Source organism: Cajanus cajan, chromosome 6 (assembly GCF_000230855.2).
Source record: "Cajanus cajan strain Asha chromosome 6, NIPB_CcT2T_4, whole genome shotgun sequence".
NCBI classification, from domain to species: Eukaryota; Viridiplantae; Streptophyta; class Magnoliopsida; order Fabales; family Fabaceae; genus Cajanus; species Cajanus cajan.
In genome coordinates, this window is record NC_138522.1 from 37,290,457 (window position 1) to 37,362,545 (window position 72,089).

Consider the following 72,089-nt stretch of genomic DNA (forward strand, 5'->3'; position numbering starts at 1 on the left):
AAAACATCAATTTTAACAATTCTTCACATATTCATAATCATAAACACATACAGAATCTCAAAATATCAACAATTCTCCGAACAGAAATAATTATCAAATTATTAGAAACTCTAAGGGAACTCTTCTCCACCTATTCTCTCATGTGACTTAACACATAAATCTCCCATTTTCCCCTGTACCTGATGATGCAAATCTGATAGTCTTGGTGAAATCCAAGGTTGTTCTTGATTTTTTCTCCTTAGAGCTTCTGTATATCCTCTCGTCTCTTCTTACTCCTTCAGAATGTCAAAAATGATCATTGATGGGGTTAGTGTACTAATCCTTCCTTTTCATTCCCTCGGGTCAGGTCAACCCAACCCAACTTAATTTCAACCCATTTCTCCTTCCTTTCCAAAACAATTATTAAATAAATAATAATAATATAAAATATATTTCTCTTCAATAAAAAATAATAATTATATCTCTACATCCCAAAAATATAATAAAAAATAATTTTATAAATAATATTATTTTTTGAAAAACATGGTGTTCCAGATGTAATATTCATTAACAATAGAAGTGATATTCACAATTATTTATATTATTTTATTTTTTGTAAGTTTATTTTTGTCTGACCCATAATTTAAAAACTTTTTATTGTTCTCTCTATCATGAATGTTCTAAATTTTGATTTTCTTCTTATGTTAAAATTCTCAAAAAAGTTGAAGGTAATATTCACAATCCTCTCTTATTTCACTCTAAAGAAGTTTTCTTAGATCCATGATTTGAAGGTTTTTTTATAAAAAAATAATATACTTCTATGTTACTTTTTTTGTTCTCCATATTTTTTTCTAAAGTTTTGTGAAGCTATATTTTTACTAATTTGAGTTTTATAGGATTTTAGATGATTTAGGAACTGCCGAAGAATGGTGTTCAATCAAGAAAATTCATTTTGCATGTGAGAAAAAAATGGAAAAGTAAAACAAAATATATAAAATGTTGAAGTCATCAAATAAATATTGAGTTATTGAGTAAATCAATATTCAATTATGTAATTAAAAAAACCAAATTGAGTTAATTTGTATTTGACAAATTAAGCATCACATTTAATAATTTTATTGAGTTAATTTTTCAATAATTAACATATTAATCAAATTAAATCTCTTAATTACAAATCAATTATTAATATACCACTACTATTTAGTCATTAGCCTTTCCTTAAGTTTGATTTAATTAAAATTCTATATTAAAAGGTTGATTATAAAAGGTGTACAAAAAATATTATTTATAGAGCCGTCTTAACATGTATAAAATTATTAACATACAAAAATTATCTTTGATGACAAAGTGTGACACCCTTACTACCCCAAACACATATATAAATAAATTTTGTAATTAACTAAAGAATAAAATATTTAACAATGGTAAAAAGGGTTCACATAAAACCTTCATAAATAACCAAAATAATTAAAAATAAAATTTAGAAAGTAAAACTTGAGAGTTTACAAATTATTTTCAAAATAGAAGGTATAACTCTAAATACATATAAAAATTTATCCTAGAATCCTCTACCCGGATGTCACAATATCAGAGCACACTCATAACTCAATGGTTGGCATTCTAGATGCCACTCAAAGCCGGATCTTCCTCACCTAAAACATCCACAAATTATACGGTGAGAAAAGAAAACATTTATATGGAAAGCACACAAGGAAAAACACAACATAATCCATCATAACTCCTTACTAAATGAAATATTCACAAGCATTTATATATATCATAATTTAACAATCATTCATCATCTTCACATCTCCATTACATCAATCCATCACAATCCACACAAATCTTACAATTAACACTATGCCAAGGCCACGCCACATCTGACACAAGTGATACGAGTTAATTGCCTCACTCATCCCACACCATGCCAGGGGCGCACTCGTCCTTGTAGCATCACTTACTCAAGGTTCGTCTCATCCCTGGTCATTAGTGTGAGGAACCACAATCTCATTACAATCCACACAATCTCTTGCAATTAACCCTATGTCAGGGCTTCCATATGTGACATAAGTGATGCGTGTTAATTGACTCACTCATCCCACACCATGCCAAGGGCACGCTCGTCCTTGAAGCATCACTACTCAAGGTTCGTCTCATCCCTAGTCATTAGTGTGAGGTACCACAATCACAATCATAATCATATCCACACAACATCTCATCTCATATCTCAATTCCATATTACATGCACAATAGATAAGTCGAACAAAATAAGGGTTTACACACCCCTCAAGCAATTCACATCTAGATCATCAATTCTTATCAATTAATATAACAATAACATTCATAAATTAATAAAATAATCAATAAAATTATCAATTTAATATAATTTTAACATAAACGGTAAAACCCCCAATTATTCCAAAACCTAGCTCACAGGCACTTTTCTACAATTTCGTTCTCTCTCCCAGATCATCATTCTTACAAATTAAATATATATTTCTAATCCTCAACATATACAGAATCTAATGGGATCATCAATTTCTCAAACAGAAATAATCCAATTTTTCCAAAACCTAACTTACAAGCACTTTTCTATAATTTCGTTCTCTCTCCTAGAGCATCATTTTTACAAATAAAATATATATTCATAATCCTAAATTCATACAAAATCACATAAAACCAATAATTCTCCAAACAGAAATAATTATAAAATTACTCATAATCTTAAGGGCTCTTCCTCTACCCAATTCCCTCATGTAACTCTACATATAAATAATTCCCTTTTCCCCCGTACCTGGATAAACAACAGTTGAAACCAAAACAGAGATCTCTTAGTCTCCTCCTCTAAGTGCCCCTCAATCTGGATAAACAGCAGTTGAAACCAAAATAGACATCTCTTGGTCTCCTCCTCTGAGTGCCCCTCAATCTTCAGAGAGTGTAGAAGGGAAAGAAAAAAAATGTAGAAGAAAGAAGTCAGAACTGAAAGAAGTCAGAACTGAAAAATATAATTTTAGGAGTGCCAGAGCACTCAATTTATAGGCATTAGGATTCTTGGAACGGCCCGTTGTTGAGATTTCCGTTGAAGTACTTTTGTTATAATTGTAAATCAGTTTAATTCTATCAACGGTCTCAAACACGGCAAGTATACCGGCCGTTCAAGTAGTAAAAATATCGTATCCACAGGGATTAGAAGGTAATATAAGCATTTATTGACTATTCGTGACTAAAGAATAATTCCAATTTCATAGTTTGTGCAGTGAATTCAAAGTTGTGACTATTGGAATGAAAGCTGTAAATAAATATTATTTTGTGAGTGGAAAAGGTAAGGAATGGTATTGTGGTATTGTGAGGTTGTGGGAGTCAGATTTCACCAAACGTAACACTAATGTATCCTTAATCTCTTGTTAAATTCATTGCTTAGTCAACCCAAGAGTTTACTCAAACCTAATCCCTTAGAGAAAGAGCCTAGGTGCGGATATTGAATATCAATCCCTTGAGTACCCAATATCTACACCCGCATTACGGGCTAGGGTTTAAGACTACTAATGGGTCAAGCTCTATCCCTAGATACAATCACCACTAGGCATATGTTTCAGAACTAGTTTCAAAGGTTATTTTCCAATACCCATGGAACCTTAAATCATGCAAAGGGTGATCAATCCAAAGCAAACATTAAGAATAGAAACAAACACAACAAAGAATAAAACAACATGTATATATATCATTAAAACCGTAAAGATCATAATAGAGTACGTTGGTTACATCTAACCCCACAAAATGGGTGAAACCACTCACAACAATGAGGGCAAATACAAAATAGAGATGGAAGAGGAAGTGAAGAACCGAACTAAAGATCCGCACACGGACGATCCCAAGCCCTGGGAATCCCTTCCGCAGCTCCTGGAGGCGCCCAATGTGAGAATGCAGAGAAAGATCCCCGAAAATGGCTTCAAATACGAGCCAGGGAGATCAGATTAGGGTTCCGCGCCCGGCGCGCAATTCTTCACGCCCGGCGCAAGTTCTTCCAGAGGAGTCAAGCACTCTCTGTCTCAACACAAGCCCGGCGCAATTCCTTTTGCGCCCGGCGCAATATAACTGGCAGAGATGAAATACTCTGTTTTTGTCACGCCCAGCGCGGGTTATATTGAGCCCGGCGCAGAACCTCTTCTCTGCTCCTTAGCTTCTTAGGTTTCCAATCCTAAGGGTCTTCAACTTTCCACTCTTCCTCAATACCTGCACAAAAAATGAGGTGGATTAAGGTATTGTTAGATGAATTTGGGTTAGTTATATCTGCACACAAAATGAACCAAAAAGAGAACAATTATATTGCAATGGTTCAAAGGATGAGTGGAATTTGTTCAATAAGTCTCATCCAAAAAGAGGTAAAATTGAGACTTAACACCCGTTTCAAATCCGGAACGGCCCGTTCTGAAATCTCAGGTCATGTGTAAAATTCACATCCAGAACGACCCGTTCTCAAATCAGAACGACCCGTTCTCAAACCAGAACGGCCCGTTCTTGGGTTTGCATTAAAACTCTCAACGGTCATATTTTGGAACGGTCCGTTCCAAAATCGGAACGGTCCGTTCCAAAATCGGAATGGCCCGTTCTCAAATAAGGTTCAAAGGCCATTTCTGAAATCCGGAACGGCCCGTTCCAGCTGGGAACGGCCCGTTCCAGCTGGGAACGACCCGTTCCAGCTAAGAATCATAGACAAATTTTATGGTTTGGAACAGCCCGTTCCAATTTTGGAACGTCCCATTCCGGGCTACTAAACCACCTTAATTGGACTCTTGCCCAGTCAAAATTAGGCTGTTACACAAAGTAATTTACACAACTTAAAAATATCAGTAAAATTTTATGACATTTATACCGATGATAAAAGAACAAGTTTCGTCACAATTGAATTCATTTCACTACAACAAAAATTATTTTTAACGACAATTGTTTAATGGCAATAATTTAATTGCCGCTATTTAATTATATAATAAAAATATTAATGGCTAATATATAATAGCCACTAAAAGTGTATTTATATTACATTAAAGTTTACTATTAGTGACAATTATTTATTGAAAAAAAATTAGTCCCACATCGATTAGAGATAAGATAATTAAATAGTATATAAGTGAGTAATAACTATCACCTTGTAAGTTGATTTATAGGGTTGAGTTAGACTCTTAATTCACTATAATAAATTAATATCAAATCACCCACTATTACCAAGTTCAATAGTGCTATAAAACAATTAGAGAGCAACTTTCACCTTATAAATCTCACATCTCTTAAGAGATAAGACAATTAAAAAATATATAAATAGAAGACAACCCTCATCTTACAAATCTCACATCGACTAGAGATAATAAAAAAGAGTATATAAGTTATGAATTTAGAAAATAAAATTATAGGAATAAATTATTTAAAGTTTTACTAGCAAAAGATAAAAGTCACTAAATGGGTGGAAAGGAGACAATTGAAAAAATAACTTTTAATAGCCTTTAAAATGGCTACTAAAATTGCCACTAAAAAAAATAAGTTTTCCCGACAATTTAGTAGGTCTTTACCAGCATTTTATATAAATGCTGGTAATAATATTAGCGACACTGGATACACCAACCATTATCTAAATGCTGGTAAAAAAAATAATGACCATTTACATGGTCGCTATAGAATAAATTAATTGTCACAAAAATCTAATTTTGGTGTAGTGTTTATTGTATAATAAAATAATATCACTCTAATATAAAAATTTAATCATTATTATATGTTTCATCTTTTAAAATAAACCTAATTATATCATATTCATTTTACATTCAAAGCTTATCCTCCTCTTATTTCGATGAATATTTTATAATTATTTAATTTTATAATTTCATGCAATAATTTTTAAAATACTTTTAATATTTTAAAATTATATCTTATAGATTTATGGGACTCCGCGCATGGCAATATCTAGCTTTGTATTCATCATTGTCTCATTAAGAAACACTTGCTAATATCCACTCACTCTACACTTTACCAAACGGACGGACCAAATCCTGCTCTTTCAGTACCAAGCATCTTCTTCTGCGTAGCGAATTGTGATCACCGGAAACAGAAGAATGAAGGACCTGGGCTTTGTTGCAGTGATGTTGGCGGTAGAGTTGATGGACGTGATTGCCAACACTATAAGCAAAGCAGCCATGAAGAAGGGCATGAATGACTTTGTGTTTGTCATGTACTCCAATGCCTTCGGAACATGCTTTCTCTTTCTCATAACTTTAATCTTTTATAGGTATATGGACTAAGCTCACGCATATAATCTATATCCTAATCAATTCTAAATAGTTATGTTAATGATGAAGATGAACCTATGTGTTGGCTTCTCTTTCTTATTTTGCTTGTGCAGGAAAAGAACACTTCCTCCACTCTCCTATAAAATCATTGGCCTGTTATTTGTTGTTGGCTTCCTCAGGTACTTATTTACTTCACTTTCAATCTCTGTTCATGAGGGACTTATTAATTTCTTGCTTCTTGCTTCTTGCAGTTGCAGTAACCAGATGCTCAAGTTTTTTGGCATAGATTACAGCTCTCCTACTTTGTCCTCAGCAATGTCTGATTTGATCCCGGCCTTTACCTTCATACTCGCCATCATCTTCAGGTTCTTGCTTCACTACTTTCTAATAACTTAATTAGATGAGGTAAGTGTAATAAATTACCCAATATATTATTAAGCATGTAGATCTTTTCGACATTATATTACTTACTTTAATTTATTCTCCAAAGTCCAAAGTAATTTTCTTACTTTGGAAACACTAGATATTTTCAGAAATACTAGTTTTGAATAGCTTATGAATATGGTAGGTTTGGTCGAATTTTCTTTGTTAATACTTAAACTTATTTCAGTAATTAACCTTACAGGATGGAAAAATTGGATTGGAAAACTAATAGCAGTTGGGCAAAGTCTATTGGCACATTGGTAACAATCTCTGGGGCCTTGATAATGTCGGTGTACAAAGGGCAGGCAGTGATAAATAATGATCCCTCTCTTAAATTGTTCCCTCGAAAACTTGCCTCGTCTATGGAATTTGACTGGGTATTTGGGGCAGTGTTGCTTGCGGCTCATAGCTTTTGTCTCTCAATTAACTTTATAGTTTTGGTAATCAATGAAAATCTGACACATATTTTAGCCTATTTTCAATGACAAGCATGGCTCAGATACTGATTTTACTTTTGCTTTCCGCACATTTCTAGACACGGATAGTCAGAGAATACCCTTCAGAGTTGGTGGTGATGCTCATTCGCACTGCATTAGCCTCTATACTATCTGTTCCTGCTGCGATGCTTTCAGTAAAGGATCTTAAAGCATTGAGACTGGAATTTAATATGGAGTTGATAGCCATTGGACTTTCTGTAAGAATAAAAGAATATGTTATTTCCTCTATCAGATTGTGTCATTGTATAATACTTATCTGATAGGATGTTTTACAAAAATTATAACTTTGCTATTTTTATAAAGTTATTTTAAATATAATTCTATAATAATGAAATATTATTTGTTTTGAACTTAAGTCTTTATAATTTTATTTTTATTATCACTCAAAAAATTTCTTAATTATTAGAATATCTGTACTAAGTTATTATTTCTACTCTTTTTAGTCATCATCATTCTTCTATTTCCCACTTGGAATTAACTTGATCTTCTTAATGTAGGCAATTTTCGTCTTATCCTTTGGAAGTGTCATCGCTACCTGGACCATAGGAAAGAAAGGCCCTGTTTTTGTTGCAATGTTTACTCCACTTACAATACTCTTTGCAGTCATCTTGGGAATTACTTTTCTTGGGGACTCTCTCTATATTGGAAGGTAATCAAGATTTTCTTAAGCTGAACATTTGTTAATTAAGTGTTATTTTATTCATACATATTTCTACAATATTTTGTTTTATCATATCTTTCATCTTATTTTTCACTTCTTTACTCCAATATCTTGCTTGTATTAGAAGTTATAAAGATAAAATGTTCAATTTAGAGCATATCTTTCCGGTAAATAACGATTATCACTACTAGAAAAATGTCATTTTCTTACGAATTTTCCTGCAGAAAAATATTCGCAGAAATTTTTTGCGAATTTTCTTGTAAAAAAATATTCGCAGAAATTTTTTACGAATTTTCCTACAAAAAAATATTCGCAAATTTTTTTACAAATTTTCCTACAAAAAAATATTCACAGAAATTTTTTGCGAATTTATTTGCAAAAAATAATTTACAGAAAATATTGCAAGAATTTTATTTTGTTTCTTGCAGATTTTCTTGCAAAAATAAATTCGCAAGTAATGTTTACTAAATTGGTAGAAAAATTTTGCAGGTAACTTTTCCTGCAGATTTTCCTACAAAATTTTAATCCGCAGGAAAAATAAAAAAATATTTAAATTTATAAGTTTAATATTTTAAAAAAATTTCAAGTCTCATATCGAGTGAAAATGAAGCAATTAAAGAGTATATAAGTTGGGACAACACTTATTTTATAAGTTGATTTGTATGGTTGAGTATTAAACTTATAATCTACAATCTTAGAATTTAAAAGATTATCTATTACATGTTGGAGGCATGGAAACAAATTGTTCTTACCGGGGATCTGAGGTAGAGTTGATCCATTGGGTAAGGTCGGTGAGCCTCCTTCGCTGGTACGCTTGATGTTCCAAGATGAGGGTGGTACCTGCAAAAGAGACTCTGATGCTAAAGTTAGGGTTTGTATGAGTATATGTCTCGTATAAGTAATGCACGTACCTTAGTGTGAATTAGGGTTGTGTTGGGTCTTGGGCCTGAGATCAGTTATGATCTAATTAGATAGCAGATCTCGTCTGCACCGAGATCTCCTGAGATCAGTTATGATCTGATTGGATTGCGGATCTCGTCTAGACCGAGATCTCCAGATGCGTGTTCCGAGGTCATTCTATGCTGTGATGCCGAGCTCGAGCTCGACATAGCGGTACGGATAGTACACTAGCCCCCCGAGCTCCGAAGACCGTGGGTCGAGGAGTTAAGACCGAGCTCGTCAAGTGGTTGTGACCCTTCGCGCACGCCTGCTTATCAAGATGCCATGTGTCACAACTGGTCATTTCCCGAAAACGTGCAAGTGGCGCGTTAATGGGAGTGACGGTTATGTAATGATGGTTTGCATTCGTCATAATGGTTCTCAACTAATGTGTCGTCAGATGTGCCCTTTGACTGACACGTGTCATGACCGTTTTGAATTTGGGAAAAACCCTTTTCTCTCACTTGCGCCTCTTCCCATTTCACTTTACTCATTTTTCGCTCTTTCAACTTCTTGCGTACGCTACTTCTCTCGCTTTTGTTTGTCTCTCGCCTCTGTCTTCTCTGTTTTCGTCGCCGTTCCCAGCAACTGGGTTTCGCTCCTTCCTTATTGCTCTTTCTTTTGTCAAAGGAGTACCAGGAACTTCTATTTCTCTGTTCTCTCTCCCTTCTCCAATCTTATCCTTCTTCGAGTCTTTTTGCTTTCTTGATGGCTGGAAAGGGTGGTGCTGGATCTTTCGCACCTGCCAAGGGCAAGGGTAAGGCACGGGGCAAAGCGGTGGCTACCGGAACAGCCGCCGCCGAGAAGAAGAATGTGGTGAACCCGCCCAAGGATCTCGTTCCAGGCATTCCTGGTTACGATTGGGTTCGGCGCGAGATGGGGGGAACCCAGAGTGTGTTCCGGTCTTTTCTTGAGGTTAATGCGGTTTGGAAATCACACAGAATTTGTGACCCTTCTCTTTCCCGAATGATCCGTCTTGAACCCTGTCAGGCCGGTGAGAGTGTGTACATGGGGAAGTCTACAGACCCTCCCCATTTCTATGTCTTCCTGTGTTTCTTTAGGGATTTAGGCGTCTACCTTCCTTCCACTCAATTCGAGTGTGATTTTTTGAATTTTATCAACTCGGCTCCTTGCCAGTTGCACCCAAATAGTTGGGGTTTTTTGAGGGCTTTTTCAAGTCCTGTGTTCAGCTCTAGGGATAGAGGTGTCTCTTCCCGTCTTTCTTCATTTTTACCAGCTAAAGATAGGCGTTCCGCCTTATGGCATATTGTCTCTGAGTGGGAGTAGGGGTGGGGGTTTATTCACTCTTTACTCCCAGTCATACAAAAATCTCAAACAAGAGTTTTTTCGGGTTGCCCTTGTGGATGTCGACCCGTTGGAGGATGGGGCGTTCTACTTCGGCGGGTTGCCGAGGTTCCCCTTCTATTGGTGCCCCAAACCGTCTAGGTTTCATGGGGTGGGCCAATTGAAATTGACGGCTTCGGAGGCGACCGCCGTTGAAAACCTTGCCGCGCTTCCTCGCCCCCTGGATTGCAAGCTCGTCTTGTTGCTTGCGAATTCAACGTACAAGGAGAGGGGCCTGGAGAGTGAGTATCTCGTCTTCTTTAGATTGTTAGGGTTTGTGAAATCTTCTTTTGCTGATGTGTTTTATTTTCTATGTTTGCAGGCATAATGGGCAGGAACAAGTGGCGTGAGCTGAAGCACCGCTACAATGTCGCTGAGATCGAGGTCCCCGAGCCTCAAGAGGAGGAGGTTTCGCCCCTGAAGGTCAACCAAAAAAGAAAGAGGGGCGAGAAAGAGGTCGGGGGGACCTCTGCTCCTCGTAGCACAGAGGATGTGACCTCCAAGGCTGCTGATGCCGACGCAGTCAACCTTACTGGGAGTCCTCCACCTGGGGAGGCTCCCCAAATGGCTGTTGCGGAGACTGCTAAGCAAGTTGCTCCCACTGCCGAGGTGAGTGTCCTATTTTCTTTAACTTTTCTTCTATGTTGGCTTTTCTTGGTTTATTGAGGCGCTATCGCTTTTTACAGGCAAGGATAGCTGCCGAGGTGGGGGCCCAGGTCGCTAAGCAAGTCGCCTAGGCCGCCGTGGTGAGTACCTCGCTTTTCGTTTTTCCTTCTATCTTGTATGTTGTTCTTTTGTCTTTTGACATGGGGCCGTTTTTTGCAGGCAGGGGACGTCGTCGAGACTCAGGTGCCCCCGAGGCCGGAGGCACCAGGCATGGATCCTCCTATTGCCGAGCAGGGGATGCCTGTTTCTGCCTCTGTCGAGGCTCGCGGCAAAGGGCCGAACTTCGAGGTCCCCACAGCTACGCCTGCAGCTTCAGCGTCGCCGTCTGGTTCATCGTAGGGGGCTTCCCAGAGCCAATATTTAGCTCACCGCTTCGGGAAGGGCCGCTCGCAGGTGCGATTGGACCATGTGAGTGCTTCAGCTGACATGGACTCGCTGTGGAGCGCGGGAGTGACTACCGAGAAGTTCTTCCCCCAAGGTTCGCTGAGCTCGGACGACCAGGGGCTGATAGACGAGGTCGGGCCCGTGGAAGGCCTTGACGCCGCCTAGGTCTTTCTATAGAGGACTATGGCGATTGTGGACCACTGGAAGCATAAGTGGTCCAATCAGCAGGAGGACCTGGTTAGGCTGAGGAGCCGAGTCCAACCTTTGAGGGAGGAGAACAGGGCCCTAAAGGAGCAGAACAAGGTTTTGAGCGCCGCCCTTGGTGAAGCAAAAATTCAGGGTGCCGAGCTTCGAGCTGCGAGGGGCGACCTTGCGAGGGTCCAGAAGTCTCTGGAGATCGCCCTGCGCTCCAACGAGAGTTACGCCTCCCAGGTAAACGAGCTGCAGGGGGTCGCCGCATCGTCTTGAGGTCGGATACGCTTCTTGGAAGATGAGGTGACGTCTTCCCGTGGTCGGGTTCGCTCCTTGGAGGATGAAGTGACATCCCTGAAGAGCGAGTTGGTGGCGGCGGTTGAGAAGTGCCTCTGTGACGAGGTCGTCCTCGGTGGCAAAGAGGAGGAGGTCACCTCTCTAAGAGTGGAGGTGGCGAATCTGGAGGCGGAAAGGGCAGTGCTGGTGAAGAAGCTGGAGGAAACCGAGCAGTCTGTCTTGTTTGAGCATAAGCGGGTTTTCTCAAGGCAGCTCGCCAGGCGAGGCTTCTTACCCCGGGGTTCGACTTCTCTGCCATGCACGTGGAGAAGGTTGTTCGCTTCGGCAAGCTGGTAAAGGAGGATGACGTCGAGGACAACTCCAGCGAGAATGCCTCTGCGTAGGCTAAATGTGTAATAGCCTAGTTTAATCTTCTCTATTTTATTTTTTTTTGTTGAATTCAAGTGTGGAACTTTGAAAACATCGCTGTGTATATATGTATTTTTTGTCTATTTTCCATTGCGCTTTTCTTTGCCTTTGCGTTTGGGCTTGATTTTTTCCTGTTTGCGCGTTTTGAGACACACGTTCAATGTCTGTTGTGTACTTTTATACTTTGTGATACTTAGACTGAGTTTCAGGGCAGAGTGGATTGCGCCACGGTTCAAACTTGACCTTGAGTTGATCATGCCGAGGTTCGAGCTTGACCTCAGATTTTTGCTAAGTAACTCTCATGAAGATTCGAACTCGACCTTAAGTTAATTAGGCCGGGGTTCGAATTCAACCTTGGATTTTCGTGAAGGTTCGAACTCGACCTTGAATTAATCACGCCGGGGTTCGAATTTGTCCTCGGATTTTCGTTAAATAACTCTTTGTGAAGGTTCGAACTCGACCTTGAATTAATCATGCCAGGTTCGAATTCAACCTCGAATTTTCGTTAAGTAACTCTTTGTGAAGGTTCGAACTCGACCTTGAATTAATCATGCCGGGGTTTGAATTCGACCTCGGATTTTCATTAAGTAACTCTTTGTGAAGGTTCGAACTCGACCTTGAATTAATCATGCCGGGGTTCGAATTCGACCTCGGATTTTAGCATAGTGAATTGTACGAAGGTTCGAACTCGACCTTGAATGAGAGCGAAATAAGTTGGTTCGAACTCGACCTCTATTTAGCATAAAACATAAAATGATGCGGAACTAAGAAAATATGAGTTGAACAGAATGAGTCATTTTATTGATTGTGTAAGTGTGCCTCGTTAAAAACCCTCTCAGCCAAAACTCATTTTTCTATTTTTTGGGATAAAAGACTGAGGCGGGAAAAGAGTGCACAACTTATTCGTACAAATTTAGCTGAAATAGAACTTGAGATGCGTAGCATTCCAAGTTCGCGGTATAGGTTTTCCGCTGAGCTCTTCTAGTCGGTACGCTCCATTTTCCAAGTCTTCTGTAACTCGGAATGGGCCACCCTAAGTGGGTGCAAGCTTCCCATCTGACGTGTCTTTACGTGCTTCACCTAGCAATCGCCATACCAAGTCGCCAACTCGGAAAGAGCGAGGTCGCACCCGGGTGTTGTATCTTCGGGAAGCTCGGAGTTTGCAGGCTTCTTCGTGGATTTGAGCTTCGTCTCTAAGCTCGTCAACCAAGTCGAGGTCGGCTGCTATCTCTTGAGTGTTTTGCTCGCTATTGAAAACTTGGCGTCGGTGGGATGTCTCTCCGACTTCCACTGGGATCATTGCGTCAGTTCCGTAGGTCAGCCTATAAGGTGTTTCTTGTGTGGTTGACTGGGGGGTGCAATGATATGCCCAAAGGATGCTGGGGAGCTCGTCGGCCCACTGTCCTTTGGCGTTCCCGAGCCGCTTCTTAAGTTCCCGGAGAATGACCTTGTTGGCTGCTTCAGCTTGGCCATTGGTCTGGGGGTGTTCCACCGAGGTTGGGAGATGCTTGATGCCGAGCTCACGGAGGAAGTCCTCGAATCCCTGTGCGATGAATTGCCGGCCGTTGTCAGTGACGAGGGTGTGAGGGATTCCGAATCTGCAAATAATACTCCTCCAGGTGAACCTTTGCACATTTTCGGTGGTGATTTTTGCGAGTGGGCATGCCTCGATCCACTTGGTGAAGTAGTCGATCGCCACTAGGAGGAACTTGAGCTGACCTTTTGCAGGGGGAATGGCCCGAGGATGTCCATTCCCCACTAGGAGAAAGGCCATGCCGACATCATATGGTGGAGAGCTTCGGGCGGTTGCCGGTGTGTGTTGCCGAACTGCTGGCATTCTTTGCACTTTTGTATGTAGTCCTGGCAACCTGATTTCAGAGTAGGCCAGTAGTATCCAGCTCGGAGTACTCTGGTCGCCATTGAGCGTGCTCCGGAATGCATGCCACATATGCACCGGTGAATTTCCTCGATTACGTAGGCTGCCTGAGGCGCGGTCAAGCACTTGAGCAGTGGGGTGGAAATGCCACGCTTGAATAGCTCATCCCCGATAATTACAAACTTGGCCGATCTCATCCTCATCTTCTGAGCTTCGTCCTTGTCTTCGGGCAAGATTCCTTCTTTCAAGTAACTCCAGATTCCTCTCATCCACCCCTGGTCTTCGCTGTCGCTAGTATTGACGACCTTGTCGTCCAGGCTGGGTGAGTGCAAGGTCTCCTGGATGATAGTCTGGTGCTGTCCAGGTCTTTTGGTGCTAGCAAGCTTTGATAAGAGGTCGGCTCGGGCATTTTGTTCTCGCGACACATGTTGTATGGTGAACTCGTCGAAGGACGAGATCTGTTGGGATGCGATGTGGAAGTACTGTTCTAGAAGAGTATCCTTTGCTTGGTACGTCCCACTGAGCTGCTCTACCATGAGCTTCGAGTCGCTGTTGCAACTCACTCTTCGGGCCCCGAGGTCGCGAGCTAGCCTCAGTCCTGCGAGAAGTGCCTCGTACTCCGCCTGGTTGTTGGTCACCTTGAAGCTGAACTTGAGGGATTGCTCCAAAGTGACTTGATTTGGTCCTTCCAATATGATACTTGCGCCACCACTCTTAGAGTTGGAGGACCCGTCAACGTGTAAAGTCCATACCTGGGGTTCCTCAGCAGTAGTGGGTGTGAGCTCGGCTACGAATTCGGCCAGGCATTGAGCTTTTAGGGCGCCGCGACTCTCGTATTGGATGCCGAACTCGGACAACTCGACTGACCACGCAATCATCCGTCCGGCGAGCTCCGGCTTTCTCAGGATTTGCTTTATGGGGTAGTCAGTTTTGACTATCACCTGGTGGCTCTGGAAATAAGGTCGGAGACGCCGTGTTGCGGTGACGAGTGCTAGTGCCAACTTTTCGATCGTTTGGTACCGTTTCTCCGCATCTTGGAGGACTCGGCTGATGAAGTAGATCGGCGTCTGCACTTTCTGATGTTCTTGCACTATCACTACGCTGATGGCATTTTCTGCTACGGCCAAGTAGAGGAGCAGGTCAGTTTTGTGGTCCGGTCTCTGTAGGATTGGCGGGGTCATGAAAAAAGTTTTGAAACTTCGGAAAGCTTCTTCGCACTAATCCGTCCACTGGAAGTCTTTTGGCTTCCGTATCAGAGTGAAAATTGGCTCTGCCTTCTCTGCGAGTCTGGAGATGAAACGGGACAATGAGACTAACCGTCCGGCTAGGCGTTGGACTTCTTTCACCGTTTACAGACTCTGCATCTGAATGATGGCTTTGCACTTCTCAAGGTTGGCCTTGATTTCTCTACTAGTGATCATGAAGCTGAGGAACTTGCCTCCCTGGATGCCGAAGACGCACTTCTCCGGGTTGAGACGCATGTTGTGTCTCCTGATCTGGGCGAACACCTCGGCGAGGTCGGTAGCATGGTCGGTGGCCGAGGTGGTCTTGACCACCATGTCGTCGACGTAGACTTCCATGTTCCGCCCGATCTGCTAGTGGAAAACCTTGTCCATCAGTCGCTGGTAAGTGGCCCCTGCGTTTTTGAGACCGAAGGGCATCACCCGGTAGCAGTAATTGGCGTGGTCGGTGATGAAGGATGTATGCACCTCGTCAGGTGGGTACATCATTATCTGGTTGTACCCGGAGTAAGCATCGAGGAAACTGAGGAGGGTGTGCCCGGACGCTCCATCGACCAGCCTGTCAATGTTCGACAAGGGGTATGAGTCTTTGGGGCATGCTCTGATTAAGTCGGTGTAGTCGACGCACATGCGCCACTTCCCCGAGCTCTTCTTCACCAGAACCACATTCGCCAGCCATGTGGTGTATCTGACCTCACGGATGAAGCCAGCGTTCAACAACTTCTGTGTCTCGGTGACGATGGCCTCTCACCTTTCGCCCCCGACCTTCCACTTCCTTTGAGCTACTGGCTTCGCCTCCTTATATATTGCTAACTTGTGATAGATGAGGTTAGCATCGATACCTAGCATATCGGCACTGGACTAGGCAAAGAGGTCAGCATTCTTGAGGACTTCAGCCTCGAGCTGCTGTCGTAACTCCGGGTTCAACTGCCTGCTGATCTTCGTGCATTGCCCCGGGAGTTTTCTGATCTGGAGGTCATCGAGCTCGTCGATGGGACTTGGTCGCTCATCATGGGAGTCGGACCTCGGATCGAGATCACCGATGTCCACGTGGTTGATGTGAGCTACGGTGGGAGGATCGCTGCGGCGGCACTCGTCGGGCGAGGAGACTTTCAGGCTTTCGGCATAGCATTGCCGGGTTGTCTTCTGATTTGCTTTGACGGAGATGATTTTACCATCACTTCCTGGGAACTTCATGGTGAGGTGTGGAGTGGACACCACTGCTCCGAGCTGATTTAACGTCGGCCTCCCAATGATGATATTATAGGAGGTGTTGGCTTCCACAAGGAGGTATCAGACCATAATTCTCCTTGTATCTGGAGAGGTCCCGAAGGTAGTCAGCAGGTCCACGTATCCCCGAGTGTGTACTCGCTCTCCTGCAAAATCGACTAGGGGCTTTGTGTGAGGTTGGATGAGAGAGTGAGGGATGTCTAACCTTAGGAAGGTCGGCCAATACAGGACATCTGCCGAGCTCCCTTGGTCTATTAGTGATGGAAGCACTTGGTGAAGATTGATGTTCATCCAAGCTTCCATGCAAGGACCGAAAATGCTCCATGAGGTTATCACGTTTTGACCTTGGAATTCTCCTTTGAAGAAGCTTCAATGGAGGAGAAACACCTTTGAGGAGGTTTGGTTACCTCTTAGAGAGGTGAAGAAGCTTAAGAAACCAAGCTTCTAGGAGAAGGAACTTTGAGAGAGAACCTAGGAGAAGGTTCCTCACGAATTTGACTCTTGAAAATGAGAGAGAAATCTGATTTCTAATTCTCATAAATGTCCAAAAGTGATTACAAGTGAAGAGAAAACGAAATTATACGGAGAGGTAGCTTCTAGGAGAAGCTAACCTTAACCATGGTTCACTAGGAACCGTGGTAAGGTGTAGCTAACCTTCCATGGTTTATAAAACTTGTAGGAGAAGCTACCCTTGACCATGGTTCACTTAAGAACCATGGTAAGGTCAGCCTAACCTACCAAGGTTTAGAAACTTGGAAGGCAAGCTTCAAAACTTGAAGAAAGAACTAGTCAATTTTGGCCAAGAACTAAGACACAAGCTAGGCGGTCAAGGCTCCAAAATGCTCCATGATTTATTTTGAAATTCTTTGATTTGGTTTAGTTAGGTTCATCATATGATGATGAGACCTAGCTAAATCAAATCTATGAAAAATTAGGAGCAAAATGAGTCTAATATGCAAAATTTTGCCTAGGCCCAATTCTGGCCCAATTACTAGTCACACCCTCAAGCATTGCTAAATGCCACCCCTTTTTCCCTACTGAAAAAATATAAAATGAATGTATCAACAAAGGAGGTTAAATGGAGTTAAACTCTCCAAGTAACCCACCCTAAAATCAATATACAATCACTAATTAAAAGCAAGTAAAGTGCCTCACAAATACAAAGGCAAAATTAGACCTATACAAAGGAACTATGTACAAAATATATGAAAAAGGTCTTTAAGATCATCCCATTCCTCTTGGTTCTTTTAAGATATCACCTCTTGGATTCTTTGTCCTTGGCCATAGTCTATCAATTAGTCTTGTGAACCTCCCAATTAGCTACCTCCACGGCTATGACCATGGGATCATCCTGGTTGGGACTGACGCCAGCATAGTCGTCGTCGGTGAAGGTGATTGGCAGCGAGCTCTGGTGTGAAGCCGAGTTAGTGGAATGAACATTGTTGATATTGCGCAGGTGTCTCTTCCGGGCCGAGCTGCTAGCGCCTCCCCCTGCGAAACCACCTGCGATTGTATTGATTACTCCCCGTAGGGGAGCTGACCCTGTTTCCTGGCTTACCTCGGCTTGCACTGCTCCACCGGAATTTTGATGAGAGCCAGAGTGTTGGTCCGTGCGAGCTCCTGAACCACGACCTCTGCCTCGTCCTCGTCCACCATAGCCTCCTCGGTGCCCCTGCTGTCGCTGGACATATTGGCCGAGGTGGCCCGCCTGGATGAGTTCTTCAATGCAGTCTTGGAGTGTGCAACACTCCTCAGTGGTGTGACCGTGATTCCTGTGGTATTGACAGTGCTTGGACTTGTCGACACTGTTGGGGGTGTGACCTGGCGGTGGCAGGGTGAGCAGGTTGTTGTTGCTGGCCTCCTCTAGGATATGTACTCGGGGCGTGTTCAGGAGAGTATAGAAGTCATATCTCCCCCCTTTGTTTGCCCTAGCCGACTTCTTGAACTGGCTGTCATTGTTGACCTTGATCTTGTCCTTGTGGCCCTGTTCTGGCTTTATTGGTCCCTTGCCGCGAACCTGGTCACGAAAAGCGGAGTGCTCTTCCATCTGGATATAGCCCGCGGCGCGGGCGCGGAGCTCGTCCATGTCGCGAGGAGCCTCTCGACACAGGTTGTCGACGAATGGTCCGGGTTTGAGTGCCATGAGCATGGCGTGCAGGGCGACCTCGGGATTCAGATTTCTGATCTTAACCGAGGTGGCGGCAAATCGTTCCATGAACGCCTGGAGTGGCTAGTCGTCGTTCTGTCTGAGACTGGCCAGGGCGGCTGACGTGATGTGATGAGGCCGGCTTGTTGCATATTACGCTGTGAATCGCTTGACCAGAGTGCTGAAACTGTCAATTGACTCAGCGGGAAGCTGGGTGTACCAGTTGAGCGCGGCCCCTTTGAGAGAGGTCAGAAAAACCCTACACAAAATAGCATCATTGTTAGTGTAGAGGTTTACCTGTGTCGTATACAGGTCGATGTGCTCATCGGGGTTCGTCGTGCCATCATAGCAATCGAGATGGAGAGGTTTCCATCCCTGAGGGAGTGGTGTCTCCATGATGCCATCCACAAAGGGATGACGACGAAAGGTTGCTTGACCCCCCGTGACGTGAGTAGGGGCCTTGCTGACTTCATGGGCCGACTTGTTCGTCGGCGCATGAGACCGATGCGTGGCAGGTCGCGGAGTCGGTGCCCTGGTCGCAGTTTGGGGCTGAGAGACCGAATGCCCTTCTTCCTTGTGGAGGTTGCTCGCCTCAAGAGGATGATCAGAGGGGCGTCGAGGGAGCTAGGCGCGAATCCGCTCATTTTCATCGCGTAGTGCCGCCAGATCAGCTTCATTGGTGGTATGCATTGCGGCTAGGTCAGTTTCGTGCTTGGCAAGCATGTTTTGCAGATCGGTGTCATGCTGCTGCCGCATCTGTTCGACCTGTTCGATTAGCCTTCTTAGTGCCACTTTGTTGTCCATGCTTGTCGTCCGATCTGCATCGTCTGTCGCGCGTCTACTATGGCTTCGGGTGAATACCATAAGCGTGGCCGATAAGAGCTGTCTTGATCGGCCCCACGGTGGGCGCCAAATGTTCTTACCAGGGATCTGAGGTAGAGTTGATCCACTAGGTAAGGTCGGTGAGCCTCCTTCGCTGGTACGCTTAATGTTCCAAGATGGGGGTGGTACCTGCAAAAGAGACTCTGATGGTAAAGTTAGGGTTTGTATGAGTATATGTCTCGTATAAGTAATGCACGTACCTTAGTGTGAATTAGGGTTGCGTTGGGCCTTGGGCCTGAGATCAGTTATGATCTAATTAGATAGCGGATCTCGTCTGGACCGAGATCTCCTGAGATCAGTTATGATTTGATTGGATTACGGATCTCGTCTAGACCGAGATCTCCAGATGCGTGTTCCGAGGTCATTCTATGCTGTGATGCCGAGCTCGAGCTCGGCATAGCGGTACGGATAGTACACAAATGTTTCGGATGAATTCATTGTGAGCATTTGAAAGTTGAAAAATTATTGATAGAATTTATAGTAATTTCTTTAATTTTTTTTTCGTAAAAATATTCCTACAAAATTTCTTGCGAAAAAATTTGCAGGAAATTTTCCTGCGAAATTTTTTTTCAGGAAACTTTCCTGCAAATTTTTTTTTGCAGGAAACTTTCCTGCGATTTTTTTTGCAAGGAATTCCGCAGGAAAGTTTTCCTGCGAATTTTAAAATTCGCAAAAATATATTAGCCACGAAGCTATTACCTGCAGAAAAATTTGCAGGAACAACGTTTCCTGCGAATTTTTCATAAAAATTCTTAGAATAGTGGATTAAGCCTAACTCAACCCTACAAAATCAGCTTATAAGGTGAGGGTTGTTTTCCACTTATATACTATTCAATTGCCTAATCTTTAGTCGATGTGGGACTTGTGTTTTTCCCAATACACCCCCTCACGTCCAGCACTATTGGGCTTGATACGTAGATAAATGGTGGGTGACCCTTTTTAATGATCTAGGATTGGCGGGACTTGAGTTTTTCCCAATAAAAATTCGTAGGAAAAATCGCATGTAATAAAAAAAATTCTAATAATGTATATTACATGGATCTAACTTAATTTGTGTACAGTGTGATCGGAGCAATCATGGTAGTTATTGGCTTTTATGCTGTTATATGGGGGAAAACCCGAGAGAATGTGGAGGAAGATTGTACAGTGTACAGCATCGAATCATACTCTACTGAGGTCCCTGTTTTGCTGAACACGAGAATGGGGAATAAAGCTTCAAGAACTGATATTTATAGTCTGCTTGAAGGCCAAGAATGATAAGAATGGATACTCATGTTATATTATATGAAAAAATTGTCTTATCAGTCTTTTTTTTTTTTTTTCAAATGTAAACAAATTTAGTATAGTCTTGCAATTTTTTTTTAATGTAAACAAATTTTAGTGTAGTCCTACGTCTTTAATTCCAAACTGATAAATAAAAAATTTTCACATGATATTTATCACGAGAGGTGGGCTATTCATATTCTTGTTTCCTTTTCATTTGTTCCGTGAAAGAGTTAGGCATGTTGTAATTAGTTAATTTTGTTAGTGATTACTTTTCTATAAGAAGTTAGTTAGAAATTAAGTCTTATAAACCATGTATAATAGTCTGTATATATGCATGTGAAGTAATACAAATTTTCTTTCATTCTCTTCTTTCTTGTGTAGTAAGAATTGATTTAAAATACCAATAATTGGTATTCAGAATTAGGTTTTCAATTTTGGAGAGAGAGAATTTTTTTTTTAAATGGCTATAATATTAGGAAATTTACTTGCTGCTCTTCCTATTCTCAATGGGAAGAATGATGATCGATAATGTCCTTAGATTAAGGCTATGTTCCAATTTCAAGATGTGATTGAAATCATCAAGATTGGAGTCCAAGTTCCTGGTGTTGAAGCAACAAATGCAAAGAAGACAACATTTCAAGAAGCAAACAAGAAGGATGGGAAGGCTTTGTTCATCATTCATCAAATTTTTGATGCAGATATCATGGAGTTAGGGGCTAGTACTGCAAAGGAAGCATGGGATACACTCGCAAAGTACTATGAAGGCACTGACAAATTGAAGAAAGTGAAGTTGTAGACCTTGAGGGGACAATATATACGAGCTATTGTAAATGAATGAACAAGAGAGTGTTGCTGAGTATTTTACTCGTATGTTGACCTTCATCAATCAAATGAAGAACTATGGTGACAAGATAGAAGATAGAGTTGTAGTTGATAAAATCTTGAGGGCCCTCACTCCAAGGTTTGATCACATTATTGTTACGATTGAACAAGGAGCTAGCATTGATGGAATGAAGGTTGATGAACTACAAGGCATTCTTGAGGCATAAGAAATCATATTAAACATGAAATCTTCAAATCAAGCTTTGTAGACTACATCAAAAGTGAACTCAAGTAAGAACAAGAACGGAAAGGGAAGTTGGAAAAAAGGGAAAAATCAGGATAATGAGTCATCAAATTCTACACCCAAGCAATAAAAAAATTCTAATGATTCAACAAAAAATGATGCACCTAATAAGCAAAGGAGAAAAAAGCTTGATAGAAAGATAATACAGTGTTATAATTGTCAAAAGTTTGGTCACTTTGCTAAAGAATGTATAGGAAATAAGGTGCCGAGGTATTATTATGATGAGGCTCAATTGGCACATGATGAAGATTCTAATGGTAGTGGTAAGTTATTCATGGCAACAACCATTTCTGATGAAGAAAGTACAAATATGTGGTACTTGGATACAGGGCATTCAAATCACATGACAGGCCACAGAGAATGGTTTTGTTTCCATGGATAATAAGGTGAAAAGCAAAATCAGGTTGCAAACAACAATTCTATTAATGCTAAAGAAATAGGCAAAGGGATAATTCAAAGGAAGGATGGCCAACAAATTTTCATCAGTTATGTTCTTTTTGTTCCTAACACGAAGAACAATTTATTGTGCATCGGACAATTACTTGAAAAATGGTTTTCTATGCATATGGAGGACAACTATATGAAGTAGTATGATCCATCTGATAAGCCTATTCTGAAGTCAATTTTGTTTAGGAGTAGGACATTTAAGATTGAAACTCCAAATTGGTGAACAAAAATGCTTGGCAACTTTGATTAGTGATAAAAGTTGGATGTGGCATCATAGATATGGTCATTTGAATTTCAGAAGCTTAAGTGATTTGAAGAACAAAAAATAGTGGTACATGGCCTGCTTGACATTGAAATTCCTAAGCAATTATGTTCTGAATGTTGTGAAGCTAAGCAACCTAGGAATTCTTTCAAATCTGAAATGCCTAATAGATCAAAAGAGAAACTAGAAGTGGTGTATTATGATGTATGTGGACCCTTTGAAGTACAATCCTTGGGAGGAAATAGTTATTTTTTCTCCTTCATTAATGATTAGTTTACTCGAAAGATTTGGATCTATTTCATGAAAAAGAAAAGTGAAGTGTTTAACAACTTTAAGAAGTGCTCAAAGAATTAAGGAGTGGTTTCCTTGTAAACATGTGAGGCTGAATACATATTTGTGGCTATGGCAACATGTGAACCAATTTGGCTTGAGGTTGTTGTTGGTCCCAGTTTACTAGAATCTAGAAGGGGGGTTTAATAGATTCTATCCTAAGATGACTCTAATTTCAAAATTTCTTGATCAAAACCTACCAAAATATCTAAAACTCAACATTTACTCAATTTGATTTAACAAATTATAGCATATTACAAGAAACAATATCAATATATCATAATTTTAATTTAAACGCAACAAATCATTCACTTGTAAACAAGGTTGATTTTATATTATCAATTTCTTAATCAATTTCAATTACAAGAATAATATTCTGAGTACAAGAGGCAAGGGTAAGAAGATTAAGAACACAAAAATTTATACTGCTGGTTTAGCCATTTACTTGGCCTACATCCAATTTTCTCTGATTTAGCACCCCATTAAATCAAAGATCATTCACTATAATATTGTTTACAAACACCATGCACACAAAATATTACAAGAATTCAAATATACATCAATCTTGACACCACAAGACTGAAAACACACAAATTTCTGTATCCCATAGAAATTACTTGAGAAATCTCACTCAAGATTTCAAGATCTCTTATTGAGATACCCTATCTCGAGAGATACACCATTCAAAACGAAAATTACAAGTTAAAGATCAGAAAGATATCACCTAATTTCGTGTAGATATTGATTGATCTTTCACAACAGAATACACTTCTTGAATTTCTTCCTTCAAGAACTTGTGTTCAATCTTTGCACTTATTGGTATTTCAGAAGAAAAAAAAATTTAATTAGCCTTGATTCTTGTTTCTAAATGTAATATTTTTCTCTAATGTTCTTTTTTCAAAAAGATTATCTAATTATTCTCTTTTAATTTCATAAAAGATAGATATTTAGAGTGCAAGACGTGATTCAGTTATAAAGAGTAATAACAGAGGTAATCTATTACCTGATATGGTAATCTGTTATCGGCTCTTTAAAATTGAACCAGAAACATAAAACTACCAGGGTAATCAATTACAAGATCTGGTAATCGATTATCCCGAGCTCATTAAGACCCATAATTGATTTTCATGTTCTGGTAATCGATTATCCCATGTGGTAATCAATTATCCCGAGAAAACTTTGATTCTTCATACTTGTTTCAAGCAAGAGACTTTGTTTTAATCTATTACCAACTTCGGTAATCTGTTACCTCAAAAATCACTTGAAAATCATTTTTCAGTAATAGACTTGGTAAACTATTAACATAGAGGACATTTGAATTTCTTTCTCTAGTAATAGACTTGGTAATCTATTACCCTGAATGGTAATTGATTAACAATGTTACCTTGAAAACTCTTGTTTGAATCAAGTCATATTTCTATATTTAAACACTTGGTTGTAAATTACCTTTTGTAAGATAATTGTTAAGTCTCATTTATACATATGTTTAGATAGGAATTATTGAATAATTTCACTCACCCCATGCACTCTTGCAATACAATTGTTCTCTTTTTGATTCATTTTTTGTGTAGATATAACTAACCCAAAATTTAGCTAATAATACCTTTGATACACCTCATTTTTTTGTGCAAGTATTGAGTTAAAGAGTTGAGGTTGAAAACCCATAGGATTGGAAATTTAAGGAGCTAAGGAGCAGGAGAAGAGTACTTGCGTCGGGCGCAGACTACCCACGCCGGGCTTGAGAGACACAGAGCATGACCTCTGCATTTCAAAATTACGTCGGTCGTAAGAGCATCCGCACCGGGGCAATTCAAAATAGAGAGCACTCAAAACTTTCTGGAAGACATTGTGTCAAGCGTAAGCGCATCCTCGCCGGGCGCGAAGTATAATGCATCGGGCGTGTAAACCCTATCCTGTCTCCCCCAGCTCGTATTTGATCAAATCTTCGAGACTCATTCCCTCATTCACACATTGGGCGACTTCTAGGAGCTGAGGAAGGGATTCCCAGTGCTTAGGATCGTTCGTGTGTGGGTTTTTCCTTTGGTTCTTCCATCCCTCTTCCATCTCTATTTTTTTTTTACCCTCATTGTTTTGAGCGGTTCTACCCATTATTTTGTGGGGTTAGATGTAACCAACGAAACTCTTATGTAATCTTCACATTATTAACGAAACTCTTATGTAATCTTCTGATGGGGAGACACAGAGACGTGTGTTTCTGATTTGGCATATTGGGGACCATGACCATCTTTACGATTTTAAACCTATTAGGGTTCCCATTAACCCCTAATGGGCCAAATCTGGTTTCCACTTATTTGCGCCCATATCAGTTTTTTCGTGTTGGTAGTCTAAAGGCTCACTAACATTAGATCACTTTTATTGAGCTCAACTAAATGTAAGTAACTAATATAAATACTACAAATAATATATATAACTCACAATAATTATTAGAAATAAAATTTCTAACAATCTCCCACTTGGGCTTTATATTCATTTAAGTATTTATATCACAAAAATCTTTAGGCGTGCAACCGTATGTTATTTACTTGTAGACTCCCCTTAAACAATCTGGTCCATCTCATACAACAACAGGGAACCACTGCAGCTTTCATCATTATCTAATTTGACTAAACCACAATGATCACCGCAATTGTATGCACTCAATGACATAGATCCAATATGGATAAGTGGCATGGAAATTACATGTAACGTGATCTTAGTCATGTCTATTTCCAACTGGTCCAAACTTTATTCTTTATAGAGATCCATTCAAAATGCAACATATATATATATATATATATATATATATATTGCACAAAACAAGCTCAGAATAGAATTATCAACTTTGTTTCTGTAGAAAATTCAAATAATACAAATATCAAGAAAAATTAAAAATAAAGAAGACACAACATAAATGAGACTCCCACTAAACTAAGGTACTATAAGGAATTACACCCATATGAGCAGTGTGCTCATGAAAGACTTTAGGCACCAAACCCTTAGTAAGTGGATCAGCTAGCATAAAATTAGTCCCTATATGTTCTATTGAAATTTGCTTATTCTGAACTCTTTCCTTAACAACCAGAAACTTTATATCAATGAATTTTGACTTGGTTGTACTCCTATTGTTATTGGAATAAAGAACTGAAGAGTTATTATCACAATAGATTTTCAATGGCCTTTCAATGCCATTAACCACACGTAAATTAGTGATAAAATTTCGCAGCCATATCCCATGGTTGGATGCCTCAAAACAAGCAATGAACTCCGCAGCCATGGTTGATGAAGCTATAATAGTCAGTTTAATAGACTTCCAAGAGATATCTCCTCTAGCCAACATAAAGATGTATCCAGATGTGGAGCGTTTACTGTCTTGATATCCGACAAAATCAGAGTCTGAGTATCCAATGATCTCTAAAATGTTACACTCCTGATAAGTGAGCATATATCCTTTTGTTCTCTTCAAATAGCGCATTACACGTTTTACTGCCTTCCAATGCTGCATCCCAGGATTACTTAAGTATCTGCCCAAAACTCCCACTATAAATACAATATCAGGACGAGTACAAACTTGAGCATACATTAGAATTCCCATAGCTGAAGCATAGGGAATCTTTTGCATCTCATTTCTTTCAAGGTCATTATTAGGGCATTGTTTGAGGCTAAATTTGTCTCCCTTGGCTATAGGGGTATCTCCTGGTTTACTATCTTTCATGTCGAATCTATCTAAAACTTTATCGATATAGTTCTCTTGTGATAACCTTATGATACCATGAGAACGATCTCTTAGTATCTTAATACCTAATACAAAAGAGGCTTCACCAAGATCTTTCATTTCAAAATTCTTTGTTAAAAAATCTCTTGGTTTCGTGCAATAAGCCTATATCTCTACTAGCAAGCAGTATATCATCGACATATAACACCAAGAATACATATTTACTCCCACTAAACTTATTATAAACACAATCCTCAACTATGTTTTCCTCAAAACCATATGAGGTAATAACTTGATGGAACTTATGATACCATTGACGGGAAGCTTGTTTGAGACCATAGATGGATTTCTTTAGTTTGCATACCATGGACTTTGAGTCACCAAACACAAAATTTTATGGTTGCATCATATAAATCGTTTCTTCAATGTCACCATTTAGAAACGTAGTTTTAACATCCATCTGATGGAGCTCTAAATCATAATGAGCTACGAGTGTCATTATTATTCTAAAAGAATCCTTTGAAGAAACCGGAGAAAAAGTTTCTTTGTAATCAATGCCTTCCTTTTGAGTGAAACCTTTAGCAACTAAACGAGCCTTATGTCTCTCGATATTACCTTTTGAATCCCTCTTGGTTTTAAATATCCATTTACAACCAATAGGTTTCACACCTTCAGGTAATTCAACGAGATCCCACACATCGTTGTCTTGCATAGATTTCATCTCATCCTTCATGGCATCAATCCACTTTTCAAAGCTAGAAATTTGCATAGCTCGACAGAAGTTGATTGGATCATCCTCTGTTAAACCAATGCCATCCTCATGTTCTTGAAGAAACACAATGTAATAATCTGGAATTGCACTTTTCCTTTCTCTAGTGGATCTCCTTAATGGCACTTCTTGAGATTGTTGAGCTTGCTCTATAGGTATTTGAGGGAGAACCTCAATATTGTCTTGTGTAGGGACAATGTCAGGAATAACTCCATGATTGTCACCTATTACTGGGGTAGGTACTGGAATAGTAATAGGCACGAGGACTTGATCACTGTCAATGATAGGTTCTTCCTCAAAGACAACATTTCTTATGTTCTTTTCCTTTCCAAACTCAACATCCTCAAGGAATCTCACATTTCCCGTCTCAAAGAATGATCTAGTAGTGGGATTGTAAAATTTATAGCCCCAAGAGAGGTTCAGGATAACCAACAAAATAACAGTTAACAGTCCTTGACTCCAGCTTGCTTTTATGCGGTCTATAGGACGCGCTTTAGCCGGACAATCCTAAATGTGTAAATGTTTTAGACTTGGCCTTTTAGCCGTCCATAGCTCATAAGGAGTTTTGTTAACTGCTTTACTTGGTACCCTATTTAGGATGTAGACTGTAGTCATAAGCGCTTCTCCCCACAATGACTCTGGTAAGGAAGAATGACTAATCATACTTCTCACCATATCCTTAAGAGTCATGTTTCTACGTTCTGCAACACCGTTCATATTTGGTTTCCCAGGCATAGTATACTGAGGAATGATGCCACATTCCCTTAGGAAAAGTGCAAAAGGCCCTAGACATTGTTCACCTGATCCATCATATCTACCGTAATATTCACCACCACGATCAGATTTGACGGCCTTAATTTTCTTTCCAAGTTGAAGCTCAACTTCAGCTTTAAAAGATTTGAAAACATGTAGGGATTGAGACTTCTCATGAATTAAAAATAGGTAGTCGTACCTTGAATAATCATCTATGAACGTAATGAAATATTGTTGTCCATTCCAAGATGCCGTAGGGAATGGTCCATAAATATCTGTGTGAATTAATTTCAAAACGTCCTTAGCCCTTTCAGCACCTAATTTTCTAGAATCTGTTTGTTTACCCTTAATACATTCAACGCAAACCTCAAAGTCTGACAAGTTAAAAAGTTCAAGAATCTCATCCGACACAAGCCTCTGAATTCTCGGGTTTAGAGATATGGCCTAAACGCTTATGCCATAAGGTGGCTAAGTTCTCATTTATTTTATGCTTCGTACCACGAGAATCAATGTGAAAATTTTCTTTATTGGAACTAACTACATCTAGTAAGTATAAATTATCAATTAAAGAACCAGAACCAACAACATTTGAATTTTGACAGGGGCTAAATTTATTATTTCCAAATGAACAAGAAAAATCAAATTTGTCCAAACTAGAAATAGAAATTAAATTTCGCCTAAAAGACGGTACATCAAAAGTCTCAAATAAATCCAAATGAAATCCAGTTTTTTAACTGTAATCTAAATGTTCCAATAGCCTCCACTGTGACCTTGTTGCCATCACCCACATATATAAATCTTTCATTATCACTTGGCGGGGTCAGCTCCAAAGGCAACCCTGCATGGATACACTAATGTGAGTAGTAGCACCAGAATCTACCCACCAAGTATCATGTGGTACAAAAGCTAAATTAACTTCAGAACAAACAAAAGAGAGAAAATTACCTTTCTTTACACGCCAAGAGGCGTACTTGGGACACTCTTTCGTCATGTGCCTAGGCTTCTTGTAGAAGAAGCAAGTAGGTGTGTTCTCATCCTTTTTGACTTTCTTTTGCTGAGAAGTCCTTTCTACAACATCCTTATTATTCTTTCTCTACCTATTCTGAGAACTTGACGCTAAATGAGCACTTTCAGTCTTTTCTCTTTGCTGCCTTTCCTCCTCTTGCACATAGTGAGAAATCAATTCATTCAAGGTCCATTTATCTTTCTGAGTATTATAACTCACCTTGAATTGTCCAAAGTGTTGAGATTGGGGGAGATTGAGATCACCTCTGATGATTAAAGGTTTTGATGATAACAAATGTGTAGAACAAAGATGACCAAGGACATCAACAACTTAGAAGTCAAAAACAAAGTCAAAGAAAAATGTTATGTAATAGGAGTAGCTTACAAATTTCTTTGATTGAGTCTATGTTTTGTGTGTGCTTTGTGCATAAGCTAATCTTTGTCTAAATCTGATTAGGTGTGTGTGATGATGAGTTTAAAAGGTTAAAAAGTTATTTTGAGACTTAAATAAAGTTTTGAAAACTAACTCAAAATAATCGATTATCATTAAATATAATCGATTATTCCAGCAATAGGCAAAAAGGATGGCTTGCTGCAATAATCAATTATTTGTGAAATAATCGATTATCCCAGAAATGACTCTCTAGAATAATCGATTGTCCAGCAAAATAATTGATTAAATTGTTCTTGGTTGATTTCCAGAAATCATGAAGAACAAAATAATCAATTATTCTTTAAAATAATCGATTATCTGGTTCTAAAAAACTTATAAATAGTTTGACCATTTTGAAACTTCAGAACAGAGTTAGAATTGAGAATCAAAATTAGAAAAACGTGTTTGTGAAGTCTTTGTGACATTCTTGGGAGTTTTCTTTGTGAAACCAAGAAGAAAAACGTTTTTGAAAAAGCCTTGTGAAAAGATCATCATCATCACATTCTTGAAATGAAAGAGATTAAGATTTTCTTCTGAATTCCAGGTGAATTCGTTCCTTAATTCTGTATGAATACTTGTAAATATTGAGTAGGTTTCTCAAGTGGTAAGAAATTCTTGTAGTGGGTTTCTACAAGGAGTGTTTTCTTGAGGTCAAGAAAGTGGTTATCTTGAATGTAGGAGTATATGCATGTGTGGTATGCTTGTAAAACTTCTTCATTAAGATAGTGGAACAAATCTTGATCAGGTTATGATTGAGGACTGGATGTAGGTCACATGTGGAGTGGCTGAACCAAGATAAAAGACTTGTGCAATCTTCTCTTACCTTTATCTTCTACTTTGTGTAATATCTTGATTGTATATTGAAAAAAATTGTTCTTGATTAACATGTTTGCTTGAGCAATATTGGTTTGAACTGAATCAAAGGATTACATATTGTTATTAACTTTGAATCTCATTATTGGTTAATCAAGAAAGCATATAGGATTCATTCTTCATTAACAAATCTTTGAGAAAATTCTTTGAAAATTCATTTTTAGAAAAGTTTGAATTGAAATAAAGATCCTAAAAACTCTAAAAAAATTTAAAGTGTCATAGAATCCAATTCACCCCCCCTCTTGGATTGAGCCATTCTTTTCTAACACAAAGTGTGTAGGAAGAGAAATCAAAACTAGATGCATGAGCAAGTCATTAGACAACTCTAACTTTAGTGCTTTTAGTTTTGACGCGAGATTTGAAATTTTCATAATGTACTCCCTTATGTTTCCTTTACCTTTGTATCTTATAGAGAAGTTTAGCAAGCAAACTGCTTGTATCAGCTTTCTCATTATTGGTCAAATACTGCTCAATGGCATCAAGGAAACCTTTAGCATTGTGGCTCTCAGAAATAGAGCCCCGAAAAACTTCTGGAACAGATCGCTTCCTGATCATCAAACACATTCGGTTTGAGCGTTCCCACTTTTCAACCTTATCCTCATCCAAGTTTTCCGGATTTGGAGTAGGTTTCTCAGCCCGAAGTGCAAGATCAAGATCCATGCAGCCAAGAATTATCTCAACTGCTTCCTTCCAGGCCTTAAAGTTTGTCCCATTAGGCATAGGTATACAATTAATTTGAGCAGATAAGTTAACAGCACTAGCAACAGCAACTGTAATAGAACATAGAAAAAATAATAATTTAATTACATGCTCATAAAGTAAAATAAAATAAATAAAACATGCAGATTATTTACATAATAGACCCATTACAAGATATCGAGCACAACATTAATTCTTTGTCTTTGAACATACAAATCAACTTGTTAGTGGTACTCTCAATGCAACGATCAAATATTGACAATTAATTCTGTCAAATAATAGCCTTTCTTTGGACCGACTATTATTCACATGATTGTAACTTTATAATTTTCACATATTTATTATCATCACAAGCATGTTATTATTTGGCCAAATTGTGTCTTCCTTTGGGATGAGCACAAATTGCATAAATAATTTCATACTATAACATCTATTGTAATTTTAATCAAATTAATTTCTATAATAGGGATTGCTTTGGAAATATATTACATCAATTTATTTAATTAAAAAAATTACCAGAAAAATTAATTAATAAAGAGGGTCTATAATCTGTCAACATTCGCACTCAAATTTGATATATAAAAAAAATATCAATTTAAATTTGAACATAATATCAATCAAATTTCAACAAAATAATTCTTACGTGAATGCCATTAAAAATTCGATAATGTGGAATTTAATATATTAATCATATAATTTCCCAAATATCATTTAATATTACAACAATGATTTTGACAAAAAAAAAATCCCACTTCTGGTGGTACTCAAAGGATCAAACATAAAATTTAGGCTAAAAACCTATTTTGGTCCCTTATAATCTTTTTTTGTTTCAATTTAGTCCCTCATTAATTTTTGGTCTCAATTTGGTCCCAAACTAATTAATTGGTTTCAATTTAGTCCCAAATTAATTAATTAGTTTCAATGTGGGACTTCCGTCTAAATTATTTAAACGGAGTTAACTTTTGGCCACGTGGATGCCACGTAGATGCATACGTTACACCCATGTGGATGAGAATTTTTTTTTAAAACACCTGGACCGGAACGGCCCGTTCTGAAACCGGAACGGGCCGTTCTGGTTGCAAAATTAAAACACCACCAGTGAAGCAGAACGGGACGTTCTGAAAACAGAACGGCCCGTTCTGCTTTCAGAACGGCCCGTTCTGGATTCAGAACGGCCCGTTCCAAAACTATGAATAAAATATTCTTTACTTAATTGTGTTTTTGATATTATAATTATGCAATTTTGATCTCTAAGGTTTTAATTGAGTAATTTCAGTCCTTAAAAGATTATAGTTGTGTAATTTTAGTCTCACAATTTTTAATTGAACAATTTTAATCTCTCAAATATCATAATTGTGCAATTTTAGTCTTTCTCATTAAAAATTTAATAATTTTAAAATTTTAATATATATATATATATATATAATATTTTAAAACTATATAATTGTTTGTTTATTTAAATTAACGTATATTATTTTTTTTAATGTATCAAATGATATATATTTATTATTACTAAATAAATAAAATTTATATATTATCTATAAATCTATTAATAATATTATTGATATAATATCGAAAATTATAATATACGTTAATTTGAATAGATAAATAATTATTTAATTTTAAAACATTATATATATATATATATATATATATATATTAAAATTATTAATTTTTAATGGGAGAAACAAAAATCATACTATTATGATATTCGAGGGACTAAAATTATTCAATTAAAAATTGAAGGACCAAAATCGCGCAATTGTAATTCTTTAAGGACTAAAATTCTGCAATTAAAATCTTAGAGATCACAAAACTGCACAATTGTAATACTTGAGAGATAAAAAATGCAATTAAACAAATATTCTTGATTAATTTTATTAAAAAATATAATAATTTTGAAAAATATTTTTTTATGGTAAAAATTTTAAAATTACTTATTTTTATAAAATATAATTGTCTTATAAATAGAGTAATAATTTTTTCTTTTTCTCTTTCTGTTTGAAGAAATATTTAAATATCACTTTATAATTTTTTGCAACTTATTTAAGATTAAAAGAATAAAATGATAAAAATTAATAAGATAAACATAATAAAATAAAACATAAAAAAATATTAATATATTTATTTTATTAGATATAATAACATAATTAAAATATAATTAATAATATATATTTTATAAAATTATTAATATTTTATATATTAAAAAAAAACCGGAACGGGCCGTTCTGGTTACATTTTCAGTGTGTTAATTTTGCACCTGGAACGGGCCGTTCCGGATGCAAAATTAATACACCAAAAGTGCACCCAGAACGGCCCGTTCCGGTTTCAGAACGGGCCGTTCTGGGTCCAGGTGTTTTCAAAAAAATTCTCATCCACGTGGCATCCACGTATGCATCTACGTGGCGTCCACGTGGCCAAATGTTAACACCGTTAAAGCAATTTGGACGGAAAGTCCCACATTGAAACCAATTAATTAATTTGTGACTAAATTGAAACTAATTAATTAGTTTGAGACCAAATTGAGACAAAAAATTAATGAGGGACTAAATTGAAACAAAAAAAGATTATAAGGGACCAAAATAGGTTTTTAGCCTAATATTTATATTATATTTGTGTCTTTATCAACCCTTTTCCTTTTTTACTTTTCATATTATTTTCCCACTTCCGGTGAGAAAAATATTCTTTTATTGCATTAGTGCCCAATTAACTCACTTTTGATGAGAAAATATTCCTTTATTGCATTGTTGCACAATTATCTCACTTCCAGTGAGAAAATTAAAAACCTAAAAAATTTCTTCATTTGACAATATATTCTGGATCATTGCAAAATTGTTACATATATAAATATATAACATTCACAAAAAATTATACAATTTCACAATACAAAAAAAAATTCTCTTTAAGAAAAAATTCAATTTTTAATCGATCTCTTTATCCGTATAATCAATTAAACCAAATTGAAGCAAAAAAAAAATGACCAACACATTCAAATACACGTATTGTCAATGAAGAAAGAAAAAAATTGTAACAATACACTTTAGAACCCCATAACATAATAACAATGACAGCTCTGATACCACTTGTTGGGATAAAATTTTCTTAAGCCAAATAGAAATTTTCCATTAATCAAAAATTAAGAACCGTTGTCTCAGATTACAGAGTTAATGTTAATAACACGTACCTATATCCATTGATGTTGATCAAAAGGTTGCAGCAGAATAGTTTTTTGGTGCAATGATCTTCCTCAGGCAAATCACTGAATTTCTTGATGGGACTTGATGTTACTCTTCCGATGGGAGACAGAGAGACGTGTGTTTCTGATTTAGCATATTGGGGACCATGACCATCTTTACGATTTTAAACCTATTAGGGTTCCCATTAACCCCTAACGGGCCAAATCTGGTTTCCACTTATTTGGGCCCATATCAGTTTTTTCTTGTTGGCAGTCTAAAGGCTCACTAACATTATATCACTTTTATTGAGCCCAACTAAATGTAAATAACTAATATAAATACTACAAATAATATATGTAGCCCACAATAATTATTAGAAATAAAATTTCTAACAATTTATGTTATGTGTATTGTGATCAGATGTTTTATTTTGGATAGGATAATCATCATGGTTGTTGTGTCATGATTTTTTGGTACCTGAATTATTTTTTTGACCAATCCTTATAATCAACTTTGCATGCCGATATTATTTGTAAGTCGTATAATTGAGCATGTGCCATCATGTCTTATCATATACGTTATGGAACTTATGTCGGCTGATTATCGATTTAGGGTAGTTTTTAAAATTAATCACGTAAATAAGATTGTTTTGAAACTATTTATACTTTTGGAGCATTTTATTATAGTGTTACTATGGGTCATAGTGACACCCGTGCCACGTGTAATTTTTATAATTTTAAGAAGTCATGAGCGCCATATTATGAAAGTTGCTATAGCTGATAGCGCCTCATACACAGTCACTACAGCCCCTAATGACACAAAACGACTTTAATGAAGTCGCTATAGCCTACAACGCCACCCATTAATTATTTTTTTTATAAAATAATTTACTTTAAATTTGAGTATATAATATTTTTTAACAAATATAATTTACTTAAAAAATTTGTATAGTGTATAATAATAAATTTAAAATAAAATAAAATATTTTTAGCGACACAATTTATTGATATAAAATGGAAATAGCATAAAAAAAAAAAAAAAAGTCGCTATGGCCTATAGCGACACAATGTCACTATGGGCCATAATGTCTCTTATGACCTATAGTGACACAATGTCGCTATGGGCTATAATGTCACCTGCTCAGGGGTTGGTACAGTTATTATATTTATATGTGATTTATTTTTTCTATTCATAGGTTTATGAGTTTTTCAATCCGACTTACAAATCTCCAATATGATAACCCGATTAGCTTTTATATTTTTAAAGATATTCACAAAATTTGCAAAGCTTGTGTGTTTATATTTTAATAATCAGATCTCTCAACCTTTTGTTTCATTCATTTATTTATTTTTCCTGACCTTAATATGTTTTATGGGAAGCACAACACAATTCTCTCTTAGTTGTTAATCTGAATTTGAGAATTTTGGACGGAGTTTTACCATTTTTTCCTTGGTAGCTAAGGCGAATGTACACTCTACGATTGACTCTCATAATTTTTAATTAAATTTTGTTGGGATGATTTTACCTCGTCAATTTAAAAAAAAAAAACGGAATTATTAATATATATATATATATAACTCGTAAATTCTAAAGAACCAATTATTTTAGGCTAAATTAATCAAAAGTCGAATCGTTTAAATAATATTTAAATTAGACTGTTGATGAAAATAATCTTCTTAACTAAGTTTTACTTATCTTTTAGTCAACTCAAATTAGTCTAAAACAAAATTTTAGAATAATGTTATGAAAAAAGAAATAAATCACATTTTTACCTATTTTTCTTTCACTTCTCTCTTGTTATATAAGATACTCAAATGATTATTTATTGTGGTTAAATGTGTGAAGTTTTTTATGGGATTATTTTATGATATTTGTCTGAGACAATATTTTATAAGAGTTATTTTTATAAACTTTACAATGGTGAGATATTATTCGTTTTGAGCCTAAGCCCTTACGGTATTACTTTTGGTTATCACCTAAAAGGTCTATCAGGAGTATGAACGTGTTTTATAGGTTATTATTTTTTCTCTTATTTTATTAATATGAGACTTATTTGTATCCCAACAATGTTCAATATATTTTATTCCACGTGTGAGATTATCAAATATTGTCCGGTCAATTTTTTTATATTTATTTGTAGACATGATATATAAAGTGTCTCAAAGTTAAAAATTAATAACTAATTTACGTTTAGATAATATATATTTGTTGAATAAATAATATTTTAACAAAAAAAATTAAATTTGAGAACATTGGTTAACTTTTTATGCCTTATATATTTCATACCTTACAATCATTAGACATTGATTTTGATTTCTACTTGCTTGCACAAATTTGAAAAAAAAGAAAATAGAAGTAACAATATTTGTTACTTTTACTTTCAACATGGAATTAGAAGTAGTTTTAGGAAAATTGAGTCACTCACACTATAATTGACTATATTCATGCTTCAGGTCTCAAGAATTATCCAGCAAATTAAAGCTGATTGTTGTATTTTTGTTTTTCCAACGACCATTCTATCTAATCTACCGTGTGACTTGTTTGGTTGGTTGGGGAAAAACGAAAAAGACATCAGTGGCTGAGCTTGGAACCTAATTAAGTTGAGGTCGTTTGCATTTTCATACTCCATAATCAAAATGTAAATTGAGTATATTAAATTACATTTAGTAACTACTAGAATATTTCTACGCTTTGAAATTTGAAACTTCATCCGTAAACATTTACAGGGGAGTCTTGTACTGAATATTTGACTAAAATTGTAAGTATTTTTTTAAAAAAATTAAGGATCAAAATTACTTAATTTAAAATAAGGGAACTAAAAATTACAAATTATTATGTAAGTATATTAGCATTAATTAGTTATCATTATAAAAAGGAAAAGGATAGAGAGATGGATTAAAAAATGATCCAAGTGAAGCACGTCAATTTCAAGCAAGTCACTTGGTTATTCCCTTTGGTTAGTTTCATTTTAGGCCAATAATTATATTGGCAGGCAGAGACCCAAAACATATTTCATCATGCATGACATGTATTTTTATTTTTTAGATATTTATTATTTTGCTTGCCATAATCATGCGTGACATGTATTTTTTTCTTTTTTAGATATTTATCATTTTGCTTGCCATAATTTCAATCATTTTCTTATCCTACCATATTGTCCCTTTAAGAAACAGTACCTAATTCACTGTCAACTCCAAAGTCAAAAAGAACTCAGCATCTTCTTCTGCGTAGCGAATTGTGTTCACCGGAGACAGAAGAATGAAGGAAGTGGGCGTGGTTGCCGTGATGTTGACGGCAGAGTTGTTGGACGTGATCGTCAACACTGTAAGCAAAGCAGCCATGAAGAAGGGCATGAATGACTTTGTGTTCGTCATGTACTCCAATGCCTTCGCTGCATGCTTCCTCTTTCTCATAACCTTAATCTTTTATAGGTATGCGTACATACATAGCCCATATCTTAATTAATTCTAACTAGTTATGTGTTGCCTTATTTTTCTAATTTTGCTTGTGCAGGAAAAGAACACTTCCTCCACTCTCCTACAACATCGTTGGTCTGTTTTTTGTTGTAGGATTGATCAGGTAATTATTTACTTTACTTTGATTTAACCATCTCTGTTTATTATGCTTGTTCTTGTTTTAATCTTTTTTGGATATTAATTTCTTCCTTGATCCTTTTTCTTGTGTCTTGCTTCTTGCAGTTGCAGTAATCAGATGTTCAAGTTTTTTGGCATAGGTTACAGCTCTCCTACTTTGGCCTCAGCTCTCTCTGATTTGATCCCCGCTTTTACCTTCATACTTGCCATCATCTTCAGGTTCTTCTTACTACTACTTTCTAATAACTTATCTTTTTATTAAGTTTTAATCAGAAAGGAACACTTACTAATGAAACTTTAGATTGACCTGTCAAAGCATCAGAAATGAACACTTACTAATGATAGGTTATGGTAAGTTTGACATAATTTTCTTAGTTAATCATTAAACTTGGTCCTACAGGATGGAAAAATTTGTCTGGAAAGCTAACAGCACCGTGGCCAAGTCTATTGGCACATTTGTATCAATCTCTGGGGCCTTGATAATGTCTCTTTACAAAGGGCAGGCAGTGATAAATAGTGGTCCCTCTCTTAAATTGTTACCTAAAAAACTTGCTTCGTCTATGGAATTTGACTGGGTATTTGGGGCAGCGTTGCTTGCGGCTCATAGCTGTTTTCTTTCAATAAACTATATACTTCTGGTAATGAATGCAAATCTGACACACCTTTTGGCATGTTTGCAATGACTAGCATGACTATGGTGATTGATTTATGATTTTACTTCTTTTAAATTTCTAGACACGGATAGTTAGAGAATACCCTGCAGAGCTGGTTGTGGTACTTACTCGCATTGCATTAGTCTCTATACTGTCTGTTCCTGCTGCGGTGATTTCAGTAAAGGATCTAAAAGATTTGAGATTGGGATTTAATATGGAGTTGATAGCTATTGGATGTTCAGTAAGAATAGAAAATGATGTTATTTCCTATGTCAAGTCAACATAAATAACTCTCCATGTTGTGACTTGGGATTAACTTGATCTTCTTTTCAATGCATTATGCAGGCAATTTTCGTGTTATCCTTTCGAGGTGTTATCCATACATGGGCCATGGGGAAGAGGGGTCCTGTCTATGTCGCAATGTTTAAGCCACTTGAAATAGTCTTTGCAGTCATCTTGGGGATTACTTTTCTTGGGGACAATCTCTATGTTGGAAGGTATGAGACCATGTTTTCTTAATGAAGTGAAGTAGCGAACCGTTGAGAGTTGTTTTCTTCTTTCATATTTCTATAGTATTTTGTTAAAATCCACTGTTTTTTTCTTTCTGTCACTCTTATTTTATACTTGTTTCTTTTCTCTTTGTATGTCTACCTTAGTTGTATAGAAAGTTCTAACAAACATAAGTAGGAATATAATTTCTCTTTTGTTAACATGTTCAATTTAAAATATATGTTTTGGGTCCAAGAAGGAATATAATTACTAGGGTCTAACTTGACTTATGTACAGTGTGATTGGAGCTGCAATAGTTGTTATTGGTTTTTATGCTGTCATTTGGGGGAAAAGTCAAGAAAAGGTTGAAGAAGAGGGTGCAGTCTACAGCTCTGAATCATACTCTACTGAGGCCCCTCTTTTGCAGAACCAGAGAATAGGGGAATAAAATTTTCAGGATATTATATATACTGTCTGCCACTGTACCAAAAAAAACAAAAAAACAGTCTTCTTGTAAGCAAAGAAGGATGGCACCACAAGTTTCAATATTCTTTTTCCTCTGAATTTGTTCCCTGCAAGAGCTAGATATTAGTCACTGGTAACATGAATAACTTGTTGCCACTTATTGTCTACATCCACATGTAGAGAAAGGTCATAGAATGGATTACAATTTTCAGCCAAGGCTTAGTTGAATGCACACAAATATCAATCAGTTTGACTTTTCTTCTTTATTTGTTGATTGTGGACTAGTTGATTTGCCCTCCACTCGTTGTCAACTAATCAAGAAAAATTACAAGATATATCAGCAATCTTTTGTGGCCATTCAATGCTCAAACGGTAACTTGATAATGAATAATCCGTATTCCTACATGATCAATTCAACCTCGTGCACTTGTGTGTGTTTTATATCATAATTAAAAAGTTGAGTTGAAATTAATTTTCTAAATTTAAGTTTAATTAAAAGAGAATTTAGTTTAATTTAATTTATGTTTAGATTTCTTTATTTTAAAAGTATTTTTTTTATTAAAATAAAAACTTGTTTGTATTAGAATTATATTATGTTATTTATCTGAATGAATATTTATATCTAGAAAAGAGAATTATATTTTATTATTTTAATACGGGATATTTGCAAAAATATAATTTTATAACAGTGAGATATTATACATTTTGAATTTATATTCTCAAGATTTTTGTTTTAATTACTTTTTAAAAAATCACTCAATTATTAACATATGTATATATTTTATAAATTATTATTTTTTATTTTATTAATGTAAAATTTAATTTTTATTTCAACTGTTTGAGGGATAACATGTAAAAATACTTTTAAATATATAATTACTGAAATGGAAATGCTTAATGGGAACAAGATGATAATGATCCTACATGGTCAATTCAACCTCGGTGCGCTTAATTGTACAGATTAAAGTTCCTTGCATCAGTAGCCTTTACATCAAAGTTATGTCATGGCTTTATGGGATATGGGAAAAAAGTTATAGAGTGTTTGGAGGAAGAATTTTATAAATTTATAGGATGAAGAATTTAAATGGAGTAATTTAATTATTTAAAGAATTTTAAATTTTTTGAGATGAAATATTTTGTTTGGATGGAGAATTTATAAGGAATTTGAAATTTAAATATTTGTAAAATTTCTTGAAATAGTAGAATTTCAAATTCTTCAAAAAAAATGATAAGAATTTGAAATTTCTCATATTTTCTTTTTCTTATTTCACTTATATATTTTATCTTATCTCTTATCTCTTCATATTTTTAATTATTGAATATTTAAAAATATTTTTAAAATTATTAAATATTATCTAATATTAATTTTTAAAATTATTAAATATTTAAAAATTAGCTAATATTTATTTTTATAAAATTTAATTTAAGAATCTCAACATTAAATATATTTTTAAAATCAAAAAGAAGAATTACTATAACGTTATTTTTAATTAGGATATTTAAGAAATATTATTAAACGGGTACTTGCAGGTATGGATATCATCATATCCGCTCCTGTCCCGTTTATAAACGGGTAAAAAATTATCTGACTTTATTATCCGTGAGTACCTAATTAACTTATCCATTTATTATCTATAACAGATTTTATCCGCAGATACTTGCGAGTGTAAGTATTTTTGTCATTCCTATTTGTAACATATGCAATCGACTTTGTAACATACTTGATTGGTCTTGCGTTGTCGGTGGTGGAGGGTTGCCAATGCTTTTTCATTATGTCTTTTTGTGGCTTCTATGCACTATGATAATTCAATGTTGAATGTAATAAGTGGCCTTGTGGTGACCGTAGTTGCCACGAGTTCCACACATGGTGTTGCAATGGCAAAAATTAGAGGTTGTTGCCTTAACATGATATTTTATTTTGGTGTATTTTAAAATTATTTTTCTCTTTTAACTTTCAAAATACTCTCTTTCTCATAATTTTTTATATTTAATTATTATTTTCAGTTTTTTTTAGAGATTATTTTCAGTTTTATTCTTTATATTTTTTATCAATTTATTTATCAAACATCTTGTATCCTCTAATTAAACACTCACTTCGTTATTTTTTTTTTCTTCTTTCTTTCATATGGACATAAAATATCCGTTTCTTACTGGTATAAAGATTACATATAAATTATATTTTATATTTATAATAAATATTTTATATTAGAATATTAGGTTATTTTTAATTATTAATATTTCATTTAAAAATATTAAAATTCAATATAGTACCTATAAATATTTATTTATTATAAAATTTAATTATTATTTTATTTAAATTTTCAAAAAAAAAAAATATTATAAATTATGATTATATAAAATAAACATTTTTTCAAAAATTGCACAAATTAAAATACTAATATAATTTGTATGTTTTAAATTGAAAAATATTTATTATAAATTTGAATTAAATAATTATAATATAATTTATGTATTAAAAATTTACTCATTATAATTTTAATTATAAAAATAAAAATTTACTCCGTAAAATACTACTTATATATTTTAATTTAATAAATTTAAGGGAATAGGTATAACTTGAGACTATGAAGCTATCGTAAAAAAAAAAATAGATTATAGTCATTATTGTTTAAAAAAAATAGAGGAGTTAGAAAAAGTAAATTGGAGAGAAAAAGAAGGCCACGTTTCATGGAAGTTGTAACTCCCTTTCACGTTTCAAAGAGTGATTCTTAGCAAGTGAAGAATATATAACAAATGATAAACATGTGACGCGTTCCATTTTGCATCTTCAAAAACATATTCGTTCATAAATCTCCGTAGTCACCAAAGGATCAATACTAACCTAGGAGATTATAATAACTATTGCTGGAATATCAATCAATCTCAACTCGATTTCCTTTGCATAAGCGCAATCCTTCAAGGTTTGTAAAATATCTTCCACACTAGGTGAATAACTTGAAATTTGCATGGGTAGGGATCGTATTTCAAGAGTGATAAACAACCATACGTTAATTATTTAGATTTGTAATCTGTGAAATTAATAGTTTATGTAATTACTGTGTGTTGTGTCTTCTTTTCTTGTCTCAAGTTGTGCACTGTATTGCTAATGTTATGCTGTGATTTTTTTTTGTTTGACAATTTTATCTATAATTTTGAGTTTTGCTGGCTATAAAAAAATGATTGGGTTTTGTTAAATGGTCAAACTCATTAACCCATGGATCTTGTTTTTGTAGCTATTTTGTAAGTGCTTCAGTTCACCTCAATAACAAAACTCTTGTCTACCTAGTCATATCAAGGATGGAAACCTTGAAATAAACTTGTGAGTTGATTTTGTACATTAATTTTCTTTTTCTTTTTATATATTGAACATTTCTTCCATGTAAAATGAGATTATTTTGTTTGTTAATATAGTGTTTGATGTTTTACATATTTTGTAAAATTATAATTTCTTGCAGTACTACTTGAAAAGACACAAGGTTATACTCAAGTTTTATGTGGAAGATTGATTCAGCAAAATATAGGCATGTGAAAGATGCGATAAATAACGTTTGTCTCATGGAAAAAAAATTGTTTTATCGTGTAACTTGTTGATATTTTCTTCAAAAGTCAATACAAGATCATTCCTCTAACATTGTTCCCAAATCTTTATTTTGCAACCTTTATATATTTGATTTTTAGACAAAAAAAAAACTAACAAAATATAGTTGTATAATATATCCATTTGCACTTTTGCATATATATGTTCTTGGATCACGCCAACCTTTCTAGCACCTTAAATACTTTAGTTAATCGTGCAACTTTATTTCTTATTTGAAAGTCTTTTATATTAATATTTTTATCTTAACTTTTTATATAATTACATTTTTATTAAATATTAATTACTTTATTTTTATTAATAATTATTATTTTTTTGTTGTATTTTTTTGCAGGTTTGGAATTCATGAAGATGCTATTTTTATTATTAATTTAGAAATTTTGTTAAATTTAAGAATTATGAAATTTTAGTAATTCAATGTGTAATATTTTAGATTGATCGCAACAATGTTGAATATGATTGTATTTTTGTCATTGAACATGTAATGGATATATTTTATTTTAATATCATATTTGTAACACCCCAATTTTCAAAAAGGTTATTATTATTATTATTATTATTATTTTGGTTGTATAAGAAGAGTTTTCTAGGTCCTGTAATTTTAGTGAGGGTATAATGTAGATCTATCTAAGGTAGAAGTTGTATTTCAGTAGGTGATACCTAACTCAATTAGTGAGGTTAAGTGTCTTTTTAGATAAACTTATTATTATAGGAGAGTTATTGAGAAAATTCTTAAAATAACATTACCTTAGACTAGATTGACGAGAAAGAGGAGTTGCCTTTATGTGGGATAGTGAGTGTGAGAGTAGTTTCCAAACTCTTAAGGAAAGATTGACTAGTGTTAATATTACTGGATTTTAGTAAGCCTTTTATGGTATATAGTAGTGCTTCTAAGATAGGTTTGGGCGGAGTGTTGATGCAAGAAGGAATGGTAGTAGCTTATGCTTCTAGGAAATTGAGAAATCACGAGAGGAATTACCTTACCCATGACTTTAAGTTAGCGGTTGTAATATTTATACTAAGATTTGGAGACACTACCTATATGATTCTAAGCTTGAGGTATTTAGTGATCATTAGAGCCTTAAATATCTTTTGACCAAAGGAGATAATTGGAATTTCTTAAGGACTAGGATTTTAATCTTAGTTGTTATCTAGGTAAAGCCAATGTGGTGATCGATGCTTTGAGTAGGAAACCTTTATATTTGCTTTTCCTTATGATTAGAGAGATGGATCTTTTAGTTCAAATTAGGGATTTAAGCTTGATTTATGAGGTTATCCTTAGTAGTGTGAAACTAGGTATGACTCGAATAACTAGTCGATTGTTAAAGGAAAATTGGAGGAACATAATTTGTTGATTCATTTTGGTGATAAGATATGAGGCTATAGGACAAGATAATGGATAAGTGTTTATCTCGGGTATAGATGAAGTGGTAAGACTTTGAGATCTAGTATGTGTACCTAGTGCACTTATGCTTAGGTGGTTGATCTTTAGAGAGGGTCATAGAAGAAAAGCTAATATTATGGCAGATACCTTGAGTAGGATGATCTTTCATCTATCGTCTTTGATGATTTAAGGTTGGATTTGATTGAAGAGTTTACAGACTTAAGCTTGATGTGTGAGCTTACCCTTAGAAGCATTGAATTGAGTATGTCGAAAGTGACTAGTGAATTAATGGATGAGATTAGAAAAAGCCCAAGAGTCAGATCCTTTCTTAGTGAACCAAGTGAAGAAGATTGATAGGAATATAGGTAACCTTTTCTGAGTAGGAATCGATGTTGTTTTGAGGTACAAAAACAAAATTTGGGTGCCTAGTAATCCCGAATTAAGAGATGATCTTAGAGGAAGGACAAAAGAGTACTTTTAGCATCCACTTAGGAGCTATTAACATGTATCAGAGTGGCGCAGCGGAAGCGTGGTGGCCTAAGGTGAAGAGAGGAGGAGAGGAAGTTTGTGTACTCATGTTTAGTATAATATAAGTCTAAGATAGAACATCATAAGCCTTTTAGGACTTTTGTAACCTTTAGATGTCCCTGTTTGGAAGTGAGATAATGTGTCTAGACTTTGTTGTGGGTTTGCCTAGGAAGTTTAGGAAGAATCTTGAGTTTAATGAAGGAGTCATAGTCGAACCTCTTCATTTCATAAATTCGAGGACGAATTTCTTAAAATGGGGGAAGTATTGTAACACCCCAATTTTCAAAAAGGTTATTATTATTATTATTATTATTAGATGGTATTTGGTCATAATTATTTTAATAATTATAGAGGAATATTATTTTATACGTTTTAAATAATTATTATTTTGGACAATTATTTTGTACGTATTAAATAAGTATTTTTATTAGCATTTTTAAATAAATATTTATATGTTTTAAGAGAATGTTGATTTTATATGATATTTTGTTATTGAAATTATATTATTATATTTAGGGTCAGAAATATATTATTATTATAGAGAAAAAATATTTTATAATATACATGTATTTATTTTATTTAATTATTTTGAGGAAAATTAGAAGTGGGTTAGAAGAGAAGGAAAATGGGTTGGGTTGACCCAATCCAATGGATTAATTTTAAGAAAGGAGTCAGGTGGTGTTAACCCTATCTGCCTCATTTGCGTTCTGAAGGGTTAGGGAAAAAAAGAGGAGAAAATTCTTGAAGGAAGGCGTAAAGTGTTCAGATTGCTCCGTCGTTCTTCTGTTGGCCTTCGTTCATCATCCTTAAGGTACGGGGGATGAGTTTCTTCATATGTGAATATAGGGGTGTTCGGGTAGTGAGGGCAATCCCTAAGTCCCTCTAGGAACTCTATTTAAAATTCTGAACGATTATCTGTGCAATCGATGTTCTAAATTCTTAATTCATTTGGAAGAACTTATTTCTTGAATTGTCTTTGAATTCCATTGGGGCTTTCTTGTTAATTCTTTATCCTTAAATTTGATGACTTGAATTTTATGTGTTAAGAAGAGTTTAGATTTTTTTTTGTAAAACCAATGGAAACCAATTTTTGAGGCTTGAGATGTGTATGGATTGATTTGGAACGTATGAAGAATATAAATGGAGTTAAACTGAACCAACGGGGTGTAGAAGTAGTGAAAATTGGTAAAAACCTTGTTGGAACTCGTAAAACGCAGGTTTAATTGCACAGAGGGGGAGTCTGGGCAGAGATTTGGGCGCTCAGCGCCAGTTTTGGGCGTCGGGCGTCGGGACCCCGACATACGTTTGTAATTTTGCGATATCTTTCTGTGTAGTTATCCAAATCGAGTGCCGTTTGTTTTGTTAGAAACTAGACATCTGGGGCTACCATTTAGACACAAGAATAGTGTAAAAATATTAATATTTGATCAAGTTATGTGAGTTGCAATTTGAGCCTTCCAATCTGTGTGCGAACCACAACATCAATTTTTGTGAGCCCTGAATGGTAACCTAAACGACTTTATTAGGATTTGTGTTCTTCATGAAAGTGGTAGATATTGATGTTAGGATTCTAATGGAGTTGGGATCACTTAGAAAGGATATGTATATCTCGAGTTATGGTTAAATTATTAACTGAATGTCATAGATATTGTGATGTGTGTGAAGAATTATGTGAAATTTGTGATCTATGATGTTGATAACTTAATGATAGGTACCTAGCATGTGAGGATGATATTGCATGGATTGTTATTGACATGTGATGATGTTATATAATGGATATGCATTAATTATGAGTTACATGGGATGCATGAGTTGCATGAGACTTATGAGTTGCATGTGGTGCTTGAGAAGCCAGACGTGGCTATATTGCATTGGACCCTAGGCCCAGAGAGGAGTTGAGACAGGGGGGGACCATGACGGGAGGCATTCCATGCGTGGGCCGTTGGGTGTTTAACTGCGCAGCTCACTGGCCACAGAGGGTTTAACGGTGGGTGGATTGCCTTTGCACGGGCCGCTGGGTGTTTAACCGTGCAACATACCGGCCCTGGGAGGGTGTGAGAACGGTATGCCCGCATTGGCAACAACTAAGAGAATTGACGAGGTACGCCCATTGTGCGGAGTGCCAAGTTGAGACTCTTAGGAGAGGAGATGTGTATGAGCATATAGTGAGCATGTGTATGAAAGCTTGTATGATTGAAAAAAAATGATGTTTGGTAATTATATGAGATGTATTTGTTGTTTATATTTAATGATGATATTTTGGTGCACGGTGTGGGGTGGGAATTGGGTAGCTCTATGTTCATATATGATGTTATCTATCTCTCACCGTCCTGTTTTTATGTGGTTTTCTTTTAGGTGAAGATGAAGGCACTCATAGTGTTGAGTTCTAAAGGGAAAGGGTTATGCTCTGATATTGTGACATCGGGGCAAAGGACTTTTAGGAAAGAATTTTTATATGGATTTGGAATTGTAAATATCATTTTGAAAATAATTTGTAAACTTTTGTGTTTCATTTTCTAAATCTTTAATATTCAAGGTTATTAAAGAACGATTTTTGAAGTTTATGTGAACCCTTTTACCAAATTTTAAAGTTTATTTTTCTTAATTTAATTACATTATTATGATGTATGTGTTGGGGTAGTAAGGGTGTTACAATATTTGTTATAATGTGTATTTATTTTACTTGTATTCATTTTCATATTTAAAAATAAATGTGTATAATTATGGTATTCAAAAATTAATTTAGTGATAATGACATAAGTATTATTATTTAAAAAATTAATGACAAAATGTTAATAAAAGAAAATAATAATTAGTTTGAAATATTTTTTGACACTAATAATGATAGTATATGTGATTATAATTTTAATAGTGACGATTAAATCATCACTATTGTCCTTTATATTTGTGATAGCTTAAATTTTGTCACTATTATTTATAAACATTAGTGATGATAATTTCATCATAATAGATATTATTTTTTGTGACATACAAAAATTCGTCACTAATTTAACAGTGACTCGAATATTAGTAACGATAGGTGACAAATGAAAATATCGTCACAAGATATATATAGTAATGATTTTTTAAATTTTTAGTGATGAATATTATTATCACTAAATATAAATTTTCTTGTAGTGTCAACTTATTGAGAGTATATTTAGAACTCATTTTTCTTCTTTCTTCACATTGAAATGTCTAATTTATTGATTCAAACACCGAAGTAAACATGCCATGAATAAATTTTAATAACATGGAGTATTAGTCACGGGCTTTCAGCCAAAATATCTTAGTCCACACAAAGATAATTTTTTATTTTTTTATTAGTTAGAATTTCACTTTGTTAATAATCCAAGAAAAGGATATAAGGAATAATATATATATATATATATATATATATATATATATATATATATATATATATATATATATATATATATATATATATATATAGATTTTCTAACTTATATTTTAAAATGCACTCAAATATAATTTACCAACTTATTCCAAATAAAAAATAAATAGGTGCACATTAGTAAATGCTTATAAAATTTGTTAAGTTACAACCATTTCTTTTAAAATGCACCCAAGTATAATTCGCTAACTTATTCTGATTAAAAAATAAATGGCACATACACAAATAGAGAGTAGCAACACACACACTTTCTAACACACTCTTTTAAATATATTCTCTTTAATTAGTTCAAATTTATTAGAAAACACAAAATTTCACATCTTACACTCTATTTAATGACTCTCTTTCTTCCTCTTAATTTTGTAATTTTCAATAAATCCTAACCAATAAAAATAACTATATTAAGAATAGTGAGTAAGCATGTTAGAGAGTATATTAATAATAATTTTTATATAAGTATTATTATATAAAAATAAAAATAAAGTAGTAAATGTTAGACAAACCTAAAGGTTATATATTGATATCTTAAAATGAAATAGGGTGGTTCAAAGTAGTAAATGTTTGACAAGCCATAAAGTTTTTGATATCCAAAACTGAAATATGGTAGCATAGCCTGCATAGGATATAGAAGTTCTAATATATTGCTTCTTTTGGTTTTTGTATAATGTGAAGGATGTAGGTATAAATAGCAGTTCGAGTGCATATCTGCAAAACCCTGCAAAGGAGAGATCAAGATATCCCACCAATGTTGACACACAAATGACCCTTTTGAGGTTTATGGATGGAGCAAGTGGTAAAAATATTGGAGCATTCAGCTGGTTTGCAACACATGGTACCTCCATTAGTAGAGACAACAAGCTAATTAGCAGAGATAACAAGGGTGTTGCTGCAAGACTTTTTGAGGATATTGGTTTGCTTTTCAAAATAAATCTTCATCCTCAAACACCAATTCCACACAACCAGGCATAAAAAATTTCAGGGGTAATTACATTTACTTCTCTTAAAGTTGAAGCTAATAATTTTGACACCCCATGTTTTTAAAATTATAGCAACTTTCCTTGGCTACTTATCCATTTTTTAAAACATTCATTACAAGAAAAATGCTAATTTCTGACGGAAATTTCCAATGGAAATAGGTAAATTTCCGACGAATTTTTCTTTTTCTGACGGATTTTAATCCGTCAGAAAAAGTGGCGTCGGAAAAAAAAATTCGTCGGAAATAATTTTTCCGACAAAAAATTTCATCGGAAATTTCTTATAGAAAAATCTGTCAGAAAAAATCCGTCAAAAATTATAATTTTTTTAATTTTAATAAATTTATTAATGTAACAATCCTCATATTTGGACTCTCAAGAGTTCTATTTCGCGATATTTCACTGTTTAACGTGTTTTATTCTTACTTGTGCAATTTCTGGGAAAATTCCCAGAAGGTCACCCATCCCTGTACTACTCCAGGTCAAGCACGCTTAACTGTGAAGTTCTGATGAGTAAGCTACCGAAATGTATATGTATGTTGTCAGTATAACTTGTACAAATTAATTCATTTAAGTCATTTTCAAATATACAATCTGATATTTGTACTATAATAATAATATAATAATTTTATATTACGAATAATAGTAATAATAATAATAATATATTTAATTATTCTTTATTTATATGTACTTACTTTTATAATTAACATCTACTTATTTCTATTTAAAATTATAATTTAAATTATTTAATTTTATAATTTATAATGATAATATAATTTATAAAATTATAAATATTTATTTATTACATACTTATAAATTAAATTTTAATATTTTAAATAAATTATTAATTAATTTAATATATTTATTTACCTTAAATAAAACATATAAAATTCAAAAAATGTATTTATCCTTGTTTTTTTTCTTTCTAATTATCAACTATTAATAAAATACTAACTTAAAATCTTATCTAATTATATATAATATTCTCATATCAAATTTAAAATCAGATATTAGTTATACAAAAATATTAAGATCATATAATAAATTGTCAATAAGATTTTAGTTAAATAATTTAAAATAATTAATGTTTCAATTATATTGTTAATTAGCAAATAATTTATTCCAAAACTAATTAATTTTTTATATATTAATTATTAGTAAAATTTAATAACTTTTAATTTAACAATTAATTGGATCGATGAAATTCAACACATACCATGAGTTATTGAACGGAATAACTTTACCAAGAGTTATTTTGTAAGTTATCTTAAATCAAACATATAAAATTCAAAAATGTATTTATCCTTGTTTTATTTTTTAATTATCAACCATTAATAAAATACTAACTTAAAATCTTATCTAATTATATCATAATATTTTCATATCAAATTTAAAATCAGTTCTTACATTTTCGACAAATATAAATTTGTCTGAAATATTTCATCAATAATATAGCTTTTCCTACAAAAGCGTTCTCATCGAAAATATAAATTTTTTGACAGATTTAATTTTGTTTTATAAGAAATCATCTTCGATTAATATAACATTTTGTATATATGATTTAAGAGTAAAAGATTTTCAATTGAACGGTTGAATTTACAAAATTCACATTTAATATAAAGTTATTGAGCGGTGTAACACTTAGTAAAAGTCACATTTAATATATATATATATATATATATATATATATATATATATATATATATATATATATATATATATATATATATATATATATATATATATATGAGGGGGGATATAATTACACTGGTGTAAATTTTACTAAGTATTACACCGCTCAATAACTTTATATTAAATGTGAATTTGATAAATCCAACTGTTAGATTGAAAGTTCATATCTCTTATATACAAAACTTTATATTAATCCAAGATGATTTAATATTTCATTTTTATAAAACAAAATTGATGTAATATATTCATTTCAAAATACACTAAAATATGAACACTTTGATTACCATCCAGTTGTTATTCAATTTTAACAAAATTTGATATACACGTATAAAGTGATATGAACTTTCAATTTAACGGTTAGATTTACAAAATTCACATTTAATATAAATTTATTGAGCGGCATAATACTTAGTAAAAGTTATACCGGTATAATTATAATCCCCTATATTATATATATATATATATATATATATATATATATATATATATATATATATAAGACATATATGATAGAAATATAAATTTTAGTGACTAAAATATAAAAATAGACACTCATCAAATTTATTATATTTTTATATTAAATTATATTCATATTTTATATTGAATTAAATATGTTTATAATCATGTAAAATGAACGAATATAAATTTTAGTGACTAAAATATAAAATTAGACACTCAATATTTATTATATTTTTGTACTATATTATTATATTCATATTTTATATTGACTTAAATGTGTTTATAAAATATAAAATGAACGAAATTTGATTTTGATCTTTGTCAAAAAAATTTATTTTTCAATCTCTTAAAATTTGTAAACAATGTTTTTGATCCTCGTAAAACAAACTAATTCTTATTTTGGTCTTTATAAAATATTTTTATTTGATTTTTTATTTTTCTAAAATTTAAAATCATTGTTGCTAGTCCTTAATAATCATTTTAAGATAGATAAATAACATTTCTTTTAGTGATCTATAAAATGTTCTAGAGATAACATGCATTGATAGGATATTGCTAACAATTGTGAGTAACATCTAGAATGATTATTTAACTTTTTAATAACTAAATAAGTAGTTAAAAATTATCACATGATAATATAGATTAAAGAAGATAGTTCCAAATTTTAGAAGATGAAAAATAAAGAAAAAAGTTTACTTAAACCAAAATCAAGACTTGCTCATTTTTCTAGAATTAAAAACATTCTTAAACTTAAAAATAAGTATAAAATCGACTATGGTTGACAAATATCCATTATGTGACATGTTTGAAGTGTACTAAAATTATATAATCTATTATAAATTTGACATAGTTGCTAATACAAATGAAGGTGCTCCAAATAAACATAACATAATTGATTATGTCAATTAATTATAATACTAAATTATATAAAAAAAAATACTATATATAAAAGAAGAGAAAGAGATAATATAATAATTAGTTAAATTATTTAATTTTTTTAATAAATTTTTTAATCACATAAAATACAATTTTAAAATATTAAATATCTTTTATTTTTCACTTAATTCTCCTGTATTAAATAGCTAGTTACAATTTTTACTTTAATTGTTAGATTTTTTTATTAAACCATTTCTCATATATTTTATTTTCTTTTATTACTTCACTCCTCCAATAGAGCATTAATTTTTATATGATTAAATAATATAAAAAAACATTGCATTTTCTATTTATTATTATTTTCTTAAACCTAACAAACAAAGTATACATCTCTTGTTATCATATCATAGATTATTTTAAAGTGGGGCCTATGTTATTTTAATAGGACCGGGTTGATCAATGGTGTGTGATTGATGAAGGAACCAACCAACATCATTAGAATGGTATAGGATCTGCACTGAATATACTACGTTTGATCATTTGTATATTTTTAATACTGTTAAATTATTATAAAATAAGTCTTTATGATTGTAGTTTTACCCAAAACATTTAAAAAATGTCTATAATATATAAATAAGTCATACTTAAGATATATATTTTTAAAGAAAGTTGGGTTCAAACTAACTAAATTATAATAAAATATAGTGTGACCTAATTTATTTTCATCTTTAATACTAATTGTAGATATAAAAAACTTGAAATAAATAATTATAATATATATTTATACTTTTAAAAGTTATATATAAATTTTTTAGTACTACAAATATATATAATAAATTAAAAATAAAAAATTAAAATAAAAAATTAAAAATAATAATTAAAAATAATTAAAAATAAGAAATTTCTGACGGATTTATAATTCTTTCAGAAATTTCCGACGGAAATATAAATTCATTGAAAATTTCTATCAAAATATTCTGTCAGAAATTTTCCATCAAAAATTTCTAACGGATTTATTTTTCCGTCGGAAATTTTCGACAGAATTTTTCATTGAAAATTTCCGACGGATCCAAATCTGTCAGAAATTTTCCGTCAGAAATTTACATTTTTCTTATAGTGATTGTAATCAAACTTGGTATCAAAAAATTTAGAACAACTCACATACCTTGCTTAACTAATTGAACTAGATTTTCTTCATCTTGTTCTTTCCTACATTTATATGCAAACGACACGCAAAATAAATAATTTTAAGAGTAGAAAAAATATGTTATGCATTAACAATTTATATTGTCATATAAAAAGCGCAAATAGTCAGACACATTTTGAACATGACAATTCTCAAACATGCTTTGGGCACATATCCAACATCTCTCCATTGTGTCACAATTTTTGTTTTGATTTGGATACCTCCTCGACACATCTTCAACATTTATTTGACATGAACACCTTCCGTCATGACTTGGATGAGTTCAGAAAGTGAATCAATTCCTACTCTTGGTTAAACACTTATCCAACACTCCCATTACAATAAAAATAAATTAATTAATTCAACTTGTTTTATAAATATTATAAGGTACATGGTGTATTTTTATATATATTTTTTTTGCAAAACCTATTTTTATATAAATTACTACTTATTTTAACTTTTAAGAGAAATGATTCATCTTAATTTTTATTATTTTCTTTTGTAAATATTTCTTTGTGAAATGTTTCATTTTAGCATTTTGTCTATAAGGGCCATTATTTATATATGTCAAAGTCATACATTTATAAATAATTGTGTATGATAAATTTATTGAGTTTTTAAATAATTACTTTAAAAGTCATACAAACAGTATTTTCTAGTTAATTTAGTGTAAATTTTGTTACTCAAACAATGCATAGTCCTTAAAAACCCATATTTGATATACACAATTTTCTTTTAGACAATTTTATATATTGAAAATCACCTCTCAATTATAGTAGTTATATATATATATATATATATATATATATATATATATATATATATATATATATCTTAATATTTTTATTTTTAATTTAAAAAACTCAACGACATACACAATGCATGGATTGTCTGTCTTTTAACTAGTAAACATGAAGTAGGGTTCAACTCTAAACTTTTTACTGATCCTACACTGACTAGAGACAAAAGGGATTGAACTTTCAATAAAATTTTATCTTAATATTGGTTTATTAATTTTATGAAGAGATTGACATTGATTTTAATACAGATATTGGACAACTAGTGAACATAACACAACCAATTAAGGCCACAGGAGGAAAGGATTGTGACCAAAAAGCAAGCCAAGCGTCCAAGGTGAAGAAGAATGATGGATCCTTATTTGTTGGAGCATTTTGCCAATCAAATGTTGGAGATGTGTCACCAAATGTTTTAGACGCATTTTGCATCGACAGTGGAAAACCTTGTGACTTCAACCATTCTTCATGCAATGGCAATGACCAACTTTGTGTTGGCAGGGGACCCGGGTAAGTAAGGAGTCTCTCTGATCAAAGATGAGATGAGGCCTATAAATGCTTGTTTTTCATGAAAATCCAAACTTCTAAATAGTAAATTTGCATGCCATACTTGTGTTGAAAACAAATTCATGTTAGACACTACATGAATACTTCAAATATTTCTAGTTGAACATTGCACCAAAGCAAAATTTGTGATTTTCAATAATAGTAAAGAGAGTATTAGTACAAGAGTGTCAACAGTATTTCTTTATGTTTTATAACAATAACAACTAAATCACATCTTATAAAGTTTAAAAGGACATATCACAATTAAATCACATTTTATAATTTTTAAAAGGGAAAAAATTAATTACACCATCATTGGTACTATTTGTTATTTTTCAATCAAAATGGAAACCCTTAGATAAGTACAGAAGTTTTACCTCAATAATATACATAAATACATATTATTGAAATTTGTATTAGATGTAAATGTTTACTATTAAGGTGAAATTCCATCTTTGATCGGAGAATAATATCTATAGTATTGTACTTAAGTTTTGTCCTTTTTTAAATTTGCTGAATCCGGATGTACGTGTGTTGTATTGTATGTATCCCTTGGTATGTAAGTGCTTTCTTATGCTTGTAGTTGTGGAAAAGGAAGTGCTTATAATTTTGCACGGAGCAAATACCCAGATGAAATATTAAGCACAAAGATCATAGGTTAAAGGCAATTCAAAATTGTTGTGGAACTGTTTGAGTCTGCTTTGGAGGAACTGGCAGGGAAATTTGACTATCGCCATGTGTACTTGAACTTCACAAACATTGAAGTTAAATTGGATAACAACAAGGTGGTGAAAACTTGCCCTACAACACTTGGTCCTAGTTTTGTAGCAGGAACTATAGATGGACCAAGTGCTTTTGGGTTTCAACAAGGTGATACAAAGGTAAATCCTTTTATTTTCTTGCATTGCAATTCAAATACTTTTCGTAAAAGTGATGGATTTATATATAAAGCATTTGAAGCCAATACCAAAACTATAATTTTCAGGCTATCTTTCAATCACAATGTTCATGGGTTACTAAGTTTCAAGTAATTTAAAACCAATGGGGAAGTGAGGAACACCAATTTTCCCTCTTTAATTTTGCTTTGTGTGATTGTTGTAGACATCTAATTTTGTCTGGGGTATCCAAACCAAGGACAAAGGTCAACTAGAACTTGACAAACAGCCCTTGAGGGGCCCAATACATTGGGCAACATTTTTTTCATGATAATATCTCTCGTTACAGACCTATTTTGACGATCCGACCGTTGAAGTTAAATATAAATATGTTGAGAAGATATCATCAAAATTTCATCATCATCCAATGGTTAACAAATTCTCTAGAAGTCTCGCACTACAGCTGGAAAAAAAAATAGCACGTACAGCCCCTAAGGGCCCAATATAGCGCCTAAACGGGGCAAGATGGCTCTGGAAGACCTAGAAAACTCAAAAAAAAAAAAAAAAACTGATCCAGGGCGCATAACATCCATTTACAAATTGGAACAGGCTGTTCCCAATGCTGGAATGACCTGTTCTGAAACTAGAAAGATTCATTCTCTTTTCCTAAAAATTTTGCATTGAATAGCATTTTTGTTATGATAATATCTCTCACTAAAGATCTAATTTTCACGATCCCACCGTTGAAGTTAAAGATAAATGTATTAGGAAGATATCATCAAATTGTTAGCATGATCCAAGGGTCAATGATTTCTCTAGAGGCCACACATTGCAGCTTGAAAATATGAGTCTTATACCAGATAATGTTTTTGTTATGATAGTATCTCTCACTATAGACATAATTTTAACGATCCAAGCGTTAAAATTGAAGATCAATATATTGTGAGGATACCACAAAAATAACCAGCATGATCTGACGGTTAACAAGTTCTCTAAAGGTCTTGCATGTTTCCTAGAAAAAGATTGTATTTTTATAAAATTTAGTCCTATATCAGATAACCTTCTTATGCTTCTATCTCCTAGTTGGCTATATAAGAAACTTTTTGGCCAAGGGATTAAAAAAACCAAGAAAAAGCTGCATAGCTTCCCCCCTCTCTATATAAATCTCTAAGTGATAGTGAGGTTTTTGTAGAGCGAAGGACTATTAAAACACGCCCCGCACGTATTTGGAAAGATTCCCTTATAAAAGGCTTCTTCAAAGGTTCTAAATTCTTCTCTTTTATTTATTCTTTTTATTTATGATTTTATTTATTATTTTATTTATTATTTTATTTCTTTATTTATCATTTATTTATTTTATTTATAATTCTTATATGCCAATAAATAATCATGTAGATAATAGGTATTTTTTGTCATGTAAATAATATTAAATAATAAAAAGGGATAAGATATTTTAAATATTATTTATTATTATGCTAATATCATCATAGGGTACCAATTTAAGACGTTGTAGGGTGTCTGACACCTTCCCTACACGTAACCGACTCCCGAATCTAATTTTGGTTATGAAGGCCTTTATTGTAATTTCAAAATCTTTTCTTTTCCGATATTTTGAGTAAAATATCGATGGCGACTCCTTTGAACCTTTTTCAAAAACTGTTGGTTAGGAATTAATTTGGTCTCTGGGTATTTCTTAACCAATGAGATTTTCAAAACGGAAGTATAAACTATTTATGATTAAGATCGAAATTTTTTGGGTTCCAACAATTGTGAATTCATATCGGGGGCTAACACACACAGGAGACATCAAATGAGAGGACTTATTTTTGTTTTTGTTAAAGTGAAAAACAAATATTAGCCATATGATCTTTAAGATTTTAACAAAAAAGTCGAGTTTTTAAAAAGTCAGATGGTTATGTGACTTATACTTTTTGCTCTTGACTTGACGATCCTTGCATAGTTATATGGCCAAGATTTTTTGTTTACTTTAATATAAAAATAGCTTTTTCACCATATACATTCTCATACAAGTGAGATATCATATGAGAGGGCCTTGTTTGTACGTAAAAAGATTGAGACCACGTAAGTTAAAACAACATAATTAAATAACTTAAAAAATTCACTATTGGATTGAAAGTTTCCATTATATAAATTTTATCTATAAAATCTTATATTAATGAAAAATATTATTTAATACTATGTTAATTTACATCAATTGAAATTGTATATATTTTAAAAATAATGAAAAAAAAATAATTATATTCTTGTGGATGTTGTTATGTGTGTGTGTTGGCTTTAGGAAGAAACATATGTTTACTCACCTTCCAAGTATAATTAGCAACAGTTAGAAACCTCCCCGTTTAGGTTCAATTAATAAACCTGAGATGGAAATTCAAGAACATTTTCTTGTGTTGGCATCATGTTGTTGCTTACTTTTCTACCTAAGTGCTATTAACTTCGATCCATTTGTACAGATTAATCCGTTTTGGAAGGGTATGGGGGATTTTATGAAAGAACCAAGTCAATATCAAGTGGATGGCCAGAACCCAAAGCAAGTTTGGTTGAGCATTGGGGAAATGTTTGATCCTTATCCTTGGGTGGTAAGACTACAGTTAAGTGTTAATGAGCTAGTTTTGCAATCAAAGATAACATACGCATAGCAATAGACTGATCAAGAATGTTTTGGATGTTGGTACAACCAGCAACTCTTTCAATTCAAATCATCAAATTGGGCAAGTTGATCATTCTTTCTGTACCAAGAGATTTGTATTCTTTTCAATGTCATATCTTAAATTGAATAGGAAAAAAAAAGAATTTCTCTTTTATATGAATAAAGGCTCCATCAAATCATGATCTGTATAATTGTTAAGTAGAGAATGAAACACACATGCTCACATGGTCCAATCCTGAGTTTTACAAAGTTTAGAACAATGGTTGGCAGAAGGCTAAGGGAGGCACTGAATGAGACATTAATATCAAGCAGTAATGGAGAATTCAATAATGAGACACATGTGGTTATAGTAGGACTGACAAATACTTACTCACAATATATTACTACTTTTGAAGAATATGTCATGGGCCCAGAGGAGAATATTCCTCTTCAGGCAGAAAATGATAAGTTAGTTATTGAGGAAGGACACGTGGCAATCTTTCCAGAGAATGCTTTGCTCAGGAGGAGCACACGCACTAAGATGACCAACACTAGGCTGAGAGATTTCGTGCAAGGAAAGTAGGCTGGCAGTATAATAACAACTTTTGCCCTTTAGTGAGAGTAGTGTAGAATGATGAATTGTCTCTTTCTCTTCTCATCTGTATTTTTCTGATTTCTCTCTCTCACCTCATATTCTCTAATTCTGTACTCATCCTTTACTATTGGTACCTATTTGCTGATAGAAGAATACAATCACTGCCATTCCTTGCCTTTTCCTTTATTCTGATTTCTTTTCCATTTTAGTACTGTTACATTGGTGCTTTCATTCTGCTACATCAACTTTTCTGCAAATGGCTGAGAATACTCGCATGAACGAGGTGACCTCAGATATTCGTGATTTGAAGAAAGTTGTAGAGCTGTTTGAGCAACGCGACAATGACTTTGCTACCTTATTAGACACTCGAGATCAACAAACTGCTACCCGTTTGGATGGAACTGAAGCTACTTTGGAGAAACTAAGACTTACTCTGGTTCATCAAGGACCTCATACTCCACCTCCTTTTAGCACGGTAAGCACAAACATCTCAGATCCACCTCTTGGGCCCAAACCTCCATACCATGTGAGAAATGTTAAGGTTGATTTTCCACGCTTTGATGGTGAAAATGTTTTGCAATGGCTGTTTAAAGCAGAACAATTCTTTGAATTTTATGGGACACCTGATGAACATAGATTATCTATTGCTGCCCTACATTTTGAAAAGGATGTGATCCCTTGGTTCCAGATGATTACTAGAACTCAACCTTTTCAAAATTGGAAACAATTTGCAAAAGCCTTGGAATTAGAGTTTGGTCCTTCACCTTATGATTGTCCTAGATCTACACTCTTTAAGCTTTCTCAATCAAATTCTGTTAGTAATTACTATACTGAATTTATGTCTTTAGCTAATAGAGTTTATGGCCTTAGTCCTAATGCCCTCCTAGATTGCTTCATTAGTGGCCTTAAACCAGACTTAAAACGAGAAGTTATAGCACAAAACCCACTTTCCATTCTTAAGGCTGTGTCCTTAGCCAAACTCTTTGAAGAAAAATACATTCCCAAACCAAAATCTCAACCACCATATAAACCTTACACACAGACCACCCCATACACATATCCTAAACTACAAAATTCCCAACCCCCTCTCTTGCCTACCCCCACAGTTAAACCATTCGCCCAACCGACCAATCCTATTAAAAAAATGACACCCACTGAAATGCAGATTCGGCGCGAAAAAGGCCTTTGCTATACTTGTGATGAACGTTTTTCACCAAACCATAGGTGTCCTAACAAGCATTACATGATCCTGCAAGTTGATGAGGAGCAGTGCACCCATGAGGACAATGTGATTCAGACTGATTCTGTAGACAGCTTACCACAGGATGCAACTGATCATCATTTGTCTTTCAATGCTCTAAAAGGCAGTAGTGGAGTTGGTACCATTAAGTTCCAGGGTCGAATTAATGGTTGTCCAGTAAACATTTTATTGGACAGTGGCAGTTCTGATAATTTCTTGCAGCCACGGATTGCTCACTTTCTGAAATTACCAATCGAACCAGCCCCAAATTTCCAAGTGATGGTGGGAAATGGAAATTCAATGTCTGCTGAAGGCTTTATTTCTGACCTGCAAGTTGAGGTGCAAGGCTACACTCTCCAATTTCCTGTCTATTTGTTACCAGTAGCAGGAGCAGACTTGGTGCTAGGTGCAGCATGGTTGGCAACCTTAGGCCCTCATGTGGCTGATTACAGTGCTCTAGCCTTCAAATTTCTGCTAGATGGTAAGTTTATCACCTTATATGGTGAAAAACAGAACTTGCCTCAACTAGCCCAGTTTCACCATATCAAAAGGCTCCATCAAACTCATGCCATTGCTGAAGTTTTTTCTATCCAGCTTCAAGAATCTGACAACAAGTCTGAATTCTGTGAGGAAATACCTCAAAATTTGGAACCTGCACTTGTTTTGTTGTTGCATACTTATAAGGAGGTTTTCACCAAACCCTCAGGTCTACCACCTCAACGGTTTCAGGATCATTCCATACCTTTAATAGAAGGCAATAATCCTGTTAAGGTCAGACCGTATAGGTATGCTCACAGTCAAAAAGCTCAAATTGAAAAGATGGTTGCAGATATGCTCGCTGAAGGCATAATTACACCCAGCACTAGTCCTTTCTCCTCTCCAATCTTATTAGTCAAGAAGAAAGATGGATCATGGAGATTTTGCACTGATTATAGGGCCCTTAATACCATCACAGTTAAGGATAATTTTCCTATGCCAACTGTGGATGAATTACTTGATGAGCTTTTTGGTGCACAATTCTTTTCAAAGTTGGATTTGAGGTCCGGATATCATCAAATTCTTGTGAAGCCAGAGGACAGACACAAGACTGCTTTCAGAACGCATCAAGGCCATTATGAATGGTTGGTGATGCCTTTTGGGCTTACCAATGCCCCTGCCACATTTCAACAACTAATGAATCGGGTGTTTCAGAAATTACTGAGAAAGTGTGTTCTTGTATTCTTTGATGATATCCTCGTGTATAGCCCCAACTGGTCCTCTCATCTCCAACATTTAGAAGCGGTTTTACAGCTTCTACAATCTCATGTTTTGTATGCAAAGTTGTCTAAGTGCACTTTTGCTACACAACAAGTAGATTATTTGGGCCATACCGTTTCTGCGAAAGGGGTTTCTATGGACAAAGCAAAGGTGCAGGCTATTTTAAACTGGCCAGAGCCAACAAATCTCAAACAGCTCAGAGGGTTCTTAGGCATCACAGGTTACTATAGACGGTTTATAAAGAATTATGCTGCTCTTGCTGAACCGTTAACAAACCTGCTCAAAAAAGATGCTTTTCATTGGTCTGACATTGCATCAAAGACCTTTCAGAGCTTGAGAGAAGCCATTACCACAGCTCCAGTGCTTGCCTTACCTAATTTTAATCAGCCTTTTATATTAGAAACTGATGCATCAGGGACTGGTATAGGCGCTGTACTCAGCCAAGGCAAACACCCTATTGCTTTTTTCTCCAAAAAGCTATCCCCTCGGATGCAAAAGCAATCTGCTTATTCCAGGGAGTTATATGCCATCACAGAGGCATTGGCTAAATTCAGGCATTACCTATTGGGCCACCAATTCACAATTAGAACTGATCAACGTAGCTTGCGACATCTAATAGATCAGACAATTCAAACCCCTGAGCAACAACAATGGCTTCACAAATTTCTTGGCTATGATTTCAAAATTGAGTATAAACCTGGGAAAGATAACATTCCTGCGGATGCTTTGTCCAGATCTTTTTACATGGCTTGGTCTGAAACTCAGCCAACGTTTTTGCAAGAGCTCAAACACGACATTGCCACGGATGAGTATTGGAAACAGCAGTTACAGGATTGTGAGCTGGGTAACAATCAAAATCCTCATCTTTCTAGTAAGGATCAACTTCTATTTTGGAAAGGCAGATTGGTAATTCCACAGCAGTCTCCCTTGATATCCAAAATCCTAGAAGAATATCATTGCTCTCCCATTGGCGGTCATTCTGGAATTGCAAGGACGATTTCCAGAGTGAAAGCAGAGTTCTATTGGCCCAAAATGAAGGAACAAATACACAGGTTTGTACAACATTGTTCCATCTGTCAACAAGCCAAATATGCTGCTGTGCAACCTGCTGGGCTGTTGCAACCTTTGCCCATCCCTTCTCAGATATGGGAAGATATCAGTATGGATTTTAACACTGGCCTGCCAGTTTCAAAAGGCTTTACTGTGATTCTGGTCATAGTGGACAGGTTATCCAAATATGCCCATTTTCAACCTTTGAAAGCAGATTATACAAGCACTCAAGTCGCTGACCTGTTCTGCAATACAGTGGTTCGACTTCATGGCATGCCTAAGTCCATTGTCTCTGATAGAGATAAGACTTTCACAAGTAAATTTTGGCAGCAATTGTTTAAACTACAAGGCACCACATTGGCCATGAGTACAGCTTATCACCCCCAATCAGATGGGCAAACTGAAGCTGTCAACAAAGCCTTGGAGTTGTATCTAAGGTGTTTCACTTCACAATCACCTAAGACTTGGGTCAATTTTTTACCATGGGCTGAGTATTGGTACAATACTTCCTTCCATCATAGCATTGGCATGACTCCTTTCAAAGTGGTCTATGGCAGAGACCCTCCTGGCTTATTGAGGTATCAACCGTCACCATCTGATAACCAATCAGTTAAGGATTCCTTACTAGCCAGAGATGCTTTGTTGAACAAGCTTAAGGAGAATTTATTCAGGGCCCAACAGTACATGAAACATCAAGCAGATAAGAAGAGGATTGAGAAACACTTTCAGATTGGTGATAAAGTGTGGGTGAAACTGAAACCGTATCGGCAGCATTCAGTTCAGTTGCGACAGAATCAAAAACTTAGCATGAGATACTTTGGCCCTTTTACTATCCTTGCTAAGATTGGTTCGGTGGCTTACAAGTTACTGCTGCCAGTCAATGCTAAAATACATCCTATCTTTCATGTTTCACAGCTAAAGGAATTCAAGGGAGATGACACTGCAACAACTATTCCTTTTCCATTACTTATTGATGAAGAAGGTATCATGCTGCAACCTCTACAAGTCCTCAACAGACGTACGATTCTTAAAGGAGAGCAACTCATTCCTCAGGTCCTGGTTCAGTGGAGTGGACAAGAGGTTTCTGAAGCTACTTGGGAAAATGCAGAGGACATGAGCCACCTATATCCCAATTTCAACCTTGAGGACAAGGTTATTTTCAATGGGGGAAGCATTTTCATGGGCCTAGAGGAGAATATTCCTCTTCAGGCAGAAAATGATAAGTTAGTTATTGAGGAAGGACACGTGGCAGCCTTTCCAGAGAATGCTTTGCTCAGGAGGAGCACACGCACTAAGATGACCAACACTAGGCTGAGAGATTTCGTGCAAGGAAAGTAGGCTGGCAGTATAATAACAACTTTTGCCCTTTAGTGAGAGTAGTGTAGAATGATGAATTGTCTCTTTCTCTTCTCATCTGTATTTTTCTGATTTCTCTCTCTCACCTCATATTCTCTAATTCTGTACTCATCCTTTACTATTGGTACCTATTTGCTGATAGAAGAATACAATCACTGCCATTCCTTGCCTTTTCCTTTATTCTGATTTCTTTTCCATTTTAGTACTGTTACAGAATATAAGCAGCAATGATATGAGGCATGTTGAATAAAAGAGGATACCAAATCATCAAGTTTTTATAAACTTATTAGATATCCATATTAGACAAAAGCAATTGATGTTAAGGAATATCGATCTTATTTAACTTCAGGAGTGGCAAGAAGCTAACTTAAATTCAACCAATAGAATGTCTGATTAATCAAACCTTGGAACAATCTAATGTTTTTGCTTCAGTTTATTTCAAAGAAATAATTCAAAAATTGTTTAGAAAAAAGAAAAGAAATTATTTCCAAAAAACAACCATTTGCTAACATTCAGTTACATTCTTTATTACCCTTCCCTTATACCATTCTTATATCAGTCATAAGCATGCAGTAGATGCTACCATATAGCTTTCCGGCTTAAAATTTGAGACAAACTAGATCTAAATTAATGCTAATAAGTAATAAAAATTTGCAGGTTGCTTCAACACTGTATGGTCCTCACACATTATCAACATACATCCAAGAATTTAAGAAACTAGCACGAGCAATGGTTGAAGGAATTAACTTCCCTCTGAAAGGTCCTTCACCACCAGATCTCTCATCTATACAAATAAGCCTCTTATTGGGTCCCTTTGTAGACTCACCTCCAGAATCACTTAAATTGGTTGACATAAAGGAATACATATTCTTTCCAAAGGAAGGCTATTTTACGAAGGGAGATACACCAGGTGCTACATTCTGGAGTGCCAATTTAAGATATGACCTTCTAATAGAAGGCACATTTGTAGCAGTGGAGAGGCTTCAAGGGGAAAGATGGATTGTTGTGTATGATGATGATGATTTAAGCTTGTTTTTCAAGTGGAAAGTGGATAATAGTTCCTATCAAGGCCTAACTACCATAGAATGGGAAATACCAAATGAAGCAGTTTCTGGAGTATACAAACTAAAGCACTTTGGAGAAACAAGGATCATCATTTTGTCCCCTATTAGTTAGTTTGCTGGTGCTTCAAGTGCATTTGCAGTGCAATAGGATAGCATCCCTGTTTTATTGAAAAAATTTTAATCAAATACAAAACAGAAGACTACAGTCCAATACTTTTCATGTTGCATATTATTCAAGGGCTAGGAATACATAACAATGTACTCATTTATCCATCCAAATCACACATCGAAGTCATTGTCCTTTACTCAATAAATCAAAAGCTTTATTGATGTCTTTAAACTCTACTTCATGAGTGACAAATTCATCCAACTGCAACTCCTATTTATATAAAGTGTCATGTTATACGTATAACTAAAATTATACAATATCATTTTTGTATTTATTTCTCTTCATTAATTATTTTATTTATTATGATAAAATATATTGTTATTGATAAAGAGAGATAAATACAAAAATAATGTTTTACAATTTTTTATTATACTTGTAACATTACTATTATATAAAACATACCTTCAATACCAAAAACGTAATTCGAAAAGGATTTAATCAATCATTAAAAGAGTTTTTCTTGCAAGTCTTTGAATTTCGAATTATTTTCTTTTATAAAAGGCACACCTGATATTAGTTATTTACTAATATCAGAGTTACAAAGATCTGGCCACTAGAAGAGATTTAGAAGAACTTTATGATAATATAGAAAGTATACACAAAACACAAAATCTTATTCTTAATAAGACTAAAAATCTAGAAGAAAAACTTGATAAAGCTTTTGAACTTTTAAAAGCCAAATCTCAACCCATAAATAGAGAACTTGATAAAATTTCTAATCAACTTTCTAAATTATCTTTAGGTAGTAATAATTCCTCCCCACAAATTTCTAATAAATTTATACTTGCTAGACCATGCAAATGAATTCTAGAACACAAACCATTCCTTTCATAGGAACATCACAAACCCTTTCGGGATATATACACACCTATTGCTAAAGCAATCAATCAATAACCTGGAATCTTAGACAGGTTTCTTAGGAGAACAAATTCTAGTTCTAGACAACTAGAAGAAATAGTAGACATATAGTCTAACATAGACATAGGTACAAATGCTAGGTGTAACAACCCAAATTTTCACTGGGCCGTGGGCCCAATTCGTTGCCTGGAACGGGCCGTTTCGAAAGTGAAACGGGCCGTTCTGGAATAAAGAAATTGCCTAAAAAACGTAGTTGAGAACGGGTCGTTCCGGTTGGAGAACGGGCCGTTCTGAAAGTAGAACGGGCCGTTCTGCTGGGATTGAGAACGGACCGTTCCGGTTTTGGAACGGGCCGTTCCAGTTGAGATTTTTGCTTGGTTCTGGAGGGTCCAGAACGGGCGTTCCACTTTTGGAACGGGCCGTTCTGGGTTAACTGAGGCAGATTCCTATAAATAGGAGGCCTTACCTCTCATTTTCTCACATCTCTCATTTTCTCTTCCTATTCTCTTCTATTCTTTCTTCTTCCCATCTTCTTTTCTCTGAAGACCATGGGGCACTTAGAGGAGGAGACCAAGAGATCCCTGTTGTAGTTTCAATTTCTGTTTATCCAGGTAGGGGGAAAAAGGGAATTATTTATATGTAGAGTTACATGAGGGAACTGGGTAGAGGAAGAACCCTTAGGGTTATGAGTAATTTTATAATTATTTCTGTTTGGAGAATTAATTATCTTATGTGATTCTGTATATATGTAGGACTACGAATATATGATTTGTTTGTAAAAATGATGCTCTGGAAGAGAGAACAAAATTATAGAAAAGTGTCTGTAAGTTAGGTTTTGAGAAAAATTAGATTATTTCTGTTTGAGGAATTAATGACCCCATTAGATTCTGTATGTGTTGAGGATTAGAAATACATATTTAATTTGTAAGAATGATGATCTGAGAGGGAGAACGAAACTGTAGAAAAGTGTCTGTGAGCTAGGTTTTGGAATAATTAGGGGTTTTATTGTTTATGTTGATAATTCCACTGATTATTATTACATTTATGAATGTTATATTAAATTGGTAATTCTATTGATTTAATATTGTATTAAACTGGGGAATTAATTGAGTTTTATATTATTGTTATATTATTGTTATAATGAGTATTCATGGTGAATTGCATGAGAGATGTGTAAAAGATTATTTTGTTAGACTTATATGTTGAGTATATGATATGAAATTGTGTATGTGATATGAAATCGTGATATGAGATGAGATGTTGTATGGACATGATTAAGAATGTGATTGCGATGTGTTTCCTCACACTAATGACTAGGGATGGCACGACCCCTGGGTAAGTGGTGCTACAGGGAGGGCGTGACCCTAGCATGGTGTGGGATGAGTAAGACAGTTAACACACACCACTTATGTCGATTATGGCAGCCCTGACATAGGGTTAATTGCAAGAGATTGTATGGATTGTAATGTGATTGTGGTTCCTCACACTCATGCTTCAGGGACGAGCGTACTCCTGAATGATCAGGGATGATACGAACCCTGGGTAGGTGATGCTTCAGGGACGAGCGTACTCCTAAATGATCGGGGATGATACGAACCCTGGTATGGTGTGGGTTGAGTGAGGCAATTAACCTGTATCACTTGTGTCAGATGTGGCGAGGTCTTGGCATAGTGTTAATTGTAAGATTGGCTTGAATTATGGATGTGGAAATGATATTGTTAATCGTAAGATTTATGTGGATTGTGATGGATTGATTGTGATGTGATTGTGATGTGATTGTGGTCCCTCGCACTAATGACCAGGGATGATACGAACCTTGGGTAAAGGACGAGCGTACCCCTGGCATGGTATGGGATGTGTGAGGCAATTAATACTTATGTCGGGGGTGGCACGACCTTGGGCAAGAGATGCTATAGGCGTGACCTTGGCATAGGGTTGATTGCAAGATTTGTGATGATTGTTGTGATTGCGAATTGTGACGTGATGATGATGCACGGTTGATAAAGTTATGATACATTGAAATGTTTATGAATATTTTGTTAAGTATCGAGTTATAATAAGATGATATGTTGTGTGTTTGTATGTACTTTACATATAGATGTTTTCTTTTCTCATCGTATAATTTTGTGGATGTTTTAGGTGAGGAGGATCCGGCTGTGAGTGGCATCTAGAATGCCAACAGTTAAATTAGGGGTATGCTATGATATTGTGACATCGGGGCAGAGGACTTTTAGGACGAAATTTTTATATGAATTTGGAATTGTAAATATCATTTTGAAAATAATTTGTAAACTCTTGTGTTTCATTTTTAAATCTTTATTATTGTGGTTATTGAAGAACGATTTTTGAAGTTTCTCATGTGAACCCTTTTATCGAAATTTAAACATTTATTTGTAAAGTTACAGTATATGTGTTGGGGTAGTAAGGGTGTCACATTTAGTGGTACCAGAGCAGGTCGATCCAATCGGTCGTGAGTTATGAGTCTACTATGCTTGTTTGGTAGATTAATAATGTGATGAGTTGATTATTGAACTTATTGATGTGCTAATGTGATGATTGATTATGTTGTTGTTTATTTATTTGTGTACATTGTGTTCTCAGGATTTGTCTGATAGACATGATATAATTTGATGATGCTATTTTTGATTTCTCTTTGTTATTCTCATGATTTCTTATTTGTTTGATACTTTTTGCTTACGTAAGAAGTAGTGGTTGAGTAGTATCACTAGTATGGTGAGCATATGTACCAATAGTACGGACAAAGCCTTGATAATCAACTAGAAATTATTGAGACCTTAGATTTGGGTGAGACATTGATTTGTCAAGAGTTTACGGTTAATGGAATTTAGGAATCTATAGTAGTAGCGATTGAATCCAAGGAGGTTGTATCTGAGAGTTGGAGTTTTGATATTTTGATGAGAGATTGGAACGTTCCTTGAGTTTTGGTGCTTGCATGTTAACCTTTTATGGTTTAGGTAGTATGTGAATTTTATTCTCTAAGTCCTTTGCACTAAATATGTGAGCTGTTTTGGTCCAGGATTGTAATGGAAAGCTTGAATATGAGTTTAAGGCAGAAAGGAGTGAGTTTGGAATGGTTGAGGTATTTTGTGAAATGTTAGTACACTATTGTTGTATGATATGAGGAATATTTTCGTTGAAATTTCGTTGTGCCAGTATGAGTATCATATTGACAGAATCAGATTTTGTGGTCTTCATGAAAGTTGTGGCTTTGGATATTATCTTGGAACTAGAATAAGATAAAACGGAGGTCTAGAACTTTAGTTATGACTGCTTTGGTGATCAGAAGTTTAGTTGTAAGAGCTGAATATACTTGATGTGATTTTTGAATTTTTTAGCTAAGAAGGTGATCTTTTTGGAATCTTATGTCTTCATAAGCGTTGTAGCTTATTCACTTAGCTTTCGTTTGAGATAGGTTTGAGATCATTTGGATGAGTATGACTCTGTTCAGGTAGATATATGTTGTCATGATGTTTTGAGATGTTAGGCATAGCAAGGATAAAAATAGATTTGGTGATGTTCTCTAAGGTGTTGTCATTGAAAGGATGTTTAAGGTGATATGATGCTATGTGGTAAGGTTAATTCATGCTATATGGTGTAAATGATGATTGATTCGTATATGCATGTATGTTGATATGAGGATAAATGACTTTATGGATCAATTAGTGGATGTTTGTGTATTAATGAGATTGACCTTAGGATGCGATATCATCATATTAAGAGTTAAGTGTGAAGATATATCCAAGATAAATTTAGGATAGATTATCTAAGTATGATTTTTGATTGTATGAGCTGAGTGTTCTAAGCCATGTAATTTCTTGTGGAGGTAAAATGTAGATCTATCTAAAATAGAAGTTGTGCTTAAGTGAGAGATACTTGAGTCTATTAGCGAGGTTATGAGTTTCTTGGATTAGCTCATTGTTGTTGGATATTGATTGAGTAACTTTCTAAGATAGCATTACCTTTGAACAGATTGAGTAAGAAGAGTGTTATTTTGTGTGAGATAGTAAGTGTGAGAGTGGTTTCCAAATTCTTAAGGAAAGATCGACTAGTGCACTAGTGTGAGCATTGGCCGATCTTAGTAAGCCTTTTGTGGTATGGGTTGATGTTTCTAAGATACGTTTGGGTGGAGTGTTGATGCAAGAAGGAAAGGTAGTAGCTTGTGATTCTAGGCAATTGAAAACTCATTAGAGGAATTACCTTACCTATGATTTTTTTTATGTTAGCAGTTGTAATATTTAGAGATACTGCCTATATGATTCTAAGCTTGAGGTATTTATTGATAATTAGAGCCTTAATTATCTGTTGACTGAAGGAATTAATTATTAGACAAAAGAGATAGTTTAACTTTCTGGAGTGTAGACACCCAATTTCGTCCGGGGGGCATACAAATAACAAGATAGGACATCAGAGGGCCCAAAGGCCCAAATCAACTTTTTTAGTAGCCTGGAACGGGCCGTTCCAAAATCGGAACGGGTCGTTCCCAAGTCTGGAATGGGCCGTTCTCGAATCAGAACGGGCCGTTCCGAGGCTTCTCGAAGGCCTAAAAATTGTTGGTTGGAACGGGACGTTCTAGGCCAGAACGGGCCATTCCAAACCCATCAAATGGCCTAAAAAGTGTTCCCCAGAACGGGCCGTTCTGAAATCAAAACGGGCCGTTCTGGTTCCCCGGAACGGGCCGTTCTGATTTCAGAACAGGCCGTTCTAGGGTACAAAGTTAACACTTAACGTTCGGATCCGGAACGGGCCGTTCCGAATCCAGAACGGGCCATTCCAGCCCACATCTGATGCCTATAAATAAGAAATCTCGGGCATAGTTCAAGGGACCTCCAAAATTTCGTCCAAAGCTCCATAGAGCTCGAAATTTCTCCCTTTTTTCTCTCTCTCTCTCCTATTGTACTTCTTGAGTTTTGTGAGGCTTATTGTAGTGTGAAAGGTTGCCACAAAACACCTAAAACCTCCATAGTTGAAGATCCAATAAAGCTTGTTACGAGGTATTACTCATCAATCTCTTGTTTTATCTTTCTCTTCTTTTATTTTACATTGTTATAATAAAAATAATCATGTAGATATTTTAGAGTCAATTGTTTAATTTAAATTTCAAGCATGTAAATAGTTATCAATAAAAGGGGATTTAATATTTATATTATTATTATTTATAATGTTAACTTCGTCATAGGGTACTGATTAAGGGCGTTGTAGGGGTGCTTAATACCTTCCCTACACGTAACCGACCCTCGAAGCCAATTCTAGTTATCAAGGCCATTATTGGACTTTTAAAAACCTTTTCTTTTTCCAATGTTTTGAGTAAAATATTGGTGGCGACTCCATGAACCTATTTTCAAAACCATTAATTAAGGATTAGTTTGGTGTCCGGGCATTCCTTAATTGATGATACTTTTAAAAGGATGTCTAAACCATTAGCCGCAAGATCGAAAATTTTCGAGTTGCGACAGATGGCGACTCCACTGGGGACGTTTAAAGAGGGTCAGGCCCATTTAATTGACGAAGTTAATAAAATAAAAATAATAATTTAAATATTTTTCCCCTTTATTTTATTTGTTTTATTTGTTTGGCTTTAATATCTGTTTGTTTGCTTATTTAAATTGCGCACTTGTTCGAAATAAAATTGTACACAAACCTTTGCACACAATAGTTCCCCCTACACCCGGGGGCATGAGGGTATTAAACATAGGGAGTGGTTGACGTACGACCGGCCCAAGTTTGGCCTTAGAGCCTGCGAGCCTTGTCAGAAATCACACTCAAGGTGATAACCGGTTACTCTAGCCCGAAATACTGCAACAGACCTTAGAGTTTGCCAGTGACGGCGACAGAGATACTGGGTCTCTATAATGGGGGCACCTTGGGAGCCTTAAACACCAGTGAGATTAGAACCGTCCCATACAACGCACTTTTCTTGACAGGGACCACAGACCAAGGATTTGATCATGATCGTTCGTGGGTGTACGTGGATTGAGCATATGTGTGTGCATTTGTTTGTATTATTTTATTCTAAT

General features: G+C 34.8%; 2 protein-coding genes, 1 long non-coding RNA gene and 2 pseudogenes across 6 annotated transcripts; all 5 read left to right on the forward strand.

The window, feature by feature from the left end:
- The first annotated feature begins 5,924 nt into the window (after positions 1 to 5,924).
- On the forward strand, positions 5,925 to 20,882 carry LOC109791922 (WAT1-related protein At5g40230). Of its 2 annotated transcripts, XR_003803343.2 has the most exons (9): positions 5,925 to 6,253; positions 6,368 to 6,433; positions 6,506 to 6,619; positions 6,880 to 7,117; positions 7,213 to 7,371; positions 7,672 to 7,823; positions 10,441 to 10,727; positions 10,805 to 10,864; positions 10,944 to 12,148. XR_003803343.2 is itself a non-coding variant. In XM_020351283.3 (7 exons), the coding sequence occupies exons 1-7, from the start codon at positions 6,081 to 6,083 to the stop codon at positions 20,695 to 20,697; spliced, it is 1,098 nt and encodes a 365-aa protein (XP_020206872.1). In that variant the 5' UTR covers positions 5,927 to 6,080; the 3' UTR covers positions 20,698 to 20,882. The 2 variants fall into 2 exon arrangements, 1 of the variants encoding a protein (XP_020206872.1); XM_020351283.3 differs by lacking the exons at positions 10,441 to 10,727; positions 10,805 to 10,864; positions 10,944 to 12,148 and adding an exon at positions 20,502 to 20,882 and having other exon boundaries at positions 5,927 to 6,253.
- Positions 20,883 to 37,417: 16,535 nt separating this feature from the next.
- Positions 37,418 to 39,757, forward strand: LOC109791921 (WAT1-related protein At3g28050). Of its 3 annotated transcripts, none has more exons than XM_083077005.1 (7): positions 37,418 to 37,722; positions 37,805 to 37,870; positions 37,990 to 38,103; positions 38,285 to 38,522; positions 38,620 to 38,796; positions 38,883 to 39,034; positions 39,324 to 39,757. In XM_083077005.1, exons 1-7 carry the CDS (start codon positions 37,550 to 37,552, stop codon positions 39,472 to 39,474), a joined length of 1,071 nt encoding a protein of 356 aa, XP_082933131.1. In that variant the 5' UTR covers positions 37,418 to 37,549; the 3' UTR covers positions 39,475 to 39,757. The 3 variants fall into 3 exon arrangements, with proteins under 3 accessions (XP_082933131.1, XP_020206871.1, XP_020206870.1); XM_020351281.3 differs by having other exon boundaries at positions 37,421 to 37,722; positions 38,620 to 38,778; XM_020351282.3 differs by lacking the exon at positions 38,620 to 38,796 and having other exon boundaries at positions 37,419 to 37,722.
- A 2,150-nt stretch (positions 39,758 to 41,907) lies between these two features.
- LOC145959046 (uncharacterized) lies at positions 41,908 to 48,341 on the forward strand. Its single transcript, XR_014434658.1, has 4 exons — positions 41,908 to 42,412; positions 42,725 to 42,810; positions 43,421 to 45,809; positions 47,354 to 48,341. It is a non-coding gene; the product is annotated as an uncharacterized LOC145959046 (long non-coding RNA).
- Positions 48,342 to 49,172: 831 nt separating this feature from the next.
- Positions 49,173 to 59,246, forward strand: LOC109791919 (neutral ceramidase 2-like; annotated as a pseudogene).
- Positions 59,247 to 64,447: 5,201 nt separating this feature from the next.
- Positions 64,448 to 66,815, forward strand: LOC145959047 (neutral ceramidase 2 pseudogene; annotated as a pseudogene).
- Positions 66,816 to 72,089: the final 5,274 nt, after the last annotated feature.

Coding starts and splice junctions, on each gene's coding strand:
- LOC109791922 (XM_020351283.3), top strand. CDS start 6,081: ATGAAGGACCTGGGCTTTGTTGCAGTGATGTTGGCGGTAGAGTTGATG. Junction 6,254..6,367: donor ATAACTTTAATCTTTTATAG/GTATATGGACTA, acceptor TTGCTTGTGCAG/GAAAAGAACACTTCCTCCAC. Junction 7,118..7,212: donor CAATTAACTTTATAGTTTTG/GTAATCAATGAA, acceptor GCACATTTCTAG/ACACGGATAGTCAGAGAATA.
- LOC109791921 (XM_083077005.1), top strand. CDS start 37,550: ATGAAGGAAGTGGGCGTGGTTGCCGTGATGTTGACGGCAGAGTTGTTG. Junction 37,871..37,989: donor TTTGTTGTAGGATTGATCAG/GTAATTATTTAC, acceptor TGCTTCTTGCAG/TTGCAGTAATCAGATGTTCA. Junction 38,104..38,284: donor ATACTTGCCATCATCTTCAG/GTTCTTCTTACT, acceptor TTGGTCCTACAG/GATGGAAAAATTTGTCTGGA.